Source organism: Myotis nattereri (genome assembly GCF_964212035.1).
Source record: "Myotis nattereri genome assembly, chromosome: 10".
NCBI classification, from domain to species: Eukaryota; Metazoa; Chordata; class Mammalia; order Chiroptera; family Vespertilionidae; genus Myotis; species Myotis nattereri.
This window is the reverse complement of record NC_138085.1, coordinates 18,644,621-18,716,709: the sequence shown is the minus strand read 5'-3', so window position 1 is coordinate 18,716,709 and position 72,089 is coordinate 18,644,621. Positions and strand designations below refer to the sequence as shown.

General features: G+C 46.1%; 1 long non-coding RNA gene across 1 annotated transcript; it reads right to left on the bottom strand.

Annotated features, from left to right (window-relative positions):
- Positions 1-26,217: 26,217 nt before the first annotated feature.
- On the bottom strand, positions 26,218-70,189 carry LOC308525985. The gene is made up of 10 exons (XR_013996505.1): positions 70,050-70,189; positions 67,260-67,525; positions 66,055-66,213; positions 57,900-58,039; positions 55,684-55,775; positions 53,419-53,543; positions 44,022-44,103; positions 40,885-40,989; positions 40,015-40,089; positions 26,218-27,374 (listed from the first exon to the last, which is right to left on the bottom strand). It is a non-coding gene; the product is annotated as an uncharacterized lncRNA (long non-coding RNA).
- Positions 70,190-72,089: the final 1,900 nt, after the last annotated feature.

Sequence of the window (72,089 nt, the reverse complement as noted above, 5' to 3'; positions counted from 1 at the left end):
ACCTCTAGTGTGTATATGGCTGGTTTGCTGACACATGGTTTCCGGTTTCCTAAGGTGCTCTCCTGGGATGGGCTTGGCCTGGGGACCGGGGATCAATAAAGAGGTTTTCCTTTGGCCTTAATGTGCTGACAAAGAACTGGGTGTGCAAAAGTGTTGTGTCTGTGAGTGCTGTGACCTGTACTGATTAGCCATTGATTTTGGAACACAAGGATGGGTTTGTAATAAAATGAGTTGGAGTAGAATTGAGTCCTGGATTTCCTCACCGCTCGTCACTGGCAGCGATGCCCGGGCTCCAGGCTCCCCGCTTCCGCTCCCGGGTCCTGGGCCCCTGGAATGCAGACCTCCCTCGGCCAGGAGGCCAGAGAAGGGGAAGCCAGGTTTCCTGTTTCCCGGGCAGCCGCTCTTCCCAGGCCTTGGTGTATTTTAAGTCCCTCTAAGTGGAATCCCATTTTGATTTGGGATTTCTATCACAGAGGAAGCTCAGCTTAAAATGATCCTTGGGTTTTCCAAGGCCACTCAACTAGGAAGAGGCCGAGGAGGGAGGAGGACGGCAGGTGAAGATCTCCCCTGACCTGACCTCATGGCGGCCTGTCCAGCTGCCGCCTGCGTGTCCCTCCTCCCTCACCAGCCTCTTCTGTAAGGTGCTTCCTGTGGCCTCCTTTCCCCTTCTTTCCAAGGCCCTGCCCCTGGGGGAGCCGCCCCCTCTGCGAGCTGCCCTCCCCAAAGATGGGAGCCAAACTGAGCGTGTGGACCCCTGCAGGCCGCCTCCCCTCCGCCATTGGCTGTTGCAGGGTCTGAACCTGACCGGTCACCCCTGGGAGCTCTCAGCCTCTGTCCCCTGATTCTCTCCCCTCTGGGACAGCTCTTCAGGGCGCACACTGGCCGGTCCCCGGGTCACCCCTCATCCTTTCCACAAACACTCATTGGAGTTCCCTGTGTGCTCACTCCCAGGTTCCATCGTGGAGGCAGCCCCCTCCCTGATCCTCTGCAGGGCTGATCCACCTGCTCCCCAGCACTGACCGCTCCTGAGCTTCAGGCCTGAGGTCGCTGCCTTAGAACCCCTGCCTGGGCTGCAGGCTTCTCCACTGTCCCTGACTCCTCTGGGCTCCCTGCTTATCCAAGGCCACCAGCTGTCAATCACAGAAGCCAAAACCTGGGTTGCGGGCTGGACCCCTCCTCTCTCCACTTCCCACAGGTGATCGCTCCCCTGAACCTGGGTCTGGAACGGATCTGGAATGTGCCCACCCCTCTTAGCTGACTGTTCTCATCCCAGGTCCCCCTGACACCCCTGTCCCTGGGTCTTGGCAGGGCCTGGCCAACTGGTCTGCCTGCCTCCCACAACTTCTCAGCCCCCTGGCACCTCTGGCATCCACCCCGCTGACCTACCTTTGTGAACCTCCCTCCCTCAGCCTCCACACCAGCTACACCCGTCCTTCTGCGGACTATGTGTTCCATGTGACTCACCGCGGGGTGCACCCCACCCGCTCTCCCCCCCCCTCCAGCCCCAGACAAGCTGGTCGTACCCACAGCTTTCACTGCCATCTTCCCAGAAGGCTCCCAGCACCACTAGCCCAGGCCTCTCCTGGGAACCCCCAGATCTGTTCCCAGCTTGGAGGTCCCAAAGACACCTCCACCCCACAATGCTCAGCACACCGTTCACGCTCCTCCCCCACCAAAGCCTCTGTGCTCCTCCTCTCATCCCCTCTGTCCCCTTGCCCCAGACCATGCTGGGCATCGCCCTCCCTTCCCCCTGTCCTATCCTTCACTCTCCCAGTTGCTCCCAACTCTGACTTCTCACTCACATACCACCCAACCCAGGGGGTGTTCCCCCGGGGCGGTGCCACGGGATCCTGTTGCTGAGGGAGCACCCAAACCAGGCCCTCCTGAGCTCCAGGGCCCCACCTCTCTGCACTGGCTGTGAGCTGCTTGCTCTGGGGGGTGGTAAACATCCACGTGACTACTCAGGGCTGAGGTCTGACTGCAGAGAGGGCGGGGTCACCTGTGGCACCAGAGGGGCTCCCCCTGGGGAGAGCAGGAAAGTGAGAAAATGGGAAAAGGTCAGACACACATCGGGAAAGAAGCATCCAGCCACATGTTTATCAACCAACCAGAGGATGAGGAGGGAGTGTGTTTATATGTCCACACACACATACACAAACACAGACACACACAGAGACACACACACATAAACACACACACACGAATATATAAAGATGTAGATACACAGCCCATTGACTCCCTTGGAAAGCTCTTCTTGATTTTTTGCAAAACAGGTGAATTTATAGCCACCTTATGCTTGCCCTCAATGACGGATGAGTGTCATTCTAATGAGAATGTTTGGTGATGCTTGCTGTTATGTTAGTAAGTCGGACAAACTGGAGGTGCCTATGAGATCCTCACTCTTTTGTTCATGATGTGAGTGACTACTCAGTCAGGCAGTGCTTTTCTGAATGCCAGCCCAGTCCCACAATTCTTATAATGTGTTGGCACTGCAAGGCCTACAGAGGTCTTTTTAAAAACCAGAGAGACAATTTACGTGTCATAATATTCACCCAGGGCACACTTTTAGGTTTAATCTTCATTATTAACATTTTCTTCATCACTTTCCACTTTCTCAAGTCTAGAGACAAGACACACATAAGAAAACAAATCAAGTCCTGATTTGGTAACACTGTCCAATTCCTACTGTGTAAATATTTTAGCAGAGGTGATTTCAGGCTGCTGGCATGGTATCCCGACCACAGACATGGGAATAGATGTATGGTCCACCCTGCCCTATAATATCACCTCCACGCAGGTACTATAGGTCTGAATAACCCCAAGAGTATGGGTAACAGGGAAACAATTCCAAGTAGCCAGTTTGGGGGTTTGTTTGTTTTTTAAAAATCTATTTTTATTGATTTGAGAAAGGAAGAGAGAGAGAGAGAGAGAGAGAGAGAGAGAGAGAGAGAGAGAGAGAGAATGAGAGGAGAGAAACATCAATGATGAGAAAATCCTAAATTGTCTGCCTCCTGTACACCCCCAATGCGGATCAAGCCTGCAATCCAGGCATGTGCCCTTGACAGGGAATTGAACCGTGACCTCCTGTTATATTGGTTGCCGCTCAACCACTGAGCCTCGACAGCTAGGCCAAGGGGCAAGTTTTGAGTATTCATAATTTTTTGTTCTTATTATGCTTTTATTGCTTTTAGAAAGAGGGATAGGGAGAGAAAGAGAGAGACATTGACCAGCTGTCTCCATCCACACCCCTACCATGGACTGAACATGCAACCTGGGCCTGAACCCTGACTGGGAATGGAACCGGTGACCTTTGGGAGCACAGGACAATCAATGCCCAACCACCTGAGCGACACCGGTAAGGGTTACCACCTTTGCTTTTAATATAATTTATTTAATCCCAAGTTCACATAAGTTAATTGTTAGCTGTGTCTGTGTTTATCACGTGGCCTCTGAAGCCCCTGGACACACCCATGGGCTCTCAGCAGCAGCACAGGCTGCTGCAGCTCAGCCAGGGCCACGGCCTGGTAGGGTGGGCTGAATGGCAGGGGCCTTCGAGGGTGAGATTGAGCCCTCTGCCAGCGCGTGCACCGAAGAGGACTCGCAGGAGGAGCTGCAGGACCATGGTCACCAGGATGGGAGAAGAGACTGGGCAGCTCCCAGGGTCTGACCAAATGTTCTCCCCAGGCTCAGGGGGGAAAACAGCTGGGTGTGGCTGGGTGGCTGGCTGGAGGGAGCTAAAGAAGAGGGTTGGGTGACCTCGCAGCCTAGGGTCCCCCCGTATCCTTTCCCTTCTCACAGGGTCTCTCTATGCTGACCTTCCACCTACCAGATGGGCAAAGATGAAAACCCAGGAAGGAGTCAATGAAGGAGGCGGTGTGGCGAACAGGCGCTCACTCTCCATTTGAGTGTGAGCTGGCACAGAAGCAGCTTGGACATTTGCACTTACCTTTTCATTAAAATAGATTCATGCATTTTCCCTAAGCTAGTTCTAGGATGACAGCCTAGGAAACACTGCATGTCCTGCAAACACACACACACCCACACACCAAACACACTCTCTCTCTCTCTCTCTCTCTCTCTCTCTCTCTCTCTCTCTGTCTCTCTCTCTCCCTCCCTCCCTCTCTCTCTCTCATGCACACATGCGTGCACACCAGCACCCTGTCCCAAGCACTCGCCTGTCAGCCTCCGTGTCATTCTTGAACTCTCTTATGTTTGCAACCAGGCCTTTCACCAGGAGCAGAGAAACAGAACTACCTGTCCACCATCTGCCCTGAGTGCCTGCGGAGGGCGCTGGCATTCATTCACTGAGCAGCTCCTCTGTGCCAGAGCCCTTGTCAGCACTCCTTGGGAATAAATGGATTCACTTCATTTGGTTCCTGTGAAAGGGGGCGACTGACTCCCTCTTCCCAATTAGCACCGGAGAAACCATTGCATGAGAAAGAGTCATGGGCTCCAGGGTGTAAGACAGAAGGGAGACGCTGTAGAGACTTGGGTGGGGCTAGTGAGGGTGCTGAGTACAGGCAGCACTAGAGGAGGTGGGCTCAGACCTAAGAGGAGCTTTGTCACGCCTGCTCTTGAGTCTCCCTCGCACAGCCCTGCGCCCTGGTCCTCAGGCCCTCTGGGCAGATATAAACCCAGGTCCACAGGTCAGGGCACAGGATGGGAGGTGCCCAGGGCATCAGGGATGAGCCAGTGCCCCAGGCACCCCTCCTCCTGCTCCTCAGCCCCAGCCTGGAGCCCCTTCCTCTCCTGTGGCTTCTCTCCAGGAGCCCAGGAGGCAGTGACCGGGCAGGTGGGCAGGGACCGGAGCTCTCCACGCTGCCTGTGAGACTCTCAGCCCCGGGATCAGGGAGAGGGCAAGGCTGGTCCTCCTGGGGCTGCAGGGAAAACCTCTCCCAGCTTCGGGTGGAGCCAGCTGTCCTCGGTTCCCGGGCTGGGAGCCCCATCCGCCCACCCATCTCTGCGCCCAAGTCATATGACCTTCTCTCTGCCAGCGAGTCTCATTTCCCTCCACCAGGACACCTGTCACTCAGTGAGGCCCACCCACCCCAGACCCTGAGACCCCTCTGACCTGGAGTCCACCGGCCAAGGCCCTGTTCCCAACAAGGCCACAGCCACTCTGTCCCATCCGCATGGACCGGGGGCACAGAACACACCCCAGAAGTGGCCTCACACGGCACACGGAGGCACGAGGCCCGGGGTTGAGTGGAAACAGCAAGCTGAGTAGAAATTTCCCGTCAATTCTGGCCAATAGGCGCCCAGGCCACGGGCACATTCCCTGTGGGCATGGTCTCCAGGTCCCTATGCCCACGTGTGCCTACGTGATGCCTGCGACCAGCAGGGCCCCTCCATGGCGGGGCAGGCGGAGGCCTCTGCACCAGGACCTGCAGGGCTTTGCTGTGGTGAGAGCAGCCCCTGCTCCCCCTGCTCAGAGCACAGAGCTCCCCCAGGAGGCACCTGGCTGCTGACAGTTCCCTGTGCTGCCGCCTCCCGCCAGGAGGTGGCGCACAACGGGCCTTCGCAGGTACCGCCCACTGCGCGGAAGTCCCGCCCCTCCCGGAAGTCAGCCAGGAGCCTGTGGAGCCAAAAGCTTGGAGGTGTGGGCACTGTCTGACCTGTGTGGCTGCTGGCAGTCCGGGGCCAGGGCAGCCTGGAGGCTTCTGCAGGGAAGATGGCGAGTGGGGGCCACGGGGCCCTGGGGCGCGGGCTGAGGACCGCCCTGCTCAGGCCTGGTCCTCCAGGCAGCGACCTCGCTTTGCCCGCACCAGTGGCTCCAGGAGGGAGGCGCCTTCCTAGTTGGGGTTTGTGTCTGAGGAAGATGCCCCCTCACCAGCCAGGCCGCCCTCCTCCCTGCAGAGGGCGCTGGACCCGGCCACTGCCCTGCCCTGTGTGGCCCCGCTCAGGGCTCTGCTCAAGGGCTTCCCGGGCCCAAGGCCTGCGGTGTTGGACCCGCAACCTCCTCAGCCCCAGGGTTCAGCTCAGACATAAAGTCTGGATGTGGAGTGAGAGCCACGGACTCCGACCTCCCGCTGCCGGTCCAGCGTCCACCTGACGCAGCCCAGGAGGTCACTATGCACTTGGCGCTGCAGCCTTCCCTGCGGCAGGATGGACACCGGCCATGACGCGCTCAGGGACGGCCTTCAGCTCCAGGCCTGTGGCGACAGGGGCGTCTTCGTGGGGCCCAGAGTGTGTCCCCAGCCCGTGGGCCGCCCCCGAGCTGCTCTTGGCTCCTGGATCCATCAGACAGCAGGTCTGCAGACCTGTGTGCACGTCCATCGGAGTCACTGTAGGTGCTTGAGTAACTCCAGCCACATGAATGCTATTGCTCCTTTTAAAGGGTCTACAAAACTCTATTTTATTTATTTTCATTTTTTATTTCTTTGGCATTTTCTCTCTTTTTTTTTTTTAAGAAAAATGATTGTAAATATAATAATGTTACATGCAGTAAACAATATTTCAAGAAAAAGAATTTAAATATAACTAGAGGCCTGGTGCCCAGATTTGTGCACCAGTGGGGTCCCTTGGCCTGGCCTGTGCCCTCTCACCATCCGGGACCCCTCAGGACATGTTGGAGCCCCACAGGCCCGGTGAGGGACCCCACAGGGCCTCTAGTATGCATATAAGATCTTTGTTGAAACTCTTCCCGCCCTCCCCCAACCCCTTCCCTCTGAGATTCATCAGGGTGTTCCATGGTTCCATGCCTGTGCATTGAGCCTCTGCCCCCTGGTGCTCACTACGCATCATAGCAGTGGTCCAACTTTCTCTTAGGCGTTTATATATTTAGATGTTATGTGCAATAAACATTAATATTTCAAGAAAAAAATTTAGAGGCTGGGTGGACAGATTCGTGCACCAGTGGAGTCCCTGGTTCTTGCCTGGGCCCTCTCACAGTCCAGGAACCCTCAGGGCAAGTTGCACTGCCAGTTTCAACCCGATCCCTGCAGTAGGCTGAGGGACCCAACCAGGGGCCTCTAATATGCATATAAGATCTTTGGTGCATCTCTTCCCACCTTCCCCCTTCCTCCTTCCCTCTGAGATTCATCAGTCTGTTCCATGTTTCCATGCCTGAGCTTTGAGTGTCTGACTCCTGGTGGTCAATGTGCATCATAGCACTGGTCCAAGGGTAGCTTAGGACTTTATATACACTGAGGGGCTAGATTATTATGACCACCTGATGTGTGTAGGCAAATTAGCTGTACACTTCATTGTTTGGGATATGGAAGCTGAAGGCCTCGTCGAACACCTTTGCTGTCTGCAGTTACCAAGATAAAACATATCCAATTTGCACAGGAACACAAGGATTGGATAAGTTGAGCATTAGAAAAAAGTCATGTGGTCCAAAGAATCATGTTTCCAGTTGCATCAGCAGATGGCAGAGTGAGGATTTGGTGGAAACAGCATGAAAGCATGCACCCACATGCATGAGTACAGTCCTTCAAGCTGGTGGGGTCAGTGTTATGGTTTGGGGCATGTTTTTCTGGCATGACCTGGGCCCTTTAATTCGTGTGGAACAACATCTGAATAGCACACCATACCTAAGTTCATGCTGTCATGTTGATGGCGTATCCCTATGGCGTCTTCCAACAAGACGATGCACCATGACGGTGCTCGTATTGTGCAGGAGTAGTTTCAAGGACATGAGGGAGACTTTACCTTGCTTATGTGGCCCCCACAATCACCAGATCTCAATCCAATTGAGCATTTGTGGGACGAAGTTAAAAGAGCCACCAGGCAGCTGGTTCCACAACCATCAAATCTGACAGAACTGGACAGTGCTATTCATCAGGCATGGTGTCAGATTCCTCACATCACCTTTCAACATCAAGTGGAGTCAATGCCAAGAGGAATCGCCGCAGTATTGAAGGCAAAAGGTGGCCCAACGAAATACTGATGGTGTTGTCATAATAATCTGGCCACTCAGTGTATATATACTTGTGGCCCACTGCCCAAAATTTGTGCGTGGGGGCGGTGCGGTGTCTCTCAGCCCTGCCTGGACACTCTCCAATCTGGGACCCTTTAGGGGTGGTCCGACTGCTGGTTTAGGCATGATTTCTGGGATCGGGCCTAAACTAGCAGTCAGACCTCCCTCTCACCATCCTGGACCGCTGGCTCATAACTGCTCACCTGCCTGATTGCCCCTAACCACTCTGCCTGCCGGCCTGTGTACTCACAACTGCACCCCAGCCATCTGTCTTAACCTCAACTGCCCCCCTTGCCGGCCTGGTCATCCTCAACTGCCCCCCACTGCTGGTCTGCTCCCCCCCAACAGGACCCCAATGCTGTCCTGCTCGCCCCCAATTGCCCACAACTACCGGCCTGTTCCCCCCCCCATCTGCCCTTCCCGCTGACCTGCTTGCCCCCCAACTGACCCCCCTGATGGCCTGCTTGCTCCCAACTGCCCCCTACTGCCGGCCTGCTTTCCGCCAGCTGCTTGCTCCCAGCTCCTGGCCTAATCACCCCTAACCGCCTCTACGTCAGCCCCACTACCATGTCTTTGTCCCAAAGTACATCTAGAAGGTCTCATGGTCTAATTAGCATATTAACCTTTTATTAGTAAAGATGTTATGTGCAATAAACATTAATATTTCAAGAAAAACTTTTAAATATTACATGCAATAAACATTAATATCTCAAGGAAAAATGATTTAAAATATACTAATCTTAACAAAACTTTACTAACAATATATCACAAAAGTTGTAGGAAATATTAAAAATCTGCAAATAACAGGATTACTTCTATTATATTCTAAAATAGTTTTTGCTCTGGCTCTATTTTTTGTTCATTAGTTTACATTTTTCCTTATATTCCACAAATGAGTGAGCTCACATGATATTTGTCTTTCTCCAACTGGCTTATTTTGCTTAGCATAATGCTCTCCAGGTCCATCCATGCTGTTGCAAATGGTAAAAGTTCCTTCTCTTTTACAGCAGCATAGTATTCCATTGTATAGATGTATCACGGTTTTCTAATCCACTCATCTGCTAAATAGGGCACTTAGGCTGTTTCCAAATCTTAGCTCTTGTACATTGTGCTGCTATGAACATAGGGGTGCATATGTCCTTTCTGATTGGTGTTTCTGATTTCTTGGGATATAGTCCTACAAGTGGGTTTACTGAGTCAAATGGGAGTTCCATTTTTAATTATTTGAAGAAACTCCACACTGTCTTCCACAGTGGTTGCACCAGTCTGCATTCCACCAGCAGTGCCAGAGGGTTCCTTTTTCTCCCCATCCTCGCCAGCACTTGTGTTTGTTGATTTGTTGATGATTACCATTCTGACAGGTGTGAGATGGTATGTCCTTGTCATTTTGATTTGCATCTATCAGATGATTATTGCTATGACGTATGTCTGATATTTTGCTGCCTATGATTCTTCTAAGATTTTTATGGTTTCCCGCCTTATGTTTAATTCCTTTATCCATTTTGAGTTTATTTTTGTGTTTGGTGAAAGTTGGTGGTCTAGTTTCAGTTTTTTTGCTTGTATCCATCCAATTTTCCCAACACCATTTATTGAAGAGACTGTCTTGACTCCATTGTATACTCTTGTCTCCTTTGTGAAATATGAATTGAGCTTAATGGCCTGGGTTGATTTCTGGATTCTCTGTTTGACTTCATTAGTCTACACGTCTGTTCTTGTGCCAGTACCAGGCAGTTTTGAGAACTGAGGCTTTGTAATATGGCTTGATATCTGGCATTGTGAGCCCTCCAACTTTGTTGTTCTGTCACAGGATTGCTGTGGCTATTCGGGGTCTTTTAAAATTCCATATGAATTTTTGAATAGTTTGTTGTAGGTCTGTGAAATATTCCGTTTGTATCTCAATGGGATTTTCATTGAACCTATAGATTGCTACCAGTGGTATGGACATTTTAATGATGTTGATTCTACCAATCCATGAACACGGTATATCCTTCCATTTATTTTTGTCTTCCTCTATCTCTTTTTTCAACATCCTGTAGTTTTCCGAGTACAGGTGCTTTACCTCGTGAGTTAAGCTTATTCCTAGGTATCTTAATTTTTTGGGTGCAGGGGTAAATGGGATTGTTTTATTAGTTTCTCTCTGTGTGAGTTCATTGTTGGTGGATTTTCTGAAACAGTCTGAGGAGTATACTAGTAGGTTTTAGTTCTTTTTTGAATGTTTGGTAAAACTCCCCTGTGAAGCCGTCTCTTGGACGATTAGAGACTTTGACTATGTTATCATATGTCTCTTGGCCTTCTGTATGTACTCTTTCCAAAAGTATCTAGTTAGGTCCTTTGCCCATTTTTTGATTGGATTATTTACCTTGGTTTTGTTAAGCTGTAGGAGTCCTCTGTAAATTTTGAAGAATAAACCCTTGTTGGAGATAACTTTGGCAAATGTGTTCTCCCATGCAGTGGGCTTTCTTGTTCTTTTGGTTGATGCTTTATCTTTTGATGTAGTCCCATTTGGTTCTTTTCTCCTTAGTTTTCATTGCCCTAGGAGCTGTATGGGTCAAGATATTGCTATACTTTATTTTAAAGACTTCAAATAAATTCAGACTTTGAGAAAATTTGATGTAGTTAAGTAATTCCATTAGTGTGCTGAAAACATTCAACCATTCAATTCTATGCATAATTTTTATATCTGCAGAATTCTAATTTCTCTTTTTTAAAATCTATTTCTATTGATTTAGGAGAAGAAGGGAGAGGGAGAGATAGAAACATCAATGATGAGAGAGAATCATTGACCATCTGCCTCCTGCATGCCCCGCCTTGGGGATTTAACTGGGCATGTGCCCTGACCAGGAATTGAACCGCGACTTCCTGCTTCCTAGGTCGGCGCACCACCGGAGAGTCATGCCGGCTTGGCTATTTCCTCTTTTTTAAGTTCTATTTGAACATAATGTCATGGTCATGGCTTGCTCTCCAGGTTGATGTTTAGTGAAAAGGCTCCACTAGGTAGTTTACAGGTTAAATTCATTAAATTAGGAATAGCCCCTGTCTATGGGCACTGGGTTCTGTGAAGTCATGGTTCCCTCCTACCCATCTGCGCCTCTTCTTGAGGCTTCCAGCATTTAGTGTTTGCCTTCAGCAATGACACATGTTTACGACACTCTGACCTGTCGGGCCGAACTCACCTGCAGCCACAATTGAAGCCGCCCCCCATAACCTGCTCTTCCCCCCCGAGGTTTCCCCTTCCAGCTCCTGGTCCTCAGAGTTTGATCTTTTCCATCTAGTGGCTGCGTGGCTGGACACAGCTGCTGGGTCTCTGGGTCTTCCTTCCCAGGTCCCGCAGGACGGTGTCTGGTAGGTCTCCCTACCAGGCTGCCCCTTCCACAGGGCTCCACGCCCCCACCTGGTCCTGCTCCCGTCCCCCCTCCCACCTCCGGGCTCAGGTGTGCTTCAGAATGCGGGCTGTTGGCCTAAGTGCCCATCAGTAGATGAATGGATTAGAAAACTGTGGTACATCTACACGATGGAATACTATGCTGCTGTAAAAAAGAAGGAACTCGTACCATTTGCAACGGCATGGATGGAACTGGAGAGCATTATGCTAAGTGAAATAAGCCAGTCAATGAAGGAAAAATACCACATGATCTCACTCATTCAGGGATAATAAAGACCATTATAAACTTATGAACAATAATAGATACAGAGGCAGAGCTGCCTGAAATTGATTGTCAAACTGCAGCGGGAAGGGCAGGGAGGGTTGGGGGGCAGGAGGGAGGGAGGTAAGAGATCAACCGAAGGTCTTGTATGCATACATATAAGCATGACCAATGGACATAAGACACTGGGGGGTAGGGGAGGCCTGGGGAATGTCAGGGGCGGGGGAAAAAAAAGGACACATATGTAATACCTTTTGTAAAATTTAAGCAATAATAAAAAAATACACATGACATAAAAAAAGATCAATGGAACAGAAAAAAAAGTCCAGAAATAAACCCATACATTTATGGCCAATTAATATTTGACAAAGGACACAAGAATATATAATGTGGTAAAGATAATCCACTCAATAAATGCTATTGGGAAAATTGGACACATAAGTAGAAAAATCAATGAATGCAGACTACCTTCTTACACCATATTGAAGAATAAACGCAGAATGGATAAAGACTTGAAAGTGAGATTTGAAACCGTAAAAATTCTAGAAGAAAATAACGGCAATAAATTTTCATAGAAATATTTTTTTATTCTGATATATCCATTTGGGCAACAGAAGCAAAAGAAAAACTAAACAAATGGGACTACATCAATCTAAAAAGTTGTTGCACAGCAAAGGAAACCACCAACAAAATGAAAAGACAACCCACTGAAGGAGAGAACATATTTGCCAATGATACATCTGAAAAGGGTTTAATACCCAAAATTCATGAAGAACTTAAAAAACTCAACATCATAACAAAATTAAACAATCCAATTTAAAAATGAGCAAAGAACCTAAACAGACACTTCTCCAGCGAGGATCTGCAGATGATTATTACACAAATGAAAAGATGCTGAGCATCACTAATCATTACAGAAATGGAAATTAAAATCACAGTGAGGTATCACCTCACATCTGTCAGAATGGCTATCATCAATAAATCAATAAACATCAAGTGCTGGTGAATATGTGGAGAAAAGAGAACTCTCGTGTACTCTTGGTGGGAATGCAGATTGGTGCAACCACTGTGGAAAGTAGTATGAAGTTATCTCAAAAATTAAAAACAGACCTGCTTTATGAGCTAACATTTCCACTTCTGAGAATATATCTGCAGAAACCTGAAACACTGATCGGAAAGGATATATGCAATGCTATGTTCACTGCAGCATTACTTACAATAGCGAAGATTTCACAGCAGCCCAAGTGCCCAGCAGCAGATAAGTGGAGAAAAGGCTGTGGTACATTAACACAACGGAATGCGACTCACCCACACACGCAAAAAGGAAATGAAGGAAATCTTACCTTTTACAACAGCATGGATGGAGCCGGTATTATGCTAAGTGAAGTGAAGTAAGCCAGTCAGAGAAATACAAGTTCCTTATGGTTTCATTTATATGTGGAATCTAATGAACAAAACAAACTACAATCAAAATAGAAACAGACTCATAGGTGCAGAAAACTGACTGAATACTATCAGAGGGGAGGAGGTTGGGGGACTAGGGGGAAAAGGTGAAGGGATTAAGCAAAGAAAAGACTTATAGACACAGACAACAGTTTGGTGATTATCACAGAGAGAGGGGTGTGTGTAGAAGAGGGCTTAGAAAGGATAAATTATGATGGAAGGAGACCTGACCTGGGGTAAGAGGGGAGGGAGGTGAGATACATACTTCAACATACAGGTGATGTACTACAGAACTGTATACCTGAAAGCTACATGATTTCATTACCAATCCCACCCCAATATATTCAATTTAGAAAAAGAGGCCATTGTGGCACATGCTACAACCTGGATGGACCCTGAAGACATGATGCTCAATGAAATAAGCCAGTCACAAAAGGACAAATAGTGTGTGATCCCACTCACATGAGGTCCCTAGAGCCATCAGAGTCATAGAGGTAAGATGGAGAGTATATCAGTAATGGGGGAGTGGATGCAGAGTTGCTGTTTAGTGGGGACAGAGCTTCAGTTGGAGAAGATGAGAACAGAGATGGAGCCGATGGTGGTAAGGGCAGCACAACAATATGATTGTTAAGTTGTGTTAAGGACCACTTACCACCAATGGACTGTGCTCTGAAAAATAGTTAAAATGGTAAATTTCATTGTGTATATATTACTGTGATAATAATATACCAAAAAAAAAAAAATAGAAGGCTCTGTCCTGGGTGTGGGAGAATCAGGTAGAGCTGTTTTCTATCGGCCCTACATGGGCGGTTGGGTCACTGTGAATATCCTGGTTGTGAGATTTTTATAAGATATTATTGAGGGAAACCAGGTCAGATTCCATGGGCTACCTCTGCGTTATCTCTTATAAATAATGGAATCTACAATTATATTTTTAAAAGGTTCAAAACTAAAAGGGGCGACAACCAGATTTGGTGGTCTTGCCCCAGGGAATCTGGTCCAGCAGGTCCAGTTGGGGTCAGGGCTGAGGATAAGGAATTGCCCACAGGAACTGGTGGTCAGTGGGATTGAGGGCCGCCATCCAGACCAGTGACCTACACAGTTAAGTTCTCATCCTATCATGAAGCTTCCACAGCTTTAAATACAGCTGCTGTGTCTCAGCCACCTTTAATGCGATCACTGGGGGGAACAGCTCCTTCACTGTGCCACCTGGTTTTTTAAAGGAGCTTCAAACCTTTTAACCATCTCACAAAACACAACGCAGGTAGTGCAAATCTCCCACAGTGACCCTCTGCTTCATTAAACCACATCCACCAAGTGACAAGGATGGGCCTTTTGTGCCATTCCAGGAACGCTGGGCCAGGGTCTCGTCGGCAGAGCAGATTCACTTTTCGTTGTCTTGGTTGGGACCTGGGCACAGGGCCCAGGAGTGACGCAACCCAAGGACAAGGATGAAGGAAGGCAGCATTGTCCTTGGAAGCAGGTGCCTTTTAATCATCTACAGATCTCAACTGTAGAAAAGATGCCTATGCCCTGTTAAAGGTCAGGAAAGATAAATAATTTTTCTCTTTGTACTCAACAGAGTGGTGCTCAAAATGAACTAAAAATAATACCCTGTCTTCATATGCTTTCTCCTTCCATAGATGGCTCCAATTTTCCTGTCAACTTGAATGCGAGATGGAAGAAGTAATGCTGGTGGATGAAATCAACACATCCCTATTTAAAGGGGTGAAACGTAGATGAAAGACGGAGTGTCACGCATTAAAGGTTTGGTACTTTACTCTGTGGTCAAGTAGGGAGTTTGTCATTGTCCATCCAAACCGGTACCATTAGGGTAATAATGTAGGACTGTCATGAAGGCCTTTTCAGTGTCTGTACCCCATAAAATCTTGCTCTTTTTGGTCCATGATGTGGGCCAGGGAGCCACCATTGCTCATGCTCTGCACGCAGTGACTCAGGGCTCCAGGGCTCCCCTGGCTGGTGGGCTTAGCTGGCAATGAGCACAGCTCAATGGTGTAGAGGTCGGACAGACGAGTGGTGTCAGCATGGCCTGGGAGCAGCCACTCATGGCTATCCTTGCCTCTGGCCAGAGCTGATTCACACGGTGAGAGAGGCTCAGAAATGCAGAACAGCACAAACTCCTTGCTACTTGGCACACAGGGCAGCACACTCACCCTCTTGTTCCTTTACCTGTGCAGCCAGCCAACTCAGTCACCTTCAGGAAGAACATCCAGAAAGAATAATAAAATAAAAGTACCTCATGCCAATGCACCTAGCACCTCAAAGTACTAAGAGTAAAAAACTCACTGTCCATGCATTTCTACAGAAAGGCTACTTGCTGTCCAGACCCATATTCTTGCTCGTTTTTCTTCTTCTCAAAAGAAGAAAACACATCATTCTGGAGCCATCGAGACGGAGCAGACCAATGGCCAGCTGTCCACCCAATGATGTCAACCATGGTCTCAGAGAGAATAGTATCTGCGGACTCCAGAGAGAGCAGCAGTGGGCTGAGTGGGGAGAGAATTGAGAACCTGACCAGTGACCAGCATGGTGGTGAGCTGATTTGTCTTGAAGGCAGTGAGTGTTAGCACTGCTCTGTGCGCAGGACGGGAATGGGTCAGAGAGGACTGGACCAGGGGCCTGTTGGAGCCAGAGTGGCGGCTGCCCTGGACCCTTCCCCCTTCTCTCCTGGCCAGGCCCTGGACTCCAAAGTATTGTGGCGACTCCTGATTATTTTTCTTCTTTTTCTCTTGCCAGTTTTCCCTGAAAACCATCCTGTTATATGAAGCTGCCACACAGCTCATGGGTGGAGAGGAGTGTAAGGTTCTGAGAGAACCAGAGCTTCTAGCAGAAGGACCAGGAAGGTGGCTGAAATCCAGGGAGAGAGGAGCTGTGGGTGAGCAGGACCCGCACAGAGCACACCCTGGAGGCCAGCATAGGCTCTGCGCATGCTGATGCTGAGGTCACCCCCAGAGCTGCTGAGACACAAGTGACTCTGAACTTCATATGCTCCACAGCCTTACACAGGGGGCTCTCACCTCTGACACTCCGTGGTGGGAAGACAGACTGTGGAACCCGTCCAGCAGGGGCAGCACATCCATCACCAGCCTCATGTGAAGTCTGGAAGGAGAAAGGATCTGCATGTGAATAGGCACAGGGCTCAAGTGCAAGGGGCCAGGGCAGTAGAGCCCCAGCCTGCAGACCCACCACACCCTGCACTTTAGTTCCAAGTACAAGCTCTTTTTTGCAATAGTAACAATTGTAGATTTGACTTTGAAGAAAAAATAACCCAAATTACATTAGAGATTTCAATTTTGGTTTGTCACATCTTCAGTACATGTTAGCTGAACCCACTGTGGTAGTCATTTCACAATGTAGGCAAATCAAACCATCCTTTTGTCTGCCTTAAACTTATACAGTGGTGTATATTGATTATTTCTCAATAAAGCTGGGAAAAATAAACAGTGCCTTCATAAACGGGAAAACAGTGGTTATAGATGCAGTGGAATGAAAACACCATAACTAAGAGAAAACAAATCAGGATACACACATAACAAATAGTATCATCTTGCCCTGGAGGCGTGCTCACTGGTTGAGCCTTGATCTATGAACCAGGAGGTCATACATGGAGTCCCTGTCAGAGTACGTGGGGCTCCATCCTTAGTAGGGGGCATGTAGGATGCAGGTGATGAATGATTCGTTCTCATCATTCATATTACTACTACCTCTCTCTCTCCCTCTCCTTTCCTCTCTGAAGTCAATACAACATATATTAATATAAATGAATTAATAGTATCACCTCAAAAAGGTATCTAGATATATAAATGTACGAAAGACAAAAGGAAATACTTTGAAATGTTGACAGTGGTTAACCTTGGATAGTGGAAAGAAGTGATTTCCTTTACTTTATACTATTCTTTTTAAAATTCTAATGATCCTATATTATTTTCATAATGAAAAAAATCTTCTAAAACACATTTAAGTAACTTTTTGGTGTAAAACGCATTTTGCATCCATGTTCAGTGACCATCCACTTATCTTTGAGAAGCTTAAAAAGTGCTTTGGGTTGTGAAATATGCTTTAGAATGCATTCTTGCACTCCAACAGCTCCTGAATGAGAACACTGGGCTTTGGAGATGCTGGGTCTGCTTGGAAAAAATAATGGGCAGGGGTTCGAGGCACGGTAGGGGATGGGGCGGGTCAGCAACCCTGAAGAGAGGCTCTTAGGCATGATGCCTCAGGGTCCACAGCTCAGGCTGTATTTGAAGACTTCCTCATTGGAAGGCTGATATCTACAGTAAAGTTTCAGATTTGATAAACTTCAGACATGAGCCACAGTAACTTTTTTAAAAACGGTTTTTGCCGTTCTTATTGCAAATCCATATATATAAAAGGCTAATGTGCTAAGGATTCCATCACCTGACCACTCGCTATGAAGAGCACTGACCAACAGGGGCAGGCGTTCAATACTGGAGCTGCTGTGACCTGAACTGGCCCTTTACAGAGGAAGGGCACTGCGCACCCAGAGTCCACAAGCAACACTCCGCTTTTCCCAAGTGGGACACAGGCCCCGCCACGAACCCATGGCACAAAGCCCACAGGCCAGCCCAGCACAGAAATGGTGGCTGTGGGCACCAGGTAATGATGTCACATAGTAATGCCAGGCTTCCTCTCCCTAGCGACTAGCCTCCTTGGAGTTTCTTCACCCACTTGCTTTATAGCCAGGTGCAAACATTTTACACTTTCACCAAATGTCTTTGAAGTGTTTTCATGTGCCTCATCTCATTTGATCCTCACTGAAGTCCCGGAATAGGTAGAGAGGAGACTCGGTAGAATCCTGTTTTCATTTCATTAGCCAGAAAATGGAGATTTAGAATGTTTTAAAAATTGACCCAAATGAAAAGAAGCAAGAAATGGTAGAGCCTGAACATGACTTCAGGTTTTCTCACTGCACGGAATAGAGTCAAACGGGGTTATAGTTAAATATTTCTCCCTTTGTTATCTCTGCATGATCCACAATAATAATCTGCTTCCATATTGGTATTTATGCTGTTTTGCTGTCAATATCCTGAAAAAGAAATTAGGGCACTTCACCAAGCTGGAAAAAGTTTACCTAATCAAAAAGCAGGTCTAAGTAAGCAAATATCTATATATCTATATCTATAACTATATCTATAACTATATCTATATCTATACCTATATCTATATCATCTATATCATCTATATCATCCATATCATCTATATCATCTATATCTATATCTATCTATCTATCTATCTATCTATCTATCTATCTATCTATCTCACTGGCGCCAGGTGCATGTGTTTCCATCTGTCATTGTTGATCGTGAATTTGGTATACACTTCTATTATTGAGAAAGGGCAAATAGTGATCTTACAATATTTCTTCTAATTAATTTCCTTTCAATGTGCACCAATTCATGCACTGGGACTCTAGTAATTAAATAATACTATCAAGACTCCTAAGAGAAACATATGTATACAGAAAAGATTTTTAAAGGATTCAGATCTCCTAAGTCACAGCTCTATGGTTCTAACCTCAACTGGGTCTACAGAGGCTGACAGGAAAAATAGAATGAGCACTTGCCCTGGGTTCTCATTTGATCTCTGCTATTAATAGCTTGTGGTCTTGGGGATTTCATTTACCCTTTCTGGGTCTCCAGGCTGCATCTATAGGATGAGGGTAATATTAGACCTCTTAAATAAGGTTTCTACAAACGCTTCAAAAAATAATTGTAGGTTCAGATTTCTACAATGTTCCTAAATATCTCAGCAATAATAAACTTTTCCTTGTTTTAAACTTTGTGGTACAAAACTTCACAAAAATGTAAACACAGTTTTATAATACTACTCATTTCAAAAATATACAATCTCTGTAAACCTTATCCTATAACATTTTGGTAGATGCTATTAAACATTTCTTAGTAACTGTACTATAACCCAAATTAGTAAATTTAGCATTATCTTTTTAAAACATCAATTGCATATTCTTTGTATTGGTGTGAAAAGGCTCAGAAAATACAGATGTGTTGAGCACTATATGTCACTTTTATTAAAATTCAACAAGTAACTTCCCAGGTATGGAAAACTTCAGCTGAAGCCAATTTTTGGGGTGTAAAAATCAACTCTTGTAAACATCAAATTAAAATGTGGCTGTATTTTCTGCCTTAAAAATTAAAAAACATAAGAGTTGTTATTTAACTCACTCAAATGGTTTGTGAAGCTGAAATACTTCCATGCAGGGTCTGCCCCAACCTGACATTAGTTTAGTGCAAGGACTGACAGCCACATGTCACCTATTCTCCCCAGTGAGGAAGGGAGCTGTGTGTGAATCATTCCTGCCACTAAGCCCCTTGCACAGCCAGCCGCTAGGCAGCAAGGATGCCAGCCTCAGCTCACAGGTGGGAGACGTGCTGCCATCTCTCTCAGAACACTTCCAAACTCAGCCTAAGAAGGACAGGCCCTACCAGCCAAGTCCCAGTGAGGCCACTGATGGGCTCTAAGTAAAGACTGACGATTGCCTCTACCTCTTATTTCTTCTGAGACCAAACCAACCAACCTCCCACCCACCCAACCAACCACCCAGCCAACCAATCAACCAACCACAATTTAATTATCATCCTTGCATTGAAGCCACTGCTAAATAAACACCAAGTTGTATATGGGCTCACGTGGTGATTACACCCCCAAGACACATATTCCCAGTCCTGGAATAAGCTCTGCCCATGCCCATTCCCTTCCCTCAGATCGCCTCTCCCCCCTCCCCCGCTCATACCCCCCACCCACTACACACACACACACACACACACACACACACACACACACACACACCCTATTTGACCAGGTAGTTAAGTTTCTGGGGACTACAGATCTGTCTTGTCCGCTGGCTTGAAACACAAGCCCTGGAGAAGCAGGACCCCTCACTGCCTGGCTTAATAGACAGGGGGCCCTTCTGGGGTCTGGCGGGAACTCTGTCCCCAGCTGCCTCCTGTCAGCTCAGCAGCCACCACTCCTCCAGGTCCAGGGAGCACATGCCCCAGAATGACAGGGGACCAGCCCCGCACAGGGAAGGCGCCCACACTGGGGCTATTGGTCTCTCACTGGGGCTCTTGGTCCCAGGTGGCGATTTGATGGAGCCTCTCAACTCTCCTGCTTTCTCCCGGGGTCCAGGGGCTCTCCAAGTCGCACCCTTCCGGAAAGTGACACCTTGGCTGCCCCCACAGAGCAAGGCCCAGGGTAACCCCAATCTTTCAAGTGTTTTAAATATCTGATAAGCCCAAGTTCACCCTTGGAATGAGCCCTCCCACCCACAACAGCCACTACCACGTGGGACACTCCAAGTCCCAGCACCTGGGAGGTGCCAGATAGGCTGGAACCCACACTAAGTTGCGTGGGGTCGGGGGTGGGGGGCACTAGGCTTTTAGGCCGGAGTCGCTGCGCAGGTGAGCAGGAGGGCACTCACCTTGGTGACATTGAGGAAGGTGGTCTGGTCCAGCGCTGCCCCTCACCAGCTTCCGCTCCAGCTCCTCCCTCAGATGAGCAAGTGGATCCAGCCCACATGCGGGAGAGGAGAGCCTGCAGGATGGTGGCCTGGACTCCAGGCAGATGCACTTGGTCTGGTGGCAGGGGCAGCATCCACACCAGCTGGGCTCGGCCTCCAATGGCTCCTCCGCCCTCAGGACCCTGGCGGACCCGGACGAGGCAGCAGTGCGAGCCAGGAAGCCCAGTGGGTCCTGTGACTCGCGGTCCCCAGGCGTGTCCCCCTCACCCAAGTGGGAGCCTGTGGCCAGATCTGCCAGGCTGGCCTGCCAGGGGAGTTTGCTGCTGCTGCGCCACCTGCTGGCGCCTCTGAGCAGTACCAGGAGGCCACCCTGGGCTCCTTGCTGCCATCCTGCTGTGCTCAGGAGTCTGGGTTAGTTCATCCACCCAGCATTGCTTCCTGACAGTCTGTCCCTGCAGAATAACTTCAACACAGGACACTTCTGCATTCTGACCAAGTCACTGTCGAGAGCCAGAATTTTTCATTAGGTCACTGGTTTGCTCATCATCATGTAGAATATCTGAGCTTTTAATTTTTGACTTATTTTATTCATTGTTTTATATTAAAGAAGGAAATAATTTTTATAGATGTTATAAAGGAGGGTATGTCATTATATTATCTGCATACCAGGTGTCAGGATGTTATACTCAGTGGGTGAAATCTGGACTATTGCCTGTTTATATATATCGCATGAGATAAGAATTATTTTTTTCACTTTTTAAAGGTTAGGAAACAATGAAAAGAATATTTTTGATACATAAACATAATATGAAATTAACATTTTGGTGTCCATAATTAATGTTTGGTGTCCATAATTACCGTTTCACTGGAAGGCAGACATGTACATTCATTTACACATTGTCTTTGGCTCCTTGCATGTTACAATGCAGAGTTGAGTAGTTATGACCAAGATGGGATTGTCTACAGAGCCCAAACCATTTGCTATCAAACCCTTTACACAGGAAGTTTGCGGACCCTTGTCCTACACAGAGTAGATGAAGGCCATGTGTGTTATTATTAGCACTGTACTTGGATTTCAAATGATTTTAAATGTGGCCTATTGCACATTTGCAAATCAACAACATATGCCTAGCTAGTGTTGCTCAGTGGTTGAGCATCAACCAATGAACTAGGAAGTCAAGGTCTGCTCTGAAACCTAGTCATATGCCTGGGTTGCAGGCTCAATCCCCAGTGTGAGGTGTGCAGGAGGCAGTCGATCAATGATTCTCTCTCATTATTGATGTTTCTCTCTCTCTATCTCCCTTCCTCTCTGAAGTAAAAATATATATATATATATTTTAAAAATAATAATAAATAAAATCAACAAAATATGGTAAATGTTCACTAGAAAAGGAATACATACGTAGTTCTGAAATACTCATATGAATAAATATTACAGGGCAGTTTAAATCAATAAAGAACTATTTGTCTCAAAGTAGATAGATTTTAAAATTTATGATAATATAAACAAAAGTTCCAGAATGTTACATAAAATATACCTGTATATAAATCCAGAAAGATGAACTAATACTGCATAAGGTTGATTGATATATATTCATAATAATAAGAGCTAATTAGAGCAAACATCTTTCTGGAAGACCTTCCAGACAAAGCCAGGGCTGCAAAGGGTGGCCAGGGGGTTGGGGGGGGAGGGTTGCGGAGCAGCCCGGTCCCGGGTCCCAGAGGGAAGCTGGTGCTGGCAGCTGGGGGAAGGAAGGCCTACTCGTGCATGAATTTCATGTATCGGGCCTCTAGTATAGGTAACAAATGATTAAAGACCTAAATTAGAAAAATGATTAGAAAATTTATAATGTAAATATAAAGAGAAACTGGACTGAACATGATATAGACTATTACTGTATTGTATTATTTCTTTATTATTGTGTTGTGTTTTTTCTTTTTCTTTTAATCCTCACCTGATAATTTTATTGATTTAAGAGTGAGAGAAAGAGAAAGAGGGTCAGAGGGAGAGAGAGAAACATCTATGTGAGAGAGAATCATTGAATGCTACCTTCTGTATGTACCATGACTGGGGATTGAACCAGAAACCTAGGTATGTGCCCTGACTGGGAATCAAACCTGAAACTTTTTGGTGTATGGGACGATGCTCCAACCAACTGAGCTACCCAGCCCGAGTGTTTCCTTATTTCTTAAAAAATGAAAATATAAAGAAAGAGGGCAAGATATGATCACTGTTTATTGTACACTGTTTATTCTACATCTATTAAATGTTTTCTGTACCATAAATATTACTTTTCATAAAAAAGGAAGGCAACATGGCTATGGAAGTATTTATTTTTATTTGTTGACAAGAGAAATGTGAATGGTGTAAATGCAGACCAAATCTGCACATACCACCAAAAAAATAAAATAAAATTGATGTTAATCATTGGGTTCTGATGACTTATCAGAGAATCACTAATTTGTTAAGGGCCCTTAGAATACACTTGGCTTAATAGACATCAGCTGGGACTCAGGGCAAGGTCAGAGCCATGCCCTGAGGGCGGGACCAGTCAAAAGATTGGATGTCACTCAGTCTGACTCTCTGGCCCAGTGTTAAGGGGATGGATCTCATGATGTCTCAGGCCCACCCAGATGTGATGTAACTTCCTGTAATTGGAGTATATAATAAACAGCTTTCAGAGCTGGCTCTCTCTGTGCCTGTCCCTCCAGAGGGCAGACTCTCTCTGTCTGTCCCTGGAGTCAAAGGGCAGACACCACACCCAGCCCAAGCTTTTAATCTAGTTTATGTCTGTCTTTCATTATTCTTTAAACTCCAAAGAGCCTCCTAACTTGCTCGAACCGGTTCAAGTCTCCCCCTCCCTGCGGGATGTGGAGAAGAGACCACAGCCCCAGCGCGCCCACCATAGTCATTTATGACTAACTTATCCTAAAAGAAAAATAAATAACAGCCAATAGCTTTTATTGAAACACAATAGATGTATTAGTTGTTCTAATGCAACAGGGAACTGTTCCAAGGCCAATGTGAGACGTTGAAACCAAACAAAAACTGAGCTTCCTTATAAAAACTTGATTGTTCCCAATAATTACAGATGACAAGATAGTTGCTGCTCATTACTTACATATGGCTAAATAAATTCCAGTAACTAGCTATGGGATTCGCTTTCCAATGCTTGATAATTTACCTCATTTGTTGCAGGGGATTTGAGGTTTGGCCATTCTGCCTTGTTTCACAAAGTCCATTGGACCTCATTTTATTGCCCTTTTCCCATTACTTCTGCTAAGCTTAGAATGAGCCCTAAAGACTAAAGTAGACAGAACCTAGAGACAGAACCTAGTGAGAGAACATGGCAAAAGATCCTGGACAGAACCCGGCTACAGGAATTGGCTGGAGATCCTAGACAGAACTTGGCTGCAGATGCTGGCTACAGAACCTGGCTGAAGAACCTAGCAAGAGAACATGGCTAGAGAACCTGGACAGAACCTGGCGACTGAACCTGGCTGGAGAACCTGGAGAACCTGGCTGGAGAACCTAGCGAGAGAACATGGCAAGAGAACCTAGCTACAGAACCTGGCTATGATGATCACCTGAACGCTGCCTATGTGTCATTTCTTCTTCGCCAACTCCATACACACCTTTGGGGACCCCTGGACCTGCTGGGGTTGGACCCCAGCATTAAATCTGATCTTTCAAAGTTCAAAAAAAAAAAGAAAGGCTAAAGTAGCATCCTGGATATTTGGTTAACATACCCCAAAAGGGGTGTGCTTTAGGGATAAATCTCCAATACAATATGTTTCAAGGCTATTTCAAGGATGTAATAACTTCCAGGAACTCTTCACATTTCGCCATTCTTGGAAAAAGATATCCTTGATGCCTAAAAGTGATCATGTCCCAATTGTACTAATTCTAGGAATAACCATACGAAGCTTTATCTGTACATAGTAATACTGTTGGACTTGGGAGATAACAAGGTCCCTCTGTTTAAAATCCTCCGTATGTCCCAATCAAAAGAGTGACTCTATTCTTAGTGTTTTTCTAAATATTTACTGTCCACTGCAATTCATTTGCCCTGTGTGCGGACTGTCTTTTAGCCATGCCAGTCTTAAAACTTCCAGATAATTTATATAATCTACCAGGTGACTCTTATGGTTTATGAACGTTCTGAAGTTATAAGAAAAAATACTTGCTCACACTTGCTAATACACCTTAGTTCCCAATATTTCAGAAGCAATATTCTAAAAGACCACAAGATGGGGGTATTCCTGCATACAAGCAAATTCTCAAAGCAGTGCACTGAGCTCCCAAGTTTCAAGTTCTGCTTTGTTGTTTGTTTGTTTGTATAAAATTTCTTTATTGATTAAGTTATTGCATATGTGTCCTTATCCCCACATTACCCTCCCCACTCATGCCCTCAAACCCTGTTGTCTGTGTCCAGTGGTTAGGCCGATATGCATGCAAATAAGTCCTTTGGTTGATCTCTCCCTCTTACCCCCACCCTCCCCTACCTTCCCTCTGAGGTTGGTGGTCTGATAGATGTTTCTCTGTCTCTGGATCTGTTTTTGTTCATCAGTTTATGTTGTTCATTATATGTACCACAGTCCCTGGAGGCCTAGTGGTTAGGGTTCGGCGCTCTCAAGTTCTGCTTTGACCAATAAGGTAGACATTACCCACATGAGGCTAATTTAAAATGAAGTCAAAGGTGAAATCATGCTCCTAAGTTGCACTAACCACCTCTCAAGAGCTCAATAGCCATATGCGGCTACTGGCTACTCTACTGCAAAGTGCAAAATAAAACATTTCTATTCTCAAAGGATTTTAGTGATTTTAAAATTAGTTTTCTTTAATTCAAAAAACAGAAAAAGTTTTAGAAAGTGCTGATTCTTTTTATTATTCGTAACACTGAACAAGTGGGAAAAACTTAAATGACCAGTGATAGAATTTTGGTTATCTGAATTGTGATTTAAACATATGCTGGAATATTACAAAGCCATTAAGATAGGACTCTCTTAGAATATGCGGGACGGTTTATGGTATAATTTTAAGAACAAGAGGAAGCAAAAAGTATGTGTACATATATTTTTATAAATATATGTGCATACACATTTCGATATATAATTCCAAATTTGGCAACTTTATACTGTGCATACATATACATACCTATATAAAAAGGAAAAAAAAAACACACAAAGAAACAAAGGGAAAAGATCATACTATTATCTAACTGTGGGATGTGAAATTATGGAGAAGTTTATGTTCTTCTTTCAACATGCCTTTATTTTTTTATCTTTTTCCAGTATTGGAGAGAAAAAAAATCAACGAAGGAAGAAACTATAAAAAGAATGTGGAATTTTTTGAACTTTTTCAAAAGCCAAAATAAGTTTCAGAAGATTCAGTAATTCACTTTAAAAAACAACAACTAAAGATTTTTTTCTAAAGAATTTCTTTTAAAATAGGTTTCATTGATTTTCTACAGAGAGGAAGGGAGAGGGATAGAGAGTTAGAAACATCCATGAGAGAGAAACATCGACCAGCGGCCTCCTGCACGCCCCCCACTGGGGATGTGCCCACAACCAAGGTACATGCCCTTGACCGGAATCGAACCTGGGACCCTTGAGTCTGCAGGCTGACACTCTATCCACTGAGCCAAAGTGGTACTGGCTAAAGATTTTTTTTTATTTAATAAAGTTTTGTATATCCGCTGAAGCCGTCTGCATAATTCTTGTCAACAAGACAGGTGTCATGGCAAGTGTCATTCATAGCATGCTCCCATGTCTACAGAGCAGATGAGTGGTCTCTGGATTCTCTCTGTAGCTGCACCTGTCTAAACCTTGAGCCCAGTGTGACATTCATTCATTTATTCGGAAGCAGATCTGTAAACATTGTCTATGCTCGAATTGTTCTGAATGAGAGTCTCTTCTGTGTCCCTATTGCTGTCCTTAACCGTAAAAATTCTTTTCCCACTGGTGCTTTTGGAAATTGGTTGAAATTCATGAAGACACCAGCATGTGTCTTAGGAACGGAAGGTCAGACTTTCCATCAGGAGGACAAGAAACCCTGGACACAGGAGGCAGCTTGCTCTGGGGGAGCCGACTTGGCTGGATTTGGAGCCCCACCAATTCTGGCCTCCTGTCGTCAGTTCTCTGACTTCAGTTCTCTGCTTTCTAAAATGGGAGGCACATGGGGACCATTGTGGGATTAGAACAATACATGTAAAGTGCCTGAATTATGGAAGACAACTAGGTTTTTTTTAGTTCTTATTATGCAGATGTTTATTTAACAGAAAATTATCCATTTTTCCCTTTTATCAACCATTTTGAGCACTGTGAGATTTTACACTGTCTGGCCAGGTGTCAGGCTGTGTTTAACATTTGTGTAGCTGGAGGAGACAAAGGCTCCAACTACCTCTGAAGTCTCTGCTTTTGTTTTTCCTGCTGCCTTCAGATTACCCTAAGAATTCTTTCTCAGATAGAGTTTGCTTCGTGCAGTGCCATTAGCTGGCATGCACTCATAGTTCAGAGGGCTGGAGAGTGTCACCCCCAGGGGCAATGGTAAGATTTCTGGGAGGAGGTGGGGAAGGCATGGTTTTCTTTACTAAAATGAGAGGAGAAACTGTGAAAGGTGAGATGGAAAAAAAAATAATCACAGATGACTCCTCAGGCAGATCAAATTTGAAAAGAGCACCTAGAAGGAACAGAATTTAGAAATTAATTTTCTCAAATACTTTGTAAACACTTACATACTCTTGAAAAGTCTTCATGTGCCCTGTTTTCCAGTGTTCTCAAATTTTCCATCAGGTAAGGTCTGTATGGATAGGAAGGAGTAGCAATGCCTTCTGAGCTCTGGTAACTGTGGGAACAAATGAAGAGATTGAGTACAGGGAACTGCAGATGCCTCCTGTCCCCTCCTCTGCAGCCAGGACTCTCAGAGGGGAGAGGGGGACACACAGACACTGGGGTTAGAATTGGAGGGCTGAGGACTGCTCCCCTGGGATTATCTGGGCAGACTGGGAGCCCCCAACAGGGATGCTGCATGTCCTCACTCTCTGGGTGAGTAGAACTCCAGAGGGAAACTTGGAGTAGGACCCCACACATGGACCCAGACTAGCTACTCCCTGAGCTACAATAGGAGATACAAATACTCTGCCCCTGTTGCCAGAAAAACAAAATAGCTCCGCCTCCCATCCCATATAACACCAATGGGAAAGGCACTGGGTTCATTTAAAGACAGGATTCCCTTCATGAGGCTGAACTCAGATATTTAATTGAGCTAAATATTTTCTTTTGCTCTTATCCCCTCTATCCCCTGGTGGGGGACTCAAGAGAAAATCCGTTTAGAAATAAATAAATAAGCTATATTTTTTCTGCACATTAAACATACTGAATATATTTGCAACTTTGATCCGTACTTATCTTTATTCATACAAAACTGTAACTCTATCTGACATTTCTTCTTAAAGGTTTTTCTTCCTCGCTACAATGTGCAAAGGAAATTTCTTTCTCTTTTTTTTTAAAATATATTTTATTGATTTTTTTACAGAGAGGAAGGGAGAGAGATAGAGAGTTAGAAACATCGATGAGAGAGAAACACCGATCAGCTGCCTCCAGCACATCTCCTACTGGGGATGTGCCTGCAACCCAGGTACATGCCCTTCACCGGAATGGAACCTGCGACCTTTCAGTCCGCAGGCCAACGCTCTATCCACTGAGCCAAACCGGTTTTGGCAGGAAATTCCTTATTATAAAAATCGTGCTGTGGTTTCAGCTGTTGTGTTTCTGTAAAGTAAGCTGAGCTTCTTTCACCAGATACTGAGCAGGGGTCTTGTGAAAATAGCATAAAGGCTCTTGTGAGGGGAGAACCCTTCCTAGTATCTAGTGATAAAAGTAATTCAGAATTTGTATATATTTCTTAAAAAGAAACCTTCAAAAGTCATTGCTGAATTCCCATTCAGCACTGGGAACTCTTTGGTCCTAGCACAGGCCTAGGCACCTTCTGAGAGGGAGATCCAGTACTGAAAAGGTCAGTTCTAGAAATGTCTGTAAAACATACATTTGGCAAATGAATGAACAAAGAAGCAAAGAAACACTCATAGAGAAGATGTTCCACTCTGCTGACTTAAAGTGTGCTTTCCAAAGGAGGTTTGAAGCTTCCTACTGTTTTTGCAGCTCCTTTGGATTTTTAAAAGGCAGGACCTTTGAAGTCTAATGGGAGAAAGACAAGAAAGTGCTGGGCATTCAGAATCATGGGCAGTGGGAATATTGGGGAACCTCAGACCAGTCACTTCATCTCCCTGAACCAGTTTCAATCTGCAAAATAACTAAAGTGTGTGTTGTTGTTTTTTTTTTAATATTTTTATATATTAAATCCATTGGGGTGACATTGGTCAACAAAAACATATAGGTTTCAGGTGTGGGTTCTATGTTACAGGATCTGTATATTGCACCTTGTGACCAACACAGGAAGCAACACCAGGCTGGTGAATAGGAGATGAGGTGTAAGGGCGCATCATGGGTCAACTGGCCACCAGAGGCCAAAGGACTGGCCTGTGAAGGACCAGGAACAGGAGCAACATCCTGGCGTGAACCTGGTCTGCAGTCAGAACCCTCTCCTCCCCGAGGCAGGTCACAAAGCAGCTACTGCATTTCTGAACAAGAAATTGAGACGCGGGTTTTGACCAAAAAATTAAGATATTTTAAAAATTCATGAATCTATGTGGGATGTCCTAAAGAGGATGAAGATATCATATGTATGTACATGTTAATGAATCAGGTTTATTACAAATAAAAAATTTATGAAATCTAAAAGAGCTCTTTGCTCAGGAAATCATTCAGCAAGTGTGTGCTGTCTACCTGGGTCTTGGGGGCGGGGCCTTCACAGGTCACCTTTCAGGTGCTGAGAGGGCCTGAGAGACAGACAGCTGAACAAGAACCAAGGCCACACTTTATTTCAGAAGATAGGAAGAGCCATGAAGAAAATAGACTTAGCTTATATGACTAGGGAGCCACAGGGACGCAAAAGATTTCTATTGGTGCCCTGACCTATGACCTTAAACGCAGTGGTTCACAGGACAAAGTGTGGGGTCCCAGGTGCTGTGGGTCAGAAACCTGAGGTGGTTCATTGGGTTGCCCTCCTCCCAGGAGGCCTCGGGGGCCTGCACATGGGGAGGTGACAGAATCCATTCCTTATGGCACAGTTCCCTTCTGTGTCCCTGCCAAAGCCACTCCCAGATTCCTGGGGCTCCCAAAAATCTTGGCCTTTGATCCCTTCCTCCAGCCTCAAAGCCAGCAACTCAAGTGGAGTCCCTCCCTGGCTTCTCTGACACACCCTCCCAACCCAGTTTTCACTTTGAAGAACACCTGGTTACTGAGGGCCAGGACCCAGGAGAGCCACACCTCCTGTGGTTTCTGTAGAGGGCCTTTGGTATGTTGGGGTCAATAAATGTTTATTCACTGATTTTTAACAACACCACCACCAGAAAACTTGAGAGGTTGGCCCACATGGCTGACCTGGCATGGTGGCTAGGTTACCTCTATGACCTGTCTTAGCATTCTGACCTCTGTTAGTATTGTGACTTACTGCCAGGTGATATACCATAGGGCTACATGGGGGCTTCAGAGCAGAGTGACTCCCTAGCAGGCTCAGGAAAGGGCTCCCCAACATGTTTAAACTGAGACATGGCTGTTGAGACAGAGCTGTCCCCATGGAGACCTGGGGAAGCCACCCCAAAAGGAGAGGCAGTGCCCCAGGGCAAGGACAGCCAGGCTGGATGGGAACAGCAGAGAGCGTGGGGCGGGGGGCGGGGGGACATAGAGGGCCCTAGTGTGGGTTGAAATTGCTGTCACAGCAGGAAGACTTTTAGGCACGAGAATAGGGGGATCTGATTTATATTTTTTAAAGATCACTCGGTGATTTGACATTTGAAATGATATTTGACATGTGTCCTGAGAGCCCGGGAGGATTTGGGCAGATGAAGACGGTGAGATGTGCTTCAGGTGCAGACAGTGGACACGGCCTGGAGGCAGGACAGATGAACACTGGGGACCAGAGCACATGCCTCGCAGAGCCTGTGAGTGATGGGACCAGGCAGGGAAACAGAAGACCCTGCATGGATGGGGCAGGGCAGGGGGAAGGGGTCCTTCCATGGAGGGGGCAGGGTAGGGGAGGCAGTGAAACCTCCATGGAGGGGGCAGGGCAGGGTGGAGAGAGGATCCTCCATGGAGGGGAAAGGAAGGGAGGAGAAGGGACCCTCCATGGAGGGGAGAGGGCATGGAGGAAAGGGGACCCTCCATGGAGGGGACAGGCAGGGAGGAGAGGAGACCCTCAATGGAGGGGAGAGGGCAGGGAGGAGAGGGGACCCTCCATGGAGGGGAAAAAAACGGGGGAGAGAGAACCCTCCATTGAGGGGAAAGGAAGGGAGGAGAGGGGACCCTCCATGGAGGGATCAGGCAGGGAGGAGATAAGACCCTCCATGGAAGGGTGAGGGTAGGGAGGAGAGGGGACCCTCCATGGAGGGGACAGGGTAGGGAGAAGAAGCGACCTTCCATGGAGGATGCAGAGCAGTGGGGACTAGGAACCCTCCATGGAGGGACAGGCAGGGAGGAGAGGGGACCCTCAATGGAGGGGACAGGGCCAGGAGCAAAGGGAATCCTCCATGGAGGGTACGGGGCAGGGACGAAAGGTGACCCTCCATGGAGGGTGCAGGGCCATGGGGAATGGGAACCCTCCATTGAGGGGACAGGCAGGGAGGAGGGGGAACCTCCATGGAGGTGTCAGGCAGGGAGGAGATAAGACCCTCCATGGAAGGGTGAGGGTAGGGAGGAGAGGGGACCCTCCATGGAGGGGACAGGGTAGGGAGAAGAAGCGACCTTCCATGGAGGATGCAGAGCAGTGGGGACTAGGAACCCTCCATGGAGGGACAGGCAGGGAGGAGAGGGGACCCTCCATGGAGGGGACAGGGCCAGGAGCAAAGGGAATCCTCCATGGAGGGTACGGGGCAGGGACGAAAGGTGACCCTCCATGGAGGGTGCAGGGCCATGGGGAATGGGAACCCTCCATTGAGGGGACAGGCAGGGAGGAGGGGGAACCTCCATGGAGGTGTCAGGCAGGGAGGAGTGGGGATCCTCCATGGAGGGTAAAGGGCAGGGATGAAATGGGACCCTCCATGGAGGGTGCAGGGCAGTGGGGAACCTTCCATGGAGGGGACAGGTAGGGAGGAGAGCGGACCCTCCATGGAGGGGAGAGAGCAGGGAGGAGATGGGACCCTCCATGGAGGCGGCAAGGGTAGGGAGAAGATGGGACCTTCCATGGAGGGTGCAGGGCAGTGGGGGCAGGGAAACTTCCATGGAGGGGACAGGCATGGGTGCGAGGGGAAACTCCATGGAGGTGATGGGCCAGGAGAAGAGGGTACCCTCCTTTCAGGGACACGTAGGCAGTAGAGGGGTCCCTCCATGGAGGGAACAGGCAAGGAGGGGTGGGGACCCTCAATAGAGGGGATGGGTCAGGGAGGAGTAGGATACCTCCATGGAGGGGAAGGGCAGGGAGGAGAGGGGACCCTCCATGATGGAGAAGGGCAGGGAGAAATTGGGACCCTCCATGCAGGGGGGACTGTAGGGTGATGGGAACTCTCCATGAAGGGGACAGACAGGGAGGAGAGAGGACTCTCCATGGAGGGGACAAGACAGGGAGGAGATGGGAACCTCCATGGAGGGGACGGGTCACGGAGGAGAAGGTACTCTCCATGCAGGGGGACAGTAGGGTTTTGGGAACCCTCCACGGAGGGAACAGGTAGGGAGGAGTAGGGACCCTCCACGGAGGGCATGGGTCAGGGAGGAGAAGGATCCCTCCATGGAGGGTACAGGGCAGGGAGGAGAGGGCAGAGACGGGGAAAGGGAAACCTACAGTCATGGGCCAAACAGGGAGGAGGGGGGACCCCTCCGTGGAGGTAACAGGGCAGGAAGGAGAAGGGACCCTCCAAGGAAGGGAAGGATAGTGGTAATGGGTGCTCTATATGGAGGGGGAAGTGCAGGGGGTTTGGGGAGCAGGGAACTCTCCATTGATGGGGCAGGGCAGTGGGGACTGGCAACATGCGACCCTCCAAGGATTGGCAGGTCAGAGAGGAGAGGGGACTCTCCATGGAGGAGGGAGGGCAGGGAAAGTGGGGACTTTCATGGAGTGGACTGGGCAGAGAGGAGAGGGGACTCTCCTTGGAGAGGACAAGGCAGGGAGGAGAAGGGACCCTCCATGGAGAGGGCAGAGCAGAGGATAAGGGAACCCTCCGTGGATGGGACAGGGCTCGGGGGAGAGGGCATACTCCTTGGAGTAGACTGGGCACGGAGGAGAGGGGACCCTCCAGGGAGGGGGCAGGGCAGTGGTGACAGGGAAACCTCCATGGAGGGTACAGAACAGGTGGGGCAGGGAACCATCCATGGAGGGGGCAGGACTCGAGGGGGGGGGGCTTGCCAGGTAACCCAACAGGGATGGGCCACACAGGGAGGAGAGGGGACCCTCCTTGGAGGGGGCAGAGCAGAGGAACAGGAAACCCTCCATGGATGGGACAGGGCAGGGGGGCGAGGGCACACTCCATGGAGGGGACAGGGCAGGTAGGAGAGGGGACTCTCCATAGAGGGTGGAGGGCAGGAGACAGGGAAACCTTCATGGAGGGGGCAGGGCAGGGGGCCAGGGAAACCTTCAGAAAGGAGTTAGAGCTGGGGGACAAGGAACTGCACTTGCAGGGATGGAATAGTGGGTACAGGAAACCCTCCATGCAGTGGGGAGGACAGGAAGGAAGGGAACCCCAATTATAGGGGGCAGAGCAGGGAGGAGAGGGGAGACCAGGAAACCTCTATGGGGAGGGGGCAGCGCAGTTGGACAGGTAATCCCCATGCAGAGGGTAGGGCAGGAGGAAAGGGGACCTCACTTTGAGAGAGCAGGGCACAGAGGAGACAGAACTATCCATTGAGGGAGCAGGGCAGGGGGACAGGGATCCCAACTTTAGGGGGAGGGGCAGGGAGGAGAAGGTACCCTCCATGGATGGGGCATGGCAGGGGTGTAGAGAACCCCACTTTGAGGGGGAGGGTCAGGGAGGAAGGTTTCCTTCATGGAGGGGGCACGGCAGGGGGACAGAGAACCTCACTTTGAGGGGGCAAGCAGTGGAGAAAGGGAGCCCCAGTTTGAGGGAGAAGGGCAGGGAGAGGACAGAATCCTACATGGAGGGACAGGGCATGCATGAGAGGGAATAGGGAAGCCTCCATGGAGAGGAGAGGCTGGGGGGATAGGGAGGCCTACTTTGAGACAGCAAGGATTTTAGCACAGGTCCTGAAATAGATGGCAGGGCAGGGGGGAGAGGGCATCCTCCAGGGAGGTAGCAGGGCAGGGAGGGCAAAGGACCCCACATAGTCTGAGCAAGATAGGGGGGTTAGGGCACCATCCATGGAGGGGCCAGGGAACGGGGGACATGGGAGTAGAGATAGGTAACAGGGGAAACAGACCCCTCTATGGAGAGTTCCTTGTTCCCCATGGTGGAGCCCTTGCCCCCAGCCCTGCCCCTTGGCAGCATTCCCTCTCATACCTGTCCATCGGCCCCTCCCCTGGTCCCCTGACCCTGCTGCCCTGCCTTCCCATGGAGGGGCTGCTGTCTCTCCTGCTCTGACCACTCTGTGGTTGGTCCCCTTATCCCTCTGCCCTTTCCCTCCATGCAGGGTCTTCTGTTTCCCTGCCCTGACCCCTCACTCACAGGCATCTGAGGGGCATATGCTCTGGTCTGTCCAGTGTTCATCTCTCCTGCCTCCAGGCCGAATGTCCACTCCCTGTACCTGAAGCATATTCTCACCTTCTTCATCTGTCTAAATCCTACCTGTGCTCTCAAGACACATCTCAAATATCATTTCAAATGTCAAATCACAAGCAGGGGAAGGGGGGTGGGGGGTGGGGGCTGGGAAGTTGGGGGTGGAGGATGGGAGGTGTGGGGTGTGGGGTGCGTGATGGGGGGGCCGGTGGGGAGTAGGGTTGGGGGTAAGAGTGGGAGGTGGGGGTGAGGGGTAGTGTTGGGGGATGAGAGCTGGCGGGAGGGGAGTTGGGGGTGGCAGATGGGGGCTGTGCGTTGGGGATGTGGTGAGGCAGGTCGGGGCTGGGGGTGTGGGGTGTGGGGTGGCGGGTGGGGGTGGCGTGTGGGGAGTAGGGGCTAAGGTTGGTGGGTGACAGGTAGGGGAGGGAGAAGAGGGCATAGGGGGGATAAATGGTGATGGAAGGAGACTTGACCTGAAGCCAGTGAGCACACAATGCGATATACAAATGCTGCATTAGAGAATTGCACACCTGACCTATGCAATTTTATTAATGAATGTCACCCAAATAAGGTTGATTAAAAATAAATAAAAGGTGGGTCTTTTGAGGTTGATTAGGTTATGAGGGTGGAGCCCTCGTGAATAGGATTAATACCCTTTTCAAAGATATCCCATGCTAGACTTATCAGGAGATGCTTTTATATGTTATATAAATGTCTAACCACTATTTTGTACACTTGAAACTAATATTGAATGTCATCCCTAATTGAAAAAAAAATTAAAGAAGTAATTTTTAATAAAAATGCAAATGCAAATCAGAGTGATCTTTAAAAAATATAAATCAGATCATTACACTCTGTGCCTAAAAGCCTTAAGCGCTCCAGCAGGGGTCAGCTCTCCAGACAGAATCATGCCTGTGAGGGTGTTACACTGCTGGGAGAGGAATGCCCTGTCTTCTTCCTCCAGTAGCTCCCTTCACTGCTCTGGTGATGTGTGGCACTGGTGCAGGGCAGAACTGTGCTTCCTTGAGAGTGAGCTAAGCATCACTTTGGCTGCTTAGTTGTAGTGTGGGAGCAGACACAGAGAAAATCAATTTAAACCTTAAAAGTTCTCACAGCATTTCAACCCTCCAAATGGACCTCTATCCTCCCTTCCCTACACTCCAGCCAGCCTGGCTCGCCCAGCCTTGAGGAAAGAAGGCAGGGACAGTGCTGCCCGGGAAGCCAGTGAGCATGCATGTGGTCGGAAGTCTGGAGAGAGCTCCAGTTCTCTTAGGACAGAAATGGAGGGATGAATCTGCTGAAATCAGCCACCCATGAGGGGACTCTACTTTTCACTACGTGATGGCTGGAGTGCACCTGCATGATCCCACCATGCTCTCGCTCCCCTGTGGCATCCCAGGGGATCCATGAGTCATCTACAACAGGAAGCAGCTCTCTGGCCTTTGAGAATCCACAGACCCTCTGCAAAGCCCTTAAGCTCACACGGCTGATCTCAGACTACAGATTCCAGACATCTTCAATCCTGGGAAGCAGCCTCTTTTGATTTTTCATTCTCCTCCTACAAACAATGCCAGGTCTGTGTCTTCTGTACACTGCTCAAAGATGTGTGAGGACCCAGCGGGTGGCAGCTGGACGTGGTATACCCTGGGACATTTGCTGAGTGGCCTCAGACCCAACACTGACACTGAGCTTGAACCTGCATCCATCTGGTGAACACCACTCACCTCTACCTGGGGACTCCCTGAGAACCTACCTCATGCAACTTGAGTGCTTCCAGAGACTCTTTCATTAACTGAGAGAAACAGGCACCCGGCAGATGGAGGCAGACAGGGAGGCAGAACATGGTGTGCTCTGGGACTTTTGCTGACCTGTCCCCAGGCTCAGTGCTAGTCAAAGCCAGCTTTGGTGCCCTGCTTGGACCTTCCTGTGCTCACTGGGCCTCAGCAGAGGCTGTCACAAATTGTGAATTGCTTTGTAGATGCAAATAGATTGCCCTGGGAGAGTCACATCAAGCATCTGACATTGTTCAGCACCAGAGTCCCTCCCAGGAAGCCCCAGGACCAACAAGCCGATAGCCAGCTTCAGAGCACATCAGAGAAGGATACAATTAGCCTCAGAAGCGGCATATCCAAAGAGAGATCTAGGCAGGCACCAGACCCCGCTGAGATGAATTGTGCTCCACGTGGTCAACACCTGTCAGCAGCTCATACACTACACTGTAGGCAGGGTACACTGTGGTCACAGCCAACTAGCCTGAGCATCGAATCAGTACATGAATGGGCCAACAGCCATCAAGAATCAACTGCCACAGGAAGGTTCACATAACACACACGGGACATCCCTGGAGCACTCAACTCAGATGATCAAGAAGAAATTGCCACTGGGTTCCACAGGACTCCTACTACACGAAGCCACACTACCAAGACCTGGATTCTAACACAAAGAAACAAACACACAGAGGCAGCCAAAATGCAAAGAAACATGCCCCAAATTTAAGAACAGGGGACACATCCAGAAAAAATGCTAAACAAAGTGAGGCAAGCAATATTCCAGATAGTTAATTGAAGTTAGGTGAAGAATGGATGAAATCAGTGGGAACTTGAAAACTGATAGTAGGCATGAAAAAGAACATTTAAGCCATATAAAAGATCCAGTCAGAAATAAAGAGTAAAATCTTTGAAATGAAGAATACACTAGAGAAAATAAATAATTTGATTAAGGAGAGAATCAAATGAGTGATTTGGAAGACAGGGTCACAGAAGACAAAAGCAGCAAAAAGAAAAAAAGAACTTTTAAAAATGAGGACTGTTTAGGGGACTTTTGGGACAACATGAAACATTAACAACATCCACATTATAGGAGTACAAGGACAAAAGAAAGGTTAAGGGACTACACCATATTAAAAGAAATAATGACCGAACACTTCCCTAACCTGGTGAAGGAAGAGACACACAAGTCCAGGAAGCACAGAGTCCCAAACAAGATGAACCCAAAAAGGCTTGACACCAGGACACATCATCATGAAAATGACAAAGATTAAAGACAGGACATCTTAAAAGCAACAAAAGAAAGACGGTCAGTTACCTACAAGGGAGCTCCCATAAGACTGTCAACTTATTTCTCTACAAAAACATACCAGGCCAGTAGGGATTGGCACAAAATATTCAAAATAATGACAAGCTAGGACCTTCAACCAAGACTACTTTACCCAGCAAGGCTGTCATTTAAAATTGATGGAGAAATAAAGAGCTTCCCAGACAAGAAACAGCAAAAGAAGTGTGTTACCACCAAACCATTAGTATAAGAACTATCAAGAAGGAATAAAAGGGAAACAGAGTTAAAAGAATAAAACATATCTACAAACAATCACTTTAAATGTAAGTGGCTTGACTGCTGCAATTAAAAGACATGGTAGCTGAATCGATAAGAAATCAAGAACCATATATATGCAGTCAACAAGAGACCTACCTCAGAATGAAAGATATACAGACAAAAAGCAAGGGGATGGCAAAAGGTATTTCATGCAAATACAAATGAAAAATAAGCCGGGGAGGTAAACCTATAGCTGACAAAATAGACTTTAAAACAAAGGCTGTATTGAGCGATAAGAATGGACACCACAGAATGATAAAGAGAGAGCAATCCAACAAGAGGATATAACCCTTGCAAACATGTATTTCTTCAACATAAGAGCAAGTAAATGTGTAAATCAAATCCTGATGTACATAAATGGAGAGTTCAACAATAATACAGACGTAGTAGGGGATTTGAACATCCCACTGGCATCAATGGCTGGATCTTCCGCACAGAAAATCAAGAAGCAAAGAGTGGCCTGGTGCTGGACTCTGCAGCAGCAGCAGCAGCAGCAGCAGCAGCAGCAGCACATATAGTAAAGCTGGAATGATACAGAGGAGATTAGGGTGGCCCCTGCGCAAGGGTGACACTGAAATCAGTGAAGCGTTCCCTTCGCCCTAGTGTGTGACATGCTCACCTGGCTCCCCTGGGCTGGAGCCCCTGCGGGTGGGGGTGGAGGGAGATGGGCGGGGGCTGGGGGGGGAGGGAGATGGGCGGGGGCTGGGGGGGGAGGGAGAAGGCGGGGGGGAGACTTGAGCCCTGACCTCCTCCTGGGCTGGGGCCCCTGTGGGTGGGGGCAGAGGGAGATGGGCAGAGGCTGGGGGGGGATGGAGATGGGCGGGGGCTGGGGGGGAGGGAGAAGACGGGGGGGGGGGGAAGACTTGGGCACTGCCTCACCCTTGCACAGGGCGGCCTCACACCTAGTCTTTTAAAAAAAAAAAAGTGTGGACAGAAATAACACAATAGATCAAATGGATTTAATTGGTATCTTCAGAGCATTTCACCCTGAAGCAGTAGAATATACATTCTTTTTAAGTGGACGTGCAACATTATCTAGATAGGCCACATGTTAGGGCACAAAAACAGTCTCAGTAAATTTAAGAAGATTGAAATCATATCAAGAATCTTTTCTGATCATGACTGTATAAAACTAGAAGTCAATTAGAAAAAACTGACCTACAAGTGATCTATTACTGAATTGTACACACCTAAAACCACCCTGCCCCAATAAATTTATTAACAGAGATAAAAGCCATGAAAAGCAAAAATGAATAAATAAATACAAATTTGGGGATACATGGTGGTGAGAATTGCATGTCAATATACTTGATGTATACTTAAATGTGGTTAAAACTCTAAATCTTATATTTATTTGACTACAATAAAGGATCATGCGTTCGATTCCCAGTCAAAGGCATGTACCTGGGTTGCAGCTTCACCCATGCCACCTGTTGAGGTGAATAGAGGGAATTCACCTGAACATAATAAAGATCATGAAGAAGAAGGAAGGAAGGAAGGAAGGAAGGAAGGAAGGAAGGAAGGAAGGAAGGAAGGAAGGAAGGAAGGAAGGGAAAGAAAGAAAGAAAGAAAGAAAGAAAGAAAGAAAGAAAGAAAGAAAGAAAGAAAGAAAGAAAGAAAGAAAGAAAGGAAGGAAGGAAGGAAGGAAGGAAGGAAGGAAGGAAGGAAGGAAGGAAGGAAGGAAGGAAGGAAGAAAGAAAGAAAGAAAGAAAGAAAGGAAGGAAGGAAGGAAAGAAAATGAAAGAAAGGAAGAAAGAAGAAAAGAAGGAAAGAAAGTGAAAGACAGGAAGAAAGTGAAAGAAAGGAAGAAAGACAGGAAGAAGTTGAAGAAGATACAAATTAATAAAAGTACATATGGTGTTCAAAGACAGGAAGAATTAACAACGTTCAAATGTCCAATGACGTAATTCAGAGAGCTACAGCAAATATCACAAAAAATTTATATGGAAGTACAAAAAAAAAAAAAAAAAACACCACCAAGAAACCCAACACACACACACACACACACACACACACAAATAAAACAAACAAAATAAAACCAAACCAATAGCCAGAGTAATCTTGAGAAAGAAGAACAAAGTGGGAGGAATCATGCTACCTGATAACAAACTATACTACGAGGCCATAGTAATAAATATAGTATGGTACTGGCATAAAACAGACATAAAGACCTGTGGAACAGAACAAAAAGTCCAGAAATAAACCCATACATTTATGGTCAATTAATATTAGACAAAGGACACAAGAATATACATGTGGTAAAGATAGTCCACTCAATAAATGCTATTGGGAAAATTGGACACATAAGTAGAAAAATAAATGAATGCAGACTACCTTCTTACACCATATTGAAGAGTAAACGCAGACTGGATTAAAGACTTGAAAGTGAGATTTGAAACCGTAAAAATTCTAGAAGAAAGTAAAGGCAATAAATTTTCATAGAAATATTTTTTATTCTGATATATCTATTTGGGCAACAGAAGCAAAAGAAAAAACAAATGGGACTACATCCATCTAAAAAGTTGTTGCACAGCAAAGGAAACCACCAACAAAATGAAAAGACAACCCACTGAAGGGGAGAACATATTTGCCAATGATACATCTGATAAGGGTTTAATATCCAAAATTTATGAAGAACTTAAAAAACACAGCATCATAACAAAATTAAACAATCCAATTTAAAAATGAGCAAAGAACCTAAACAGACACTTCTCCAGCGAGGATCTGCAGATGATTATTACACAAATGAAAAGATGCTGAGCATCACTAATCATTACAGAAATGGAAATTAAAATCACAGTGAGGTATCACCTCACATCTCTCAGAATGGCTATCATCAATAAATCAATAAACATCAACTGCTGGTGAATATGTGGAGAAAAGAGAACTCTCGTGTACTCTTGGGGGGAATGCAGATTGGTGCAACCACTGTGGAAAGTAGTATGAACTTACCTCAAAAATTAAAAATAGAACTGCTTTATGACCTAACATTTCCACTTCTGAGAATATATCTGCAGAAACCTGAAACACTGATCGGAAAGGATATATGCAATGCTATGTTCACTGCAGCATTACTTACAATAGCGAAGATTTCACAGCAGCCCAAGTGCCAGCAGCAGATAAGTGGAGAAAAGGCTGTGGTACATTAACACAACGGAATACGACTCACCCACACACGCAAAAAGGAAATGAAGGAAGTCTTACCTTTTACAACAGCATGGACGGAGCCGGTGAGTATTATGCTAAGTGAAGTGAAGTAAGCCAGTCAGAGAAATACAGGTTCCTTATGGTTTCACTTAAATGTGGAATCTAATGAACAAAACAAACTACAATCAAAATAGAAACAGACTCATAGGTGCAGAAAACTGACTGAATACTGTCAGAGGGGACGAGGTTGAGGGACTAGGGGGAAAAGGTGAAGGGATTAAGCAAAGAAAAGACTTAGAAACACAGACAGCAGTTTGGTGATTATCACAGAGAGAGGGGTGTGTGTAGAAGAGGGCTTAGAAAGGATAAATTGTGATGGAAGGAGACCTGACCTGGGGTAAGAGGGGAGGGAGGTGAGATACATACTTCAACATACAGGTGATGTATTACAGAACTGTATACCTGAAAGCTACATGATTTCATTACCAATCTCACCCCAATATATTCAATTTAGAAAAATAGGCCATTGTGGCACATGCTACAACCTGGATGGACCCTGAAGACATGATGCTCAATGAAATAAGCCAGTCACAAAAGGACAAATAGTGTGTGATCCCACTCACATGAGGTCCCTAGAGCCATCAGAGTCATAGAGGTAAGATGGAGGGTACCAGTAATGGGGGAGTGGATGCAGAGTTGCTGTTTAGTGGGGACAGAGCTTCAGTTGGAGAAGATGAGAACAGTGATGGAGCCGATGGTGGTAAGGGCAGCACAACAATATGTTTGTTAAGTTGTGTTAAGGACCACTTACCACCACTGGACTGTGCTCTGAAAAATGGTTAAAATGGTAAATTTCATTGTGTATATATTACTGTGATAATAATATACCAAAAAAAAAATAGAAGGCTTTGTCCTGGGTGTGGGAGAATCAGTTAGAGCTGTTTTCTATCGGCCCTACATGGGCGGTTGGGTCACTGTCAATATCCTGGTTGTGAGATTTTTATAAGATATTATTGAGGGAAACCAGGTCAGATTCCATGGGCCACCTCTGCGTTATCTCTTACAAATAATGGAATCTACAATTATATTTTTAAAAGGTTCAAAACTAAAAGGGGCGACAACCAGATTTGGTGGTCTTGCCCCAGGGAATCTGGTCCAGCAGGTCCAGTTGGGGTCAGGGCTGAGGATAAGGAATTGCCCACAGGAACTGGTGGTCAGTGGGATTGAGGGCCACCATCCAGACCAGTGACCTACACAGTTAAGTTCTCATCCCATCATGAAGCTTCCACAGCTTTTAATACAGCTGCTGTGTCTCAGCCACCTCTAATGCGATCACTGGGGGGAACAGCTCCTTCACTGTGCCACCTGGTTTCTTAAAGGAGCTTCAAACCTTTTAACCATCTCACAAAACACAACGCAGGTAGTGCAAATCTCCCACAGTGACCCTCTGCTTCATTAAACCACATCCACCAAGTGACAAGGATGGGCCTTTTGTGCCATTCCAGGAACGCTGGGCCAGGGTCTCGTCGACAGAGCAGATTCACTTTTCGGTGTCTTGGTTGGGACCTGGGCACAGGGCCCAGGAGTGACGCAACCCAAGGACAAGGATGAAGGAAGGCAGCATTGTCATTGGAAGCAGGTGCCTTTTAATCATCTACAGATCTCAACTGTGGAAAATATCCCTATGCCCTGTTAAGAGTCAGGAAAGATAAATAATTTTTCTCTTTGTACTCGACAGAGTGGTGCTCAAAATGATCTAAAAATAATACCCTGTCTTCATATGCTCTCTCCTTCCATAGATGGCTCCAATTTTCCTGTCAACTTGAATGCGAGATGGAAGAAGTAATGCTGGTGGAGGAAATCAACACATCCCTATTTTAAGGGGTGAAACGTAGATGAGAGACGGAGTGTCACGCATTAAAGGTTTGATATTTTACTCTGTGGTCAAGTAGGGAGTTTGTAATTGTCCATCCAAACCTGTATCATTAGGGTAATAATGCAGGGCTGTCATGAAGGCCTTTTCAGTGTCTGTACCCCATAAAATCTTGCTCTTTTTGGTCCATGATGTGGGCCAGGGAGCCACCAATGCTCATGCTCTGCACGCAGTGACTCAGGGCTCCAGGGCTCCCCTGGCTTGTGGACTTAGCTGGCAATGAGCACAGCTCACTGGTGTAGAGGTCGGACAGACGAGTGGTGTCAGGATGGCCTGGGGGCAGCCACTCATGGCTATCCTTGCCTCTGGCCAGAGCTGATTCACATGGTGAGAGAGGCTCAGAAATGCAGAACAGCACAAACTCCTTGCTACTTGGCACACAGGGCAGCACACTCACCCTCTTGTTCCTTTACCTGTGCAGCCAGCCAACTCAGTCACATTCAGGGAGAACATCCAGAAAGAATAATAAAATAAAAGTACCTCGTGCCAATCCACATAGCACTTCAAAGTACTAAGAGTAAAAAACTCACTGTCCATGCATTTCTACAGAAAGGCTACTTGCTGTCCAGACCCATATTCTTGCTCGTTTTTCTTCTTCTCAAAAGAAGGAAACACATCATTCTGGAGCCATCGAGACAGAGCAGACCAATGGCCAGCTGTCCATCCAATGATGTCAACCATGGTCTCAGAGAGAATAGTATCTGCGGACTCCAGAGAGAGCAGCAGTGGGCTGAGTGGGGAGAGAATTGAGAACCTGACCAGAGACCAGCACGATGGTGAGCTGATTTGTCTTGAAGGCAGTGAGTCCTAGCACCACTCTGTGCACAGGTCGGGAATGACTCAGAGAGGACTGGACCAGGGGCCTGTTGGAGCCAGAGTGGCGGCTGCCCTGGACCCTTCCCCCTTGTCTCCTGGCCAGGCCCTGGACTCCAAAGTATTGTGGCGACTCCTGATTATTTTTCTTCTTTTTCTCTTGCCAGTTTTCCCTGAAAACCATCCTGTTATATGAAGCTGCCACACAGCTCATGGGTGGAGAGGAGTGTAAGGTTCTGAGAGAACCAGAGCTTCTAGCAGAAGGACCAGTAAGGTGGCTGAAATCCAGGGAGAGAGGAGCTGTGGGTGAGCTGGACCCGCACAGAGCACACCCTGGAGGCCAGCATAGGCTCTGCGCATGCTGATGCTGAGGTCACCCCCAGAGCTGCTGAGACAAAAGTGACTCTGAACTTCATATGCTCCACAGCCTTACACAGGGGGCTCTCACCTCTGACACTCCGTGGTGGGAAGACAGACTGTGGAACCCGTCCAGCAGGGGCAGCACATCCATCACCAGCCTCATGTGAAGTCTGGAAGGAGAAAGGATCTGCATGTGAATAGGCACAGGGCTCAAGTGCAAGGGGCCAAGGCAGTAGAGCCCCAGCCTGCAGACCCACCACACCCTGCACTTTAGTTCCAAGTACAAGCTCTTTTTTGCAATAGTAACAATTGTAGATTTGACTTTGAAGAAAAAATAACCCAAATTACATTAGAGATTTCAATTTTGGTTTGTCACATCTACAGTACATGTTAGCTGAACCCACTGTGGTGGTCATTTCACAATGTAGGCAAATCAAACCATCCTTTTGTCTGCCTTAAACTTATACAGTGGTGTATATTGATTATTTCTCAATAAAGCTGGGAAAAATAAACAGTGCCTTCATAAACGGGAAAAAAGTGGTTATAGATGCAGTGGAATGAAAACACCATAACTAAGAGAAAACAAATCAGGATACACACATAACAAATAGTATCATCTTGCCCTGGAGGCGTGCTCACTGGTTGAGCCTTGATCTATGAACCAGGAGGTCATACATGGAGTCCCTGTCAGAGTACGTGGGGCTCCATCCTTAGTAGGGGGCATGTAGGATGCAGGTGATGAATGATTCGTTCTCATCATTCATATTACTACTACCTCTCTCTCTCCCTCTCCTTTCCTCTCTGAAGTCAATACAACATATATTAATATAAATGAATTAATTGTATCACCTCAAAAAGGTATCTAGATATATAAATGTACGAAAGACAAAAGGAAATACTTTGAAATGTTGACAGTGGTTAACCTTGGATAGTGGAAAGAAGTGATTTCCTTTACTTTATACTATTCTTTTTAAAATTCTAATGATCCTATATTATTTTGATAATGAAAAAAATCTTCTAAAACACATTTAAGTAACTTTTTTTGGTGTAAAACGCATTTTGCATCCATGTTCAGTGACCATCCACTTATCTTTGAGAAGCTTAAAAAGTGCTTTGGGTTGTGAAATATCCTTTAAAATGCATTCTTGCACTCCAACAGCTCCTGAATGAGAACACTGGGCTTTGGAGATGCTGGGTCTGCTTGGAAAAATAATGGGCAGGGGGTAGAGGCGCAGTAGGGGATGGGGCGGGTCAGCAACCCTGAAGAGAGGCTCTTAGGCAGGATGCCTCAGGGTCCACAGCTCAGGCTGTATTTGAAGAATTCCTCATTGGAAGGCTGATATCTACAGTAAAGTTTCAGATTTGATAAACTTCAGACATGAGCCACAGTAACTTTTTTAAAAACGGTTTTTGCCGTTCTTATTGCAAATCCATATATATAAAAGGCTAATGTGCTAAGGATTCCACCACCTGACCACTCGCTATGAAGAGCACTGACCACCAGGGGCAGGCGTTCAATACTGGAGCTGCTGTGACCTGAACTGGCCCTTTACAGAGGAAGGGCACTGCGCACCCAGAGTCCACAAGCAACACTCCGCTTTTCCCAAGTGGGACACAGGCCCCGCCACGAACCCATGGCACAAAGCCCACAGGCCAGCCCAGCACAGAAATGGTGGCTGTGGGCACCAGGTAATGATGTCACATAGTAATGCCAGGCTTCCTCTCCCTAGCGACTAGCCTCCTTGGAGTTTCTTCACCCACTTGCTTTATAGCCAGGTGCAAACATTTTACACTTTCACCAAATGTCTTTGAAGTGTTTTCATGTGCCTCATCTCATTTGATCCTCACTGAAGTCCCGGAATAGGTAGAGAGGAGACTCGGTAGAATCCTGTTTTCATTTCATTAGCCAGAAAATGGAGATTTAGAATGTTTTAAAAATTGACCCAACTGAAAAGAAGCAAGAAATGGTAGAGCCTGAACATGACTTCAGGTTTTCTCACTGCACGGAATATAGTCAAACGGGGTTATAGTTAAATATTTCTCCCTTTGTTATCTCTGCATGATCCACAATAATAATCTGCTTTCATTTTGGTATTTATGCTGTTTTGCTGTCAATATCCTGAAAAAGAAACTGGGGCACTTCACCAAGCTGGAAAAAGTTTACCTAATCAGAAAGCAGGTCTAAGTAAGCAAATATCTATATATCTATATCTATAACTATATATCTATATCGATATCTATATCTATACCTATATCTACATCTATCTATCTATCTATCTCTCTGGCGCCAGTTGCATGTGTTTCCATCTGTCATTGTTGATCGTGAATTTGGTATACACTTCTATTATTGAGAAAGGGCAAATAGTGATCTTACAATATTTCTTCTAATTAATTTCCTTTCAATGTGCACCAATTCATGCACTGGGACTCTAGTAATTAAATAATACTATCAAGACTCCTAAGAGAAACATATGTATACAGAAAAGATTTTTAAAGGATTCAGATCTCCTAAGTCACAGCTCTATGGTTCTAACCTCAACTGGGTCTACAGAGGCTGAAAGGAAAAATAGAATGAGCACTTGCCCTGGGTTCTCATTTGATCTCTGCTATTAATAGCTTGTGGTCTTGGGGATTTCACTTACCCTTTCGGGGTCTCCTAGCTGCATCTATAGGATGAGGGTAAAATTAGACCTCTTAAATAAGGTTTCTACAAACGCTTCAAAAAATAATTGTAGGTTCAGATTTCTACAATGTTCCTAAATATCTCAGCAATAATAAACTTTTCCTTGTTTTAAACTTTGTGGTACAAAACTTCACAAAAATGTAAACACAGTTTTATAATACTACTCATTTTAAAAATATACAACCTCTATAAACCTTATCCTATAACATTTTGGTAGATACTATTAAACATTTCTTAGTAACTGTACTATAACCCAAATTAGTAAATTTAGCATTATCTTTTTAAAACATCAATTGCATATTCTTTGTATTGGTGTGAAAAGGCTCCGAAAATACAGATGTGTTGAGCACCATATGTCACTTTTATTAAAATTCAACAAGTAACTTCCCAGGTATGGAAAACTTCAGCTGAAGCCAATTTTGGGGGTGTGAAAATCAACTCTTGTAAACATCAAATTAAAATGTGGCTGTATTTTCTGCCTTAAAAATTAAAAAAACATAAGAGTTGTTATTTAACTCACTCAAATGGTTTGTGAAGCTGAAATACTTCCATGTAGGGTCTGCCCCAACCTGACATTAGTTTAGTGCAAGGACTGAGAGCCACATGTCACCTATTCTCCCCAGTGAGGAAGGGAGCTGTGTGTGAATCATTCCTACCACTAAGCCCCTCGGACAGCCAGCTGCTAGGCAGCAAGGAAACCAGCCTCAGCTCACAGGTGGGAGAAGTGCTGCCGTCTCTCTCAGAACACTTCCAAACTCAGCCTGAGAAGGACAGGCCCTACCAGCCAAGACCCAGTCAGGCCACTGCTGGGCTCTAAGTAAAGACTGACGATTGTCTCTACCTCTTATTTCTTCTGAGACCAAACCAACCAACCTCCCACCCACCCACCCAACCACCCACCCAACCAACCACCCACAATTTAATCATCATCCTTGCACTGAAGACACTGCTAAATAAACACCAAGTTGTATATGGGCTCACGTGGTGACTACCCTCCTAGACACATATTCATAGGCCTGGAATAAGCTCTGCCCATGCCCATTCCCTTCCCTCAGCTCGATTCTCCAACCTCCCCTGCTCACCCCCCCCCCCCCACACACACACCCTATTTGACCAGGTAGTTAACTTTCTGGGGACTACAGATGCGTCTTGTCCCCTGGCTTGAGACACAAGCCCCAGAGAAGCAGGACCCCTCACTTCCTGGCTTAATAGACAGGGGGCCCTGCTGGGGTATGGCGGGAACTCTGTCCCCAGCTGCCTCCTGTCAGCTCAGCAGCCACCACTCCTCCACGTCCAGGGAGCACATGCAACCTGCCCCACAATGACAGGGGACCAGCCCCGCACAGGGAAGGCGCCCACACTGGGGCTACTGGTCTCTCACTGGGGCTCTTGGTCCCAGGTGGCGACTTGATGGAGCCTCTCCACTCTCCTGGTTTCTCCCAGGAACCAGGGGCTGGACAAGTCCCACCCTTTGGGAAAGTCACTCCTTGGCTGCCCCCACAGAGCAAGGCCCAGGGAAGCCCCAATCTTCCAAGCGTTTTAAATACCTGACAAGCCCAAGTTCACCCTTGGAATGAGCCCTTCCCGACCACAACAGCCACTACCCCATGGGACACTCCAAGTCCCAGCACCTGGGACAGCCATGCGAAAACTATGGCCCGCGGGCTGGATTTGGCCCTTTGGAAATAATAAAACTAAAAAAAAAAAAAAAGACCGCACCCTATTATTTAATGATGTTTACTTTGAATTTACATTAGTTCACACAAACACTCTATCCATGCTTATCTTACAGCCTGCCAAGAACCCATTGTGGCCTTCAAGTCAAAAAGTTTGCCCATGCCTCTTCTAGAGACAACTTCCTTTCCAGCTCACTTGAGTGGAGAAGGTCAGGAGACCAGGATGTCTCTCTGTTGCTTCCCGTTCTTCCGAAGCTCTGGGAAGAAGAAAGCCCAGGGCAAGAGATGTTTCTGTTGCTGGGGAAACAGGCGCAAGCGCCACCACTGATACCCCTCGCCCTCTGGCACGAGGCACACACAGGTAACCAAGGGCAGGCCCTTTCAGCTCACACTTGTGCGCCAACTGGGGGTCATACCTGGGGAGCCCACACCTCTTACCCCTCATCCCAGGTGTGTGTGTGTGTGTGTGTGTGTGTGTTTGTGTGTGTGTGTGTGTGTGTCCGGGATGGTGAGGTGAAGAAAGTGGTGGATGAGGGATGCTCAACCTGGGCTAAGGAGCAGGTTGGTAAGTGTCAGAAGCCTGGAGGGTGTTGGAGGGTGTGTCATGTTCACTGCCCAGGTCATGGCTCACAGGAAGGGAAGCTGAGTGCTGGGGTCAGAGCTCTGCTACCCACTTGTTAAATCGCAGGGGTGCTCAAGGGGTCATCAACTTCACTCCCTGCCTGGAGGTCTTTGCAGATGCCCCTCTCTGCCTGATCTGGGGAGCAGAATGGGTGGTGGGCATCTTCCCCACTGGTAATGCCCGGGCCCCTCATGCCTCCTGGCCCGGTAGCGGGCTCTGTCTTTGCAGAGCTCCAACAAGGGCAGCGTCGAGGAGCTGGCTGACAGGTTCACTTATGCCCTCAACGGGTACAAAGGACAAGTGCGTCAGGACAAGAAAACCATCCAGTGCCAAACTGAGGTGAGAGCTGGCCCACACCTAGGACCCTGAGGTGACTGGGGTGGGACCAGAAGTCAGACACAAATCTGGGGCCTCAAGTTCTCACAGGCCCGCTCCCAAAGTGATCTGCACCTTCAATCCTCCCGACAAGCTCCCTGGTAGGGGAGAAAAGCAGTCTTTCTTCCTGTGCTTCTTGGGATCAGAGAGAAAGCATCTGTTGCTCTCTTTGCCTCATGCTCCTTTCAACTGATGAAATCCCTGCCCAAAGTATCCTGTGGACCAGCCCCAGCCCGACTGTCCTTGCAGACCTTCTCCAAGCTATACACATCATCCCACTTGATAGTGCTGTGTATTGGAAAAAAAAGGGGAGGGGGAAGCGGGGGTGGGGGTTAGGGGTGTAGGAAGGGATAAAGGCCTTGAATACTTTTCTCTGCAACCTATCACCTCACAGAGGACAACAAACCATTGCAGTATGGCCAGCTCAGGAGCTGTGGCCTGACCCAACTCCATATCATCCCAAAAAGGACAGAGTTTTCCTCAGTCATTCAGGCTTTCACTGTGGCTACACCTTGACACAAATCAATTGTTGCAAGCTCAGCAGGGCTGCCAGAAACATCCTCACTGTCCTCATAGGCTAGGTCTGCCATGACACAGGACCACAGATTGGGTGGAAGGTTCCTGATGCCTCCTGGCTCAGTACCCACTCTGTCTTTGCAGAGCTCCAAGGAGGACATCATTGAGGTGCTGGCCCATGGACCCGACTACACCACCTACGGGGTCAGGGTGCAGGTGCACCAGGCTGATGACACAGACCAGTGCCTGTCTGAGGTGAGAGCTGGCCTCGAGGGTCTCTACACCCAAAACCCCAACACAACCTGGCAGTGCCCAGAACCCACACTCAAATCTGAGGACTCCACAGATACCCTCCCAGGACTCTCCCTAGTGTCCCACTGCCCCAAGACAAAGAAATGAGGACCCCCCGCCCCCGTCCAGCAACATGGGACGGTAAAGACACGCTCCTCACATATTTGTAGCAATATCAGAGAGAGATGTCGTGTGAACTGTGTCCTGTCCCTCATCTTGCCATGGCCACGGTACCAGCTTTCCCAGGGGGAATCACCCCCACGTCTCCACGCTGGCCTTCTGCAGAGCCCAACGGTTCCTGGACGAGCTTCTATCTAGGTGAGCATACACTCGTGACTCTGCCCACTGCTAGCTGTGAGGCATGAAAATGTCACCACATCTTCCCGAGTCTCAGGATGCTCCTCTGAAAAGTGGGTTGCTGGGGGGGGGACCTCATAGCACTGCTGTGGGGACAAGCCATGGCAGGTCTCACCTACTCCCTGGCTCTGCAGACAGGGTAGCTGGATGTGCAGCAGTTGTTGTTGGCAATTCTTTCACTCTGTCCCACGGAAAGAACTCTGACACAACCATCAGCGGCCTGTGGCATCAGAGGTTGGAAAAGCACATGCAAAGCAACCTGTTAAGCAGTGTGAGATTTCACCTAGCCGGTCCTGGTCCTTGGTGTAACCACACTGGGGATTTCTGGGGAGAGCAGGAGCCCAGGCCCACTCAGATGTATGGCATGCTCCTGGTTGGAGTTTCTTTACTCGACAATGTGCACGCACTTTTGGAGACACTTAGCCTGACTCAAGGAATGAAGCAGACACAATCCCTGGGCCTCAGTTCTGGGCACTGGGTCCAGCAGTCACGCTCACCATCATTCGCAGCTCGTGTCCACCATCCATCAGGGCTGATGCGATCAGAGTGATTTTTCCATCTGGATGCACACCTGTTTAGAATGACCGGGCTGACACACCGCAGGACCAAGTCATAAAGTGAGTGGTCTCCGGGTCCAGAAGGAGGGCCCTCAGAGTCAGCATCGTGGGGACTGTGGTGGGTGGGGGATGGAGAGTGCCTGGCAGAACCCTAATCTTATACATCATCTGATTCCCAAGAAAGGCCTGGGCTCTGGAGTCTTCTATTCCAAGAGGATAGGAGTCAAAGACGACAGTGGGTGGGGTCCCGGGCCTTGTAGACCCAGAGGGGACGCTGTGCTGATTGGTCCCTCACAGTCCCCTCCCCCCCCACAAACCCACCCGCTCTGCCTGCCCCTCTCCATATCCATCTCCCCTGACCACGGTGGCCAGGCTCAGAACAGGACTGTGGTGAGCAGGGTGCTCACAAGCCTGTCTCAGTCCTCAGCCCAGATGCCCAGGGCCTGGAGGGTGGGGGTGGGCAGTGCACTGGACCTTTAGGTGAGCTGCCAGTGGGAAGAAGAGTCTCACACAGACTCCGTGTTGAACCTGCTGGATCCCACAACTGCTACAACCATGACAGCCACACAAGGGCCGGGGTTACCATGGTGCTCTCCCATGGGTGGTCATGGGAGACCTGCACAGAAGCTCAGATCTAAACAAGTGTACCATGGGAGGGCAGACTGGAAGGAAAGAGCAGGACTCAGAATCTGGTGCCCACCTGCCTCTCCCCAGGGCCTTTGCTGCGATGGTGGGGACCTGGCTGGACCATGTCCAGGGTTTGGGGCAGCCCCTTCCCTCCGCCTTCTTCGAGGTAGAGCAGGCCTTGGTGCCCATCAATTCCCCTGCCCAAACCTGGTGGGCCACACCCAAAATCTATGGTTGGCGCTGCAGCACCTTGAGCCCACCGAGGCAACTCAACAAGGTGAGGCAGAATGATCATCTGGGCAGATCATCGGGGGAGGGCAGGCTCATGGGCTGGAGTTCCCTTAAAGGTGGTGGCATCTTTCCTGTCTGCACTAAGTCGCAGGAAAGCCAGGAGTGTGAGTCAATGTGTCTCTTTCTCCTGCTCCACGTCCACGCCCAGTGCTCCAGAGCTCTCCGGAGGCAGAGGAAGGGCCTGCTCAGGGGCCAGAGCCTGGTCCAACGAGAGGCCCTGCCCTGGCCAGGCCTGGCTCGAGGCAGTACCTGAAGCCATTATGGAGCCAGCTACTGGCTGCGCTGGAAGCCTTCTCTCGTGCTGTCAGAAGAGTTCTAGGCGATTATCTTCAATAATTCAGAGGAATACATCCCAACTGTACATTTATAATAGTAAATAAGGATAATTTCTAAAGTACCTACCTATTTATGTAGACTATTTCCCATTAAGTTAAATACTCCTTTTGAATAAATAAGGTTGTTTATTAAAAACACGTGTAGACCATGTCTTCTCACGTACATATACATAATTCCATACACACACACACACACAGACGTACACATATATGCTGACATGGAAGGTGCTCACTGTATAATACAGTTTTAAAATAAGTTTTGAAACATTTAATTTCCTCTGATAACTACGTATACACTGATAAAATGGGGAAATAAAATCTGGAAATATATACACCAGAATGTTCACACTGGCGAACTGTCAGCAGTGAAACTACCAGAAGTGACAGTTTCTTCTCATTTTGCTTCATGTATAGGTTCTGGTTGACACAAGGATCATACCTCCAATATATAGACATAGACAGTAGAGAGAGGAAGGGAGAGGCAGAGAACACAGATGAGAGGTGCACCAGCCGCCTCCTGCCCACCCTGACATGGAACTGACCGCAAAACCCTGCCACGTGCCCTCCCTGGGAACTGATCCGGAAACCTTTCAGTGCAAGGGGAGATGCCCATCCAATGAGCCCCATCAGCCGGGGCTAGACTCAGTATATATTTTAAAAAAATACACTTTGATTGATTTCAGGGAGGGAGAAAGGGCGAGACAGGAATGTAAACCATGAGAGAGAAGCATGGATCGGTTTCCTCCTTCACGACCCCTATTGGTGATCCAGGCTGCAACCAGGCTTGTGCCCTGACCCGGAATCAAACCAACTGTGCACTCCTGCCTGCTTCACAGGCGGATGCTCGACCACCGTGCAGCACTGGCCAGACTCAATCATATCTTTCTAAACTTTCCCAAGTGCCAATTTGTATCTTGAAATGGTCTCAGGAAAGGAAAAATTACTTAATGGGGGGCATTCTACTTCCCTCGCCGTTTAGCTGCATTTGCTATTTGGCCAGAAACAACCAGTAGACTAGCTCTCAACCATACTTAAAATCACTAGGGATAGCAAGAGCATTGCTTTGGTTGCAACAGGAGTAACTCAAAACAACTCCCTCCACTAAACACTTCCTGAATCATTTCCCTTCCTCCATGAGCCCAGAATTTAACTCACCAGTCAAACTCAGCTTAGGGAGAGGAAATGGTTCCACTGGAACAGGACGGTACGGAAACAAGGTACACAGCCCTGGTTCTACCCGAGGGGCCATAGTTCACTGACACCACCACCACGGGAACAATCTATAATTAAAATGAAAACCACCATGTCAGAAAATTCTAAGCAGAAAAGGACAAAGGAATGCCACTGGTGAGTATTTCAAAAGGAGGCACGCTGTGCAAGAGGGATCCATTCAGTGCTGTGGCCCAATCATCCAAAGCTCATCGTTCTCATGTGAGCAGTACTCTTGCTCTGAGGGGAGACACATTTCCTTTCTTTCATTTCATATTTGCTTTCAAGGAAAACCAGCTAGCTGGTCAATACACCAAGCCAACACTCCTCAGGTATCCAACAGGAGAAACCTAAATGTCTCAGTGAATTTTAAGTTTTACTAAATTTGAATTAAAAAAAAGTTTCATTTTAAATTGATATGTGGCTGCCCCACTGGCGTGGCTCAGTGCTTGATCGTGGACCCCGGAACCAAGAGATCCCCGATTCATTCCCAGTCACCGCCTGTACCGGGGTTGCGCGCTAGGAGCTATGGGACTGATGATGCTCTCTCATCATTGATGTTTCTCTCTCCCCTTCCCCAGCCTCCTCACTGACCCCACCCCCACCCCCACCCCCGGCTCTCTCTGTTCCCCTTCCCTTCCTCTCTCTGAGATCAATAAAAACATATATGTTTAACCAGTTCTATGTGGATAATATGGACCCTATGAGACAGGGTACTTCAAAACAGTCATGACTGTGAAACAGTCATCGCTGAGTCTCGGGACACCTTTCCTCCACAAGTCCACACAGAAGAAATGTACGGGGCCCTTAGTGATCACAGTAGAAACAGGAAGCTCTCCATCCGACAGGTCCCCACTGCCCTTCCCCTCACCACCTCCTCCTGGGCTGAGGCACCTCCTTCGGGAGCACTTTGACACTAAACTGCCCCATGTCCCTTGCAATTTGGCCCGTTCTGCCCAAGGGTTCACGCAAGAGTCTCATAGTTGATTTCTGAGACACTATGTTCCTCCCTGATATAAAGCACAACAGCGAGGAGAGGATTTTTTTCCTCACGGTGATGCTGGGAGCCTACCCTGACATCACTGAGCAGCTGAATTCAATATTGGATCCACCTACCTGTGGACTTGTTCTTTTGTGAGAAAGACAAGTCCCTACTGTTAGCTTCATCACTATTCTGCTGCTTATAATTCTCAGCTTCCACACTGAATGAGATCCTTAAAACTCCTGAGGGTGGACAAGGTTGTAGCATTTCATGGTATTGCAAAACAACAACAACAAACACGAAAACAAAAACAAAAGACGATGGGAGCAGAGAGCAGGACAGGGGAAAGATGGGAGATGCCGGAAAGTACACCAGCCTTCCACCGACTCCAGAGGGAGATGTCGGGATACAGGGCATGGCACAGCTCTAAGCTGGGCTGGCAGGGTGTGATGCCAATGAGGATCTCAAAGTGTGACCACAGAAAAGGGGTGAGGGAGAGACAAGACTGCAATAGGAGCTAAGGTCGGATCATGGTCGGCCTGGACGGACACGCTAAGGATTTGGGACTCATTTCTAAAGGCCATAGGAGACCACTGGCAGTTTTCAGAAGAGACATGATCATATTGACATTTTCAAAAGATCCTTCGGGCTGCCGGTAGAGAATGCTTAGGGACCTGGCGATACTAGAGGTTGACAGGTCACAGAGCACACATGGGATCAGGATGCCCCGAAGTCAATGGGGCTTAGTACTCTTGCTGCTAACCTTGATGGCTTCACACTAGAATCGTTGTATCAGGAATGTCAAGGTGGAAATCTATCCCACTCATGGCACTTGACAGCTTATGTCTAGAAGTTACAATAAAGTAGCACGATATGCCGTATCTTTTCTCAGATCAAAACACTCTCAGAACAAAGTGGAGAACATACCAAAACCAAGACTTGCTAAAGTGGTAAGGAAAAGGGGGTGGACTCAGCTTCCAGACAGAACAACAGGTCAGTGGCACAGACAGAGACGCACACACACAGAGAAAGCGAGAGAGAGGCTGAGAGGAAGGAAGGGACCTCAAGGACGAGAGTACAAGACAAGTGACAGGACCTGACACCCCATCAGCTGGCCTGTACTTGATGTTGTTTAGAAGTGAGTTTATAACATAGAGTCCAAACATAATCAAAATACAAGCAAATGTCACCATACTGTTCACAAAACCTTTAATGACACAGTTGCTTACCTTGATCAAGTGTGCATACTTCTTCAGTTGTTCTGAAAAGCATTGTGTAATCTTTGCAGTAATGATGTAAGTAAAACTCCATTTTTAAGTCCCTACAACAACAAGAACATATAAAATACAAATAACTAGGAAGGTATTCCAATATTTACCCCCAACAGTTAGCAATCATCAATAGAACTTTCCCATTTAAAAACACTTATGAGAAAAAAGATAATCAAATCCAGAGCCCCTTTATTCTATTTCTGGACTTTCCTGTGCCCACTATTGTAAGTGCAACCTCAACTACTTTTGCTAGACAGATGTTGTGCAGGTGAAACTACTGTAAAAACACTGTGATCTCGGTTCTCTTCCATTACCTATTGGCTGTTGATCTTGAACAAACCATCTCTAGAGCCTCAATATTTTCTTCCAGAAAATGGGGAAATACCAGTTAATTCAATGTGAAGTTTTAAAACTAAATAAAATATGTGAAAAATACCAGAGCCCATAATTAGGGTTGGAAATCATTTCATTATAAAAGTTTTCACGATAGTAATGATTTGTCCTAAGAGAAATAAAAAAAAAAATTAAAAGTGCCATGTCTAAGAATACAACTTCTTTATCTCAAGGAAGATCACAAAAATTAGAAAACGTTCTGTAATATTAACTCAGATGTTGGTATTTTTATTCCATTCAATTTTATTTATTATCAACGGTCACAATACCCAAGTGTGTGACCTTTAGAATTCAGTGTTAAACAGAGCGCTGGCCAGGCTGTGAGAGTGCAGTGTTAGCACCATTTAAACGTAGATCCACCAGGAACCTGACAGACACCGAAGGCAACAGCACAAGTGCAGCAGAGCCCACAGCGAACCAGGCGTCAGGGTCTTGGAAACACACTGACAGGTTTTCTCATCACTAATGGGGGTCATGGTTCCCTGGCCTGGTTGACAATTTATGTAGCTAAACTGCAGTTCTCTGAACTTTAAGCACTACTAGAATGTAGGTATTGTTACAGCATAGCAGGTATTGTTATAGACCTTCCACCACAGTGCAGGCAGTCAGCCTGTCAACATGAAATGCTCTTCGGGTCACCCCCAGTGTTTACCATGTTTCCTGACTTCCTACTGATCTTAGGACAAAGATGACTCACAAGCCCTTACATAGCCAGTATCTTCAAACAATTCTGTGTTTTGCAAAAAATGCTCTGGGTTCCTAAGGCCAACGTCTGAGTCACCTGAGCACTCCTGGAAGTTTTCACTCTACACACAGTATTTACCTTGCCAACTGAACAAGGGGCGTCAACAAGTGAATGAATTCCTTCTCCCATCAGAGTATTCCATTTAGGCTCCTCAGAGACCCAGTGAAGTAGGAAAAAGATTGCAGGTATGTGAGAGAAGTGTAGAAGAATCCAGACTAAGATTCTGTGACAAGTCTTCATCCTTCATCTGAGAAACTTTCCAAAGGATTCAGACATAAAGATCTGTTCAAAAGGTGAGACTCAACCTTCTGGTGGTGGTCTGAATTCAGTAAATAATCCCAATCCCGAGAAGAAGAAACAGATATTGATTTTTTAAATCATGCCTCCTTGTAATTAGGGGGGTGGGAGTGATCAAGGAGGGGTCGATGAGGGGAGAAGGAGACATATGTAATACTTTAAACCAGTGTTAAACTCAACCTTCCTAATGCCGCGACCCTTTAATATAGTTCCTCATGTTATGTTGACCCCCACTTTCACTGTTACAAATTAAATATAATTAAAGCATAGTGATTAATCCCAAAAACAATATGTAATTATATATGTGTTTTCCCATGGTATTAGGCGACCCCTGAGAAAGGGTCATTCGACCCCTAAAGGGCTCACGACCCACAGGTTGAGAACCGCTGCTTTAAACAATAAAAAAATTCAATTAAAGCAATTCAAGTTCCATTTTCGTATTAAGTTGATCTAAGAATATGAAAAAAAAATCACAATGCTGGCCCAGCAGGTGTGGCTCAGTGGTTGAGCATCAATCCATGAACCAAGAGGTCATGGTTCAATTCCTGACCAGGGCACATGCCCAGGTTTCTGGTTTTATTCCCAGGAGGGAGTGTGCAGGAGGCAGCCAACTGATGATTCTCTCTCATCAAGGATATTTCTATCTCTCTCCCTCTCCCTTCCTGTCCCTGAAATCAATGAAAACATTTTAAAAATTAAGTAATCACAATGCTGGAAAATGAAAGGAATATCAAAACACCTAAATGACTTTAGTGATCTTCTAAATCCTCTGTTGTCATTTCCAGTCTCCAAAGCACTTTCTCCACGAGATGTGAGGCTCTTTGTTGTCATTTCCACAGTCTCCACAGCACCTTCTACGGAAAGAGATGTGGACTCTTCCTTTAATGAATAATATAAAAATGCTTAGACAAAACCACCATTATTCATTTTGTTTTGAACAACAAAAAAAGAGGTATACATTTGGAATCAAAAAGTTCAATAAAATTCCAAAAAGAAACTTATTGTAGGCTTTTTCAGACTTACCCTGTGATATGATAAATGCCTAAAATTAAAACAAAATGCTTATCTAAGAATTGCATCTAAATAATAGCCTATTAACAAATCATATCTAAATAAGAATTGTGGTGAGCTAGAAGGGGACAATAAAAAAGGGGGGACATCTATAATACTTTCAAAAGGAAAGATTTTAAAAATAAATAATTATGACATATAGCTATATACTATCTTCTCACCAACTCAACACATGCACCATGGGAACTAAAAAAGGTAAAATAAAATTAAACAAATGAATGATAAATATTATAAGATAAAGTATGTGTGTAAATAAATTTTAAGAAAAGAGTAGACAAACATTTAAAAATCTACTAGCTAGAAGCCTTGCCACAAAAGTGACCTCAAACCGTGGCTCAACCTGTATTGACCTTATGTCCTTTATAAAACTAAAGATTACCAGAAGAGCTATTCATAACCTACAGGTTTCTTAATGATCTTATCATTCTTAGACAGTCAGAAAAATATCTTTAGAAAAACTAAACTTTCCCTTTCATCTTGCAAAACATAAACTAGGAAATGCCATTCAACTTTCACTAGCATGCCTAACAATCACTTACTTGAAATTATTTCATGGTATTTTATGGGTTTTTTAATTGTGGTTAAATATACATAATGTAAAATTTACCATTTTAACCATTTTGTGGTGTACAAATTCAGTACCATTAAATACATTCATTCATAAAGTTGTGTAACCTCAATGCTATCCATTTCCAGAACTTTTCCATTATCCCAAACAGAAACTGCCAATTCAACAACTCCCCCTTTCTCCCTCCCTCAGCTTCTATTATATTTTCTGTCCTTATGAATTTACCTATTCAAAGCAAAGTACCCCATGAAGGTGGAATTATACAGTATTTATGTTATGTTGGGTATAACATCCTCAAGGTTCATCCATGTTGTAGCACATCTCAGAATTTCCTTCATTTTAAAGGCTAAATATTTCATTGTAGGCATATACCACATATTGTAAATCCAGTCATCTCTCCATACACACTGGGGTTGTTTCCAATTTCAACTATTATGAATAATGCTGCTATGAATACTGGTGTTCGACTGAGTCCCCACTTTCAAATCTTTTCCTTTTATTTCAACATTTTTTTTATTAAGGAATTACATATGTCCTTATCCCCCAATTGCCCCCCACCCCACTCCCATTCATGACCTCACTCCCCTGGGTCTGTGTCCATTGGTTATGCTTATATGCATGTATACAAGTCCTTTGGTTGACCTCGATCCCTTACTCCCACCCTCCCCTACCTTCCCTCTGAGGTTTGAGCATCTGATCGATGCTTCTGTCTTTTGTGTATATATAATCAAAAGGGGAATTGTTGGATCATATGGTGATTCTAGGTTTAACTCCCCCCCCCCTCCTAATTTATCTTGAAATTTATTGTTGAAATTATTATAGATGTCCCTTTCTATCCCCCATTCATCCCCTCCACCCTGCCTAGGTTTAATATTTTGAGAAACAGCAAATGGTTTCCCACAGTGGCATTTTTTACTTTTCCACCAGTAATCACAGGGTTCCAGTTTCAACATCCTCACTTATTTTTTTCATTGTTTAATAAATCAGTCATCTCAGTAGGTATGACATGGTATCGCACTGTGGTTTTGATTTGCATTTGCCTAATGATTAAACATGCTGAGCACTGTTTCATATGCTCATTGGCCATTTACATATCTTTAGAGAAATGTCCGTTCAAGCCCTCTGTCCAGTTTTAAATTGAATTGTCTGATCTGTGGTTGTTGAATTTAGGAAAAACCGGCATGTACCTATTATTGACTCAGCTTCCTTTTATGAAATCCCATCCTCCCAGTCTATAAAAGCAGATAGTATTTTATTTTATTTTTATTTTTTAAATCTATATTGTTGAAAGTATTACATAGGTCCTCCTTTCCCCGCATTAATCTCTTCCGGGCCACTCCCATCCCCACCCCAATAGTATTTTCATACTCTCCCTTACTCCTGATGTCTCAGGACTTGCACATTCCCTCAGCTCTGTCTCTCATTTCTGTCTTCTCTCTTCAGAGCCAATCTTTTTCCCCTGAACTATCATAGAACAGTATCCTTGACAACAGTCTCTCTACTCTACAGCCAATCCTACACATCCTACACATTGCCACCAAAGTCATATCTTCTCAAAATACAGAACTGAAGATGTACTTTCCATTTTAACATCCTTGACAGGCTCCTTCTGTGTACAGTTTAAATTTCAAGTTCCCAGGTACAAACAAGGCCCTTCAGTTTGGATCCACTCAGCACCTGCAAGCATCTCTCCACACCCAAACCTTGTGTACATCCATTCTGAACTTAAAAACATCATGTTTTTCCATAAATAGTTTGGCTGATTCGCTCTGCCTAGAATGCCCTTCTTTTACCAACTTCCAGTTCAATCAGCAACTTCTTTGAGAAATCCTTCCTTCAGAGCCAGTCCCCTGACTCTCACCACACTGTGGACACACAGGTATTATGTGGCATTTTAATTTATCTGCATACAGCATTTTAGTTATCTGTTTATTTGTTCAACTAAATCTGAGTCACATACACCTGGTATTGATTCCTAACCAAAATATAAAATATCTTCCCGCATATAGTAAGAAGACTAAAGAACAATATGTTTTCCAGACCAAAAGGACTGAAATTAAAAATCTTATCGTTCTATTTACAAGCAGACTTAAGATAACGGAGACAAAAGAGACAATTCATCTAACTGCACATCCATGGAATCTAGTAAACATGCAATCATCCTTTGGAGAATTTAAGATGGAAACATAGAAGCAAAGAATGAGTTTGAGCCCGGCCACCATGGCTCTGTGGTTAAGCATCGACCAATGAACCAGGAGGTCACAGTTTGATTCCAGGTCAGGGCATATGTTTGAGTTGCAGCCTCGATCCCCGGGAGGCAGCCAATCAATGATTCTCTCTCATCATTGATGTTTCTATCTCTCTCTCCCTCTCCCTTCCTCTCTGGAAAATAAAAATACATATTAAAAAAAGCCCTTGTTGGATATCATCATGCCACTTTCACAACTACACTAACCATATGGTTACGGGGGGGGGGGGGGAAATATCATCAAAATGGTCACTGGGGCCCTTGCTGGTTTGGCTCAGTGGATAGAGCATTAGCCTGTAGACTGAAGGGTCCCAGGTTCGATTCCAGTCAAGGGCACATGCCCAGGTTCCGGGATCAATCCCCAGTAGGGGGCGTGCAGGAGGCAGCCGATCAATGATTCTCTCTCATCATTGATGTTTCTATCTTTCTATCTCTCTCCCTTCCTCTCTGAAATCAATAAAAATATATTTTTAAAAAAATGGTCACTGGCTTCAACACTCCTGGACAGAAATGCTTTTACACATGCCCTCAAGTTTAGGAATAATTCAGTTTATCGTTCCCAGTATATTGTTAGAAGGGTACAATGTTCATCAGGAAACAGTTAATGGGGGAAAACACAAAAGCAATGTCCAGGTATCAAGATTGCAGTGCTTACCACTAAGGAATTTAACATTAGTCAAAAAGTCTTGAAATCTCTTGTCAATAGCCCAATAATTAATTCAACTGCTATAAATATATTCTCCCCCGCCCCAAAACTTTTTATTCTAAAAATATTCAGTAAAAGTTGAAATAATACAGTGAACACCTGTTTCATCTAAATCTAACAGTTGTTAAGGCCTAGCCGGTTTGCCTCAGTGGATAGAGCATCGGCCTGCGGACTGGTCCTGGGTTTGATTCCAGTCCAGGTCACATACCCAGGTTTCGGGCTCAGTCCCCAGTAGTGGGCATGCAGGAGGCAGCCGATCAATGATTCTCTTCTTACCATTGATGTTACTGATGTTTCTCTCTCTCTCTCTCCCTCTCCCTTCCTCCCTAAAATCAATAAAAAATGTTTTAAAAATAAACAAATAAATCTAACAGTGGTTACCAATATGCCATATCTGCTTATGTGCATGTGAGGGATTTGACTGCGGGATGATGACTACCTGAAAACCCCCCACATCATGACTTCATCATGCATTTCCCCAAAATAAATATTCTCTCCTATACACCACAAAACCATCATCTTGCCTAAGAAAAAATTTTTCTAACATCACCTAATATTCAGTCCATTTGCAACTTTTTCAAATTTTCCCCAAAATGTTTTTTTAAGACAATTTTCTAGAACCAGGACTCAATCAAAGTTCATTCAAAATGGTGCAAAAAATATTGCATTTGGTGATGTCCTTTAGTCTCTTTTAACCTACAATAGGCCCCACCTTTTTCTCCCTCCATGACTCTTTTGTTTTTTTTGCTTTCTACTACTGTTCTTTTTTTTTTTTATTAATTAAACCTTTATTGTTCAGATTATTACTTTTGTTCCTCTTTTTTCCCAACATAACTCCCCTCTACCCTGTTCCCACCCCACCCACTTCCCTCACTCCCCATCCACTGTCCTCATCCATAGGTGTGCGATTTTTGTCCAGTCTCTTCACACATCCCCCTCACCCCTTTGCCCCCCAAGAATAGCCAGTCCACTCCCTTTCTATGCCCCTGATTCTATTATAATCACCAGTTCATTCTGTTCATCAGATTAGTCACTTGATTTTCACATTCACTTGTTGATAGATGTGTATTTGGTGTTCAAAATTTGTATCTTTACCTTTTTCTTCTTCTTCCTCTTCTTAAAGGATACCTTTCAGCATTTCATATAATACTGGTTTGGTGGTGATGAACTCCTTTAGCTTTTCCTTATCTGTGAAGCTCTTTATCTGACCTTCAATTCTGAATGATAGCTTTGCTGGATAAAGTAATCTTGGTTGTAGGTTCTTGGCATTCATCACTTTGAATATTTCTTGCCACTCCCTTCTGGCCTGCAAAGTTTCTGTTGAGAAATCAGCTGACAGTCCTATGGGCACTCCCTTGTAGGTAACTGACTGTCTTTCTCTTGCCGCTTTTAAGATTCTCTCTTTGTCTTTTGCTCTTGGCATTTTAATTATGATGTGTCTTGGTGTGGTCCTCTTTGGATTCCTTTTGTTTGGGCTTCTCTGCACTTCCTGGACTTGTAAGTCTATTTCTTTCACCAGGTAGAGGAAGTTTTCTGTCATTATTTCTTCAAATAGGTTTTCAATATCTTGCTCTCTCTCTTCTTCTGGCACCCCTATAATTCGGATGTTGGTACGCTTGAAGGTGTCCCAGAGGCTCCTTACACTATCTTCGTATTTTTGGATTCTTTTTTCATTTTGCTTTTCTGGTTGGATGTTTTTTGCTTCTTCATATTTCAAATCGTGGACTTGATTCTTGCAATCAAGGCTAGAGAGTCTGCTGTTGGGAGTCTGTATAATATTCTTTATTTCAGTCAGTGTATGCTTAATTTCTAGTTGGTCCTTTATCACAACCTCGAGGGTCTCATTAGATTTCTTATAGATCTCATTAAGTTTATCGGCAGTTTCTAGAAAATTCTTGAAAAACCTTAAAAGTGTGGTTTTGAACTCTATATCCAGTAGTTTGCTTTCCTCCATTTCTGTCATTTGTGTCCTTCTTCTTTGTCTCCGCATTTTTATGCTTCCCTGTGTTGATAAAGTGGTTTTCTGTTTTGAGTGTCCACTAGGGCCCAGTGGTTCAGCCTCTCCAATTACCTGAGGAGGACACTCTTGGTGCACCCCCTTGTGGTCTTTGTGCACAGTCTTGTTGTAGTTAAGCCTTGATTGTTGTAGTTATCACTGGGAGGAATTGACCTCCAGGCCAATTGGCTGTGAGTATCAGCTGTGTCTGCAGTGGGAGAACTTCTGTGCTGGACACACTCCTCTGGGGCAAGACTTGCTTCAATGGGGCTTTGGTGCTCACTGAGTCTGCCCCCTGAGTGTGTCCTTTATGGTTCCACGGAGCTGCAAACTGGATGGTTCCACTCTGACCTCTGGGTTTCCTGGCTCCTGGATCTCTAGGGAGGTGCTAATCTAGCCTTTGCCTGATGCTATACAGCAAAATCTTCCCTGCAGGGCTTAGGCGGGGCGGGTCCCACGGGATCAACAGGGTGGGGCTAGCAGTTATGGCTGCTCTCAGTCCAGCCCTCAGAGGCTCTGCTTCTCAATGTCCTGGTAACCTCTGCAAGCACCTCGGAGAGAAAGCTGCCCTCGAGTTCTGACCTATGCCAGACAGTCCCGCTTCTCCCGTATGAGTCTGGGTCCCTAGAAACTTGCCTGGAACTGGAGCTCAGAGCCTGAGACTCCCTTCTGATTGAAAACGACAACCATGCCCTCAGCCGCCAGCCCGCTCCGCATGCACCTCCGCACCATAGTATTTTACTGCCATACTGCGTCTCCTCTGAGTCTCGGTATGCTTTTCTCTTTCCTTCTCCCTTCTAGTTGTACAATTTCCACTCAGCCACCCTTCCTGTGGTTCTGGATGGTGTCCGTTCCGTCTTTTAGTTGTATTTTTGAAGTGGTTGTTCGAGGCAGCAAACTCCAGTGTTTACCTATGCTGCCATCTTGGTTTCTCTCCATGACTAACTCTTTAAGGAGACCAGAATGTAGACTATCCCATATTCTGGATTTGTCTAATTGTATCTCATAGTGGTTTTTTCTTTAAGTCTTTATTATAGAAAATTTCAAATATATACAAAGGAAACAGAGTAACATAATAAATCTCCAACAGCCAGCTTCAATAATTCTCAATTTCTGGTGGTTCTTGTTTCATCTATACCTCCACCCATTCCTCATCTCATTTTACAAACTGATCCTCTAGGCCCCATACTTCCTATAACTGGAAGTTAGGTCTACATATTCATATCAAATATTTGGGGGAAGAAAACTGAGTAGATGACATCATGTCTCCATGCCACATTACAGCTGTAGGTATAAAGGAGTCCTCTGTCACCTATCAGTGATGGTAACCCACCAGGTTGTGGAGGTGGAGAACAACATGCAGCTTCAAAGTAGAGATGCATTTGTTTCTTCACTTTGGGTGACACCTTGGTGCCATGCTAACACCTTTCACGCAATGGCATTACTATCCCATTTACAATCCTTGTCTGAATCAGAGGTTACACTGGAGTAAGAGGTTACACAGAATAGCGATTTTCAAATTCTACCAGTCCTTCTATATTTATTAGCTGGAATTCTACTTTAAATAACGGTTTTCCTTTATTAACTGGAGATGAACTGCAAGGCTTCCTAAAAAGGCAGAGCAAATGCTTAATTCTGTCCCTTTAATTACTAATTTTTATTTGTTTCTATTCTTTTTTTTATAATCAGTTAGAAATGTATGTAGTTTACATATAAATAAATATACATATGAATTTATATATAAATTTATGAAATATAAATACATATATAAATATATTTTCATTGACTTCAGAAAGGAAGAGATAGATAGAAACATCAATGATGAGAAACTTTGATTAGCTGCCTCCTGCATGCCCCCTACTGGGGATCAAGCCAGCAACCCAAGCATGTGCAATGACAGCAAATTAGATTTTTTTTTTCCTTTCCCGTACTCTCTATTTTTACTATGAACTTGATTTTTATTTATTCAACACTTTGCAACCAAATATAATCATGTGCTAATATATTCTTATACCCTTAAATTTAAGTCATAAATTTTCTCGGCAATAACTAATTAAATTACTCAAGTGTTTAAACATTACCATGAAATGGACAAAGAACAGTGCAAAAAAATGATGATATAGAAAATAAATGAAATGTTTATTTCCCTACCATTATCTTCACTACATGTTAAAACATATATCTAGCTACTGAGATCATTATATATTGTTTTTATTATTTCTGTTAAAATTAGGATAAAAGCTTTGTTTTTTAAAAAAAAAAACACTCAATAATCAATCAAATACTAAAATTCAAATCAACTCACCTGTTGAACAGGACTATCAACGGTAAAGGCCTTGTAAAGAGCCAATGCCTGGCTTTTACTCCCTTTGCTCCAGATCACCATATTTCCAGCCACATAGAGTTCCTCGTCATAATCCATTTCTCCAATTTCACTTCTGCCTCTCCTTAACTGCCAGCTTTCCTAAAAAATTTACATATGTAAGACATGTTTAAGCAGTTTTTATTTCTTTTGCAACATTATGGAGCAAGATTTATTAATTAAAATTGAACAGCAATTCAGATACAAGTCTCCTGCTCTGTCTGTGGAGTAAGGCTCAGTCCAAGCCCAACTCTTAGGTTCGGTGCCACTGATTAACAGAGGAGGGGGTGTGGGTGTATGTATCATACTGTATCTTACAGGATTTCAAAAATGGGAATTTACCTCAAGAATTCTCTATATTAAGTATTTTATTATTACGTTACCATTTTATGCTGCCAAAAACATAAATAAACAAAAATTAGACCTTACCTATATATCCAAAAATTAAACCAACATTCTTGGGAGACGAAAGACATATGAAGCATATGGGGGGTGAAGCAGAGGGGGCAGTGAAGTGCACATGGGACACTGGGGGAGCTTACCAACCATGCAGACTTCCCTGCTTCACAACTGCATATACATTCACCTTCCTGCCCTTGTGCCAACCATCAGAATGAACAGAAAAGAGAAAGGTTTGGATTCCTAACTACAGACTTCCGCTCCTGGAAATTTTGGTATCCCAAAAGGGATACAGAAATGGAATTAAGATGAGAATGACTGACTGTTTAACATGCACTTACTTCTCATTCCCCTATTTAAAAACTAGTACTGTATCTACTTATGTGGCATTTCCTTTCTCCTCTAGAAATATGTAAGTTTTGGGCAGCAGGGACCATTGCTAACTCGACTATCTAACCATCAAATAACATGAAATCTGGTCCCACGTACTAAATGAAGAAAAAGAGATTTAAATGGACCATAATCATAGTGACTCTCATTATAAATCCCTGAGTTATATGTCTAAACAGCCATGACACTGTAATACAATTAAGGTCATTATTTTTAGCTTTCATGGAAATTACCAAATCTTAACCAATACCCTAGAAGTAGCATCATACTCATTTCTCAGTTGCATCTGGGTAGCCTTAAATTACAAGTAGATCGAATCTCTCTACATTTCAAAAGCAAACTGAGAATCTTGATAAAACCTTCTGTTTTTCGTGGATTGTAACCTCCTGCAGGGATCCCACCAAGCCAGCAGCACCATCAGACGACCACAACTCAGAGGCTGGCTGCAGCTGCCGAAGCTGAAGGTTCAAAGCATTAGGGTGGTGTCTGCAGTGGTCTCGACCAAAAGGAACAAATTCCTGCAAATCCCCAGCTGCAATCATTGTTGCCCTTTCTTCAGAGAAGTTCAACATGGCTTTCAGATATCAATATTATTTCTGTATGAATTCAAACACATTCTGGCCAGCTGTTGGAATCAAAATGAGAAGAAAATTATCAGAAGTTTACAGAAGAGCCATAAATCCTTAAATGAGTGTCATACAATCCTATCACATTGTAGGTGTACAAGTAACCATAACATCAACGGGCATTCCAGATCTGATTCTTTCAGGTTATTAGTTTCCATTTCATAGTTACCTTACACTATCAGTACATAATTAACATTACAGCTACATGTTAGTTGCTGACAAAATCAACTGTAGGAAATCACTGGGCTGAGAGATAAGCACTTATGTCTGACAATATTGATCCTACATTTCCTACTACTACTCACTAATTTCTCCACATTTCACATTTAAGGATTTAGACAAGTTTTACTTTATAGTAAATGGCTCTCAACATTTAAGGGCATTTCTGTTCAAATGCTGGAACAACATTTAAAAAGCACACCTAACAGATCACTGGCATATTGAAATGAAACAAACAAAAACAATATATCATTTCTAATTCATCAAAAGTTGACCCACTTGGTGCTTTAAGAAACTAGTCAATGTCATCATTAATTGTGAGCCTCAATCCACCTAAACATGTAATTGCAAGCAATGCCAATTTCTGGTGCAAACCCCAAAGACCAAGGCATGAACAAAATCACTGGCGATGGAACAGTCATGCTTGTTTGCAAACTTAACAGTTCTGGCTTTGAAAGAACACAATCTACTACAGTTCAGCTCATTACTACAAAGAAGTGGGCGAGCTGTGGGTGGAAAGAGCCCTCACCCCTTACTTCCAGAACATTTCTACGAACAGTCACTGACAGCCAGTCAAATTCGGCCATTGTAGAAGGTGGATGACAGTTCTGCCTCAAACAACTCTTATATGGAAAACGGTTTTGTGGCATAGAGGTTAAGCTGCAATCCTCAAATACAGGAATCAAAACACACATTCATGTCAGCACTAGACAACCTTTAAAAACAGTGTTTGAAAGGGCTTTCACATCACAAACAGTTTAATATGACTTCGTTTCTCCTCTGAGATCTTTTTGGCACCAGCAGCTTTCTTGGCTGAAATATCTAAGCCTGTGGTTCCCATGCAGCTCCTCTAGGGTTGCAGTTATGTTTTCTGTGAATTAAGTGTTATTCCTGAGAGAACGGTTATGTCACATTCATGACACTTTTTCCTCCTTCTGATAAGTCAGTTTTGAGAAAGTTTAACTTGGGCCATGACTGAGATAGTGCCTGTGGGAGCCTAATCAGAGTATGCCAGATGTTCAAGGCCAATCTGAGCAGGAGAATCCTAATTGGGATGTTCAAGGCCAATCTAAGGAAGGACACAGAGATTGTACTGTACACACTGGGCAGGAGTACCTTACTATCACCCAAATACTGATGTCACTGTTGGGCAGGAAGCCTTTGTGTCTAAGTTAGTATAAACGTGTTACTAACCAGCCAGTGGGTGGCTGCTTGGTATGGCTCCTGTTTGCTACTGTATTAGCAAGGGCTGCTTGGCGCAGCCACTGTGTGAAGCTACTTTGAAGAACTGTTTTGTCTGATGGCTCCTTGTTAGCAATGGCTACATGGCCTGCAAAAGAGACTCTCCTGCCCTAACCGGTTTGGCTCAGTGGATAGAGAACAGCCTGCGGACTGAAGGGTCCCAGTCCAGGGCATGTACCTTGGTTGCAGGCACATCCCCAGTAGGGAGTGTGCAGGAGGCCGCTGATCTATGTTTCTCTCTCATGATGTTTCTAACTATCCCTCTCCCTTCCTCTACGTAAAAAAAAATGAAAATATATTTTTAAAAAGACTCTCCTATATGCCTCTGTCTCTCATGTCCTCTTTGTCTACTGCCCGGCGTTCACGTGGGTACAGCCCCTGGCAGAGGACTGTGCACCCCACAGTGCCTTATAAAACTTACACCAAACACCACAAAATCCAGCCGGCCTTCCTATGTTCTAGTCAACGGGTTAACCAACATATTAACTCTGAGAGGAAGCCACAGAATCGGTAATTAAAGGATCGCCTGCACAGAACAATGGCCACTTTGTGCTGATTAGTATATTTAGATCTTTGCAGCCCCAACTGTGTGTGCGCTTCCTGGGGGCCCTATAACAGCACCGCATGGAACTGATGCGCTCCCAGGGAGACCGCGGCCTCGCTTCCTGGGAACAGGGACCTGCCAAGAGCACCCGAGGCGGCTCGGGGGGACCCGAAGGCACAGGAGGCACCGGAGCCAGGTCTGGGCGGAAGGGCCGCGTCAGGGGCCTCAGGGTGGGCGAGACCCGCGGGCTGAGCCGAGGCCTCAGCAGCGCCAGCCACAGGGCGGGCCTGCTCTGAGCTGCAGCCGCGGAGACACCGCGCTCAGCTGGGAAGGAGGCCGGGGGCTGCGCGGGGAGGGGCAGCGCGGAGCCCAGGCAACGCCGCCCGGGGCGGTCGGGTGCGGGGACAGGGACACGCAGCGACCAGCAGCGCCGCCGGCCGGGCCTCGCCTGAGTCACTCGGGACGGGCGAGGCGCAGGAGCCCGGCTGCGCCCCCGGGGCCACAGCAGAGTCGGTCACCTGGACTCCGCCGCCGCTGAGCGTTTCCTCCCCCTCCGTCCCCCGCTCCGAGAACCGGCGAGCAGCAGCCGAGGACCGCGGGCGTTAGCTCCCGCTCTAAAACCAAAGGACGGACTCCGCTGAATTTCCCGTCCTGCTTCGCGCGGGGCCCGGGGGCGGGGCCTTGAAGCACCGGGTCTCGCGGGAGGCGCCGCAGCCCGTGGTCCGGCTCTGCTCGCCTCCTGGGAGGATGCTGGGTCCGCCCGCCGTTACCGCCTGGTCCCCGGCGCCGCGTGGAGCCCGGAAGCAGGACCCGGTCAGCTGGAGTCTGAGCTGTGACCGGACCGTCCCGGCCTCTCCATCTGCGCCGGGTCCTGTCACTAGGAGCCTGAGCTGCCTCCACCCGGAGCTGCCGCACCTCCAGGCCGGTTCAGCTCGCTCCCCCGTGGGACTGGGGCAGTGAGGGGCGCGCTGATTTCCCCTCTGCTGGTGCTCCTTCACCCTGTAGGGCCAGACCCTGTGAAAAGTGCAGGAAGGACACGGAGGTCCTCACAGAAACATGGCGTGCCATTTCTGAGCTTCACAGACACACCGCCAGGTGACGCCTAGACCTGGATGAAGCACCCCAGCTTTACAGGCCCTCCCTCTCCGTGGACTTAGCTGTACAATCTCACACTGATGGAAACTAGAAAACTTTCCTGAGCTCTGCTCTCCCACGGCATAGGATGTCTAGGTTAAAAATGTCAATGGAGCCCTAGCCGGCTTGGCTCAGTGGATACAGCATCAGCCTGCGGACTGAGGGGTCCCAGGTTCCATCCAGGCCAAGGGCATATGCCTGGGTTGCAGGCTCCATCCCCAGTAGGGGGTGTGCAGGAGGCAGCTGATCAGTGATTCTCTCTCATCATTGATGTTTCTATCTCTCTCTCCTCCCTTCCTCTCTGAAATCAATAAAGAAATATATATTTTTAAAAAATATCAATGGATCTCTGACCCCGTTGTTCAATTGGTTGAGTGTCCTCTTGTAACCAAAAAAGGTTGGGAGTTTGATTTCCAATCAGGGCCCATACCTAGGTTGCAGTTTGATCCCGGGTGAGGGGCATGCAGGAGGCAATTGATTGAAGTTTCTCTCTCACATAGATGTCTCTCTCTAAATAAATAAATAAATAAATAAATAAATAAATAAATAAATCCTCAGGTGAAAACTATATATATATAGTTTCCTCTCTCTCTCTCTCTCTCTCTCTCTCTCTCTCTGTCTATATATATATATATATATATATATATATATATATATATGTATTCATTCATTCAATAGACAACTTATGGCCTAAGAAATCAAGTTCAAATTCTTTATCCAGAAATATAAAATTGGCTGAAACCTATGTCTGCACTAAGATCATCTCCTGAGTGTCCCCAAACACACCTTGCACTTTGTGGTCTTGGGATCTGGGTACATCCTCATTTCTTTATTTGGAATGCCAGCCCTCAGGGTTTAGCTCAAATGCCTCTTCTCAGAAGACTTCAATACAAGAAGGAGTTTGCTGAGAGGACTGAATACTTGCCCCCCCCCCCACCCCAAAATTCCCATGTGGAAACCATATGCTGTATGTGATGGTGTTTGGAGGTGGTGCTTAGGTCATGAGAGTGGAGCATTCCTGACTGGCATTAGTGCCCCTTCCACAAAGTGAGGGCCCAGTGAAGGGAAGGTTGTCAATGAGCGAGAAAGCAGGCCCTCAGCAGACACTGAAACTACCAGCACCATGATCTTGGACTTCCCAGCCTGCAGAACTATGAGAAATAAATTGTTGCTTATAATCCATGCAGCTTATGGTATTTTCGTCATAGCAGCCCAAACATACTAAGATAGAGTCACTCTTAGAAATTTGAGTGGCCTGCCGTTCTCTATGGTCATTTCCCTAAAAGCAAAATCTCCACGTATTTCCCTGGCCTGAGGATACAGGGGGCAAAGTTTGATCTGTAGGAATAAGGCAGGAAGGAGCCAGTTAAGTCTCATTTCTTCTCTCTCGGGTACAAGGAGATTGTCCTGTGTGACTGAGTGGG